Source organism: Arachis ipaensis, chromosome B3 (genome assembly GCF_059453495.1).
Source record: "Arachis ipaensis isolate K30076 ecotype BB chromosome B3, ASM5945349v1, whole genome shotgun sequence".
Classification (NCBI taxonomy): Eukaryota; Viridiplantae; Streptophyta; class Magnoliopsida; order Fabales; family Fabaceae; genus Arachis; species Arachis ipaensis.
Window position 1 is genome coordinate 54,618,062 of NC_142438.1, and position 72,089 is coordinate 54,690,150.

General features: G+C 36.2%; 2 protein-coding genes and 1 non-coding gene across 5 annotated transcripts; 2 read left to right on the top strand and 1 right to left on the bottom strand.

Moving 5' to 3' along the window:
• Nucleotides 1-30,633: 30,633 nt before the first annotated feature.
• On the bottom strand, nt 30,634-52,953 carry LOC107634498 (pectinesterase inhibitor 3). Of its 3 annotated transcripts, XR_015907122.1 has the most exons (3): nt 52,005-52,953; nt 34,138-34,187; nt 30,634-30,825 (listed from the first exon to the last, which is right to left on the bottom strand). XR_015907122.1 is itself a non-coding variant. In XM_088507827.1 (2 exons), exon 1 carries the CDS (start codon nt 52,774-52,776, stop codon nt 52,021-52,023), a length of 756 nt encoding a protein of 251 aa, XP_088363953.1. In that variant the 5' UTR covers nt 52,777-52,953; the 3' UTR covers nt 30,636-30,825; nt 52,005-52,020. The 3 variants fall into 3 exon arrangements, 2 of the variants coding, with proteins under 2 accessions (XP_088363953.1, XP_088363956.1); XM_088507827.1 differs by lacking the exon at nt 34,138-34,187 and having other exon boundaries at nt 30,636-30,825; XM_088507830.1 differs by lacking the exons at nt 30,634-30,825; nt 34,138-34,187 and adding an exon at nt 49,212-49,994.
• An 850-nt stretch (nt 52,954-53,803) lies between these two features.
• LOC107633288 (uncharacterized) lies at nt 53,804-56,691 on the top strand. The gene is made up of 3 exons (XM_088510031.1): nt 53,804-54,392; nt 54,774-55,766; nt 55,868-56,691. Exons 1-3 carry the CDS (start codon nt 53,804-53,806, stop codon nt 56,689-56,691), a joined length of 2,406 nt encoding a protein of 801 aa, XP_088366157.1.
• Nucleotides 56,692-70,985: 14,294 nt separating this feature from the next.
• LOC148570684 (small nucleolar RNA R71) lies at nt 70,986-71,094 on the top strand. The gene has a single exon (XR_015907993.1). It is a non-coding gene; the product is annotated as a small nucleolar RNA R71 (small nucleolar RNA).
• Nucleotides 71,095-72,089: the final 995 nt, after the last annotated feature.

Genomic DNA, 72,089 nt, shown 5'->3' on the forward strand with positions numbered 1-72,089 from the left:
AAAAAAAATTATTTAAGTTGATGTCTATTTTAGTAATTTTTTATCTAAAGGTAATTTTAAATAGTACAAGCCAAACAATATTTATTTTACTATAATTCATTTTGATACAAAAATTGTTAATCACACCTATAGTCGTTGGTAATGCCTGCAGCTCCTCACTCATATCGCCGCTATCGTCGTAAGTGTCCGAGACTATCTCCACATCCTCCTCAAAATAGATAGATGGCCATTGACCAACCAATGCCTCTTCCAAAAGTCTGATCTGGTCCACCAACTACTGTATACAGTGATGGATTTTCAAAAAATTTATGTTTGAGGGGTAAAAATAATACACATTACTATCAAAAGATATATTAATTTAAATTAAAAATATAAAAGTGCACATTAATTATTCAAATACAAAAAAATAAAAAATTATATTAGTCGCTAACTTTCTTCGCTTCAAATCTTGAAGGTATTTCTCTTCTTATTTTCATATTTTAAAAATGTTGAATAATTGTTTTATTATCAATTTGATTGAATGTCTCTCTTTCTATATATGTAACCAAACAATCATTCAACCACTCATCTCCCACTCATCTCCTATTCATAGCAGAAAATGTTCTCTCAACTGATGTGCGTTGCCACAGGTAGAATCAAAGCTAATTTCAACAGAAGAAACTCCAATGGGTAAACAATATACTTTTTTGTCTCAACTAACTTTTGAGATAGTCCACTGATTCCATTTATATTTGAGAATTGATCATCAAGATGCATATCTAATATAAAATTCTCAAGTTGACTATCAAGTGCCAAAAGTTGAGTAGAAGAGAATTCATGTGGATAAAATTCAGCTAAACGAAGCAACTTCTTATCAAATGCAAAAAACGAGTCACTTGGATTCAAACAAGCTATACAAAGAAGTAGCTCGATATTTACCTCTGTAAAACGATTGTTAAGCTCTTGAAGTTATCTATCAACCACTTGATAAAATAATTCAACTTGAAAATGATGCAAGTTTGAGACCTTTTGGATTTTGCGCCATGATCTTCCTTGTGTTACGAATATGTCATTCATATTTGGAACAAGAATATTGTGACTATCACAAAACAGTGAAATTTCATTGAGCAAAGAGGACCAACCATCTTCTTTTATATTTTATAATTGTTGTTTGGACACTTTAACCAATGTCATAGCATTTATAATGTCTTGATTACTTTTTTGTAGAGCTTGAGACAACTCATTAGTAACTCCTAATATACTTTTCATCAAATGTAAATTGAATACAAATTCAAAAGATTGAATATGATTCAATAATTGACATGCTTCAGCTCTTTGTTCAAGATTATTTCCATCTTTCTCAATGACTTTTGGGTCACTACCAGGATCAGCTACCAAACTTTTTACATTGAAATCTAAGAATTTTTTTTTTATTAGAAGAGACTAATGGAGTGACTTCAGATTCTAGTGGTAGCTTTCTTTTGAAATATTTTTCTATTATTATTTCTAAATATAAAAAAATATATATTCTAAATTAGTAAATTAATCAATTCACTTTAAAAAATTATATGCAACATAATTACATATAATAGAATAGAACGAAAGATACACAAATAAATAATAAGGATCACTAAATTGAGAATAAAATAAAATATATAAATTCATAAAAAGAATAAAAAAATAGATTAATACCTAAACTATAATTATTTGAATTAAAATTTGTAATTGAAAATATCAAAAAGAGAAACAATGAAAATCGAAAGATACATAGAGTCATAGAAAGCTATATAAAACAAAATAGAGAATTTAAAATTTACCTTTTGATGAAAAGAAGATGACCACTAGACAAGGAATAGAAAAAGAAGGTTGAAAATATGAAACTAAAAAAAGGGTTTAAGAGAATAAATGAGTGACGGCTGTAATTTAAGAATGGAAGAAGACTAAATTTGATTAGGTTAACTAATAGTCAAAATTATAGAAAGATAAAATGGGCTTGGGACTTTTAATTATTGGGCTTAGTTTATTTGTAGTGGGATCATTTAAATTTTAAAATTGGAGCATATTATATATGTATATTTTTTTTTGTTTAAAATAATAAAATGAGAGTGGAGCCAAGTGCCCCCGATTACTAAGCGTAGGTTCGTGCCTGACTGCATAGGCTAGGGTTTGACTGTAGTTCTGACTGAGACTCTGACAAAAGCTCCAACTGAGCTAGGGATGGATGGTAAGGACCCTCAGGTTGCAACTTAGCAAGAGCTAACTCATACGGTGAATCCGAGTTTAAGGAAAGAGTAAGAAGTGAAAGAAAGAAAGGTTGGTCGTATAGGGTATACATATGAACATGCATCTCACGCCCAAATGAGTGTACTCCCATAGCCTAAGTCATTGTGGGTGGACAGCTCCAGCAACTCCACAAACACCACCATCATCTCCATCTGAATTCTGAAAGGTACAATGAAGGGAAAAGGTGAAAACCTAGGGCATTCTTCTAGATTCAGACAATCACGTGTAAACTAGTCCAATGCATCAATTCCCAAAGTAAGTAATAATAACAACCAATCACAGACAAATACAGAGCACATTCACAAAGAATAATGACAAAGTATAACCATTGAGGATATGCAACAAACAATATGATGCATGTCTGTCCTACTGATAAACCACAATTTTATGGTTTATCTTGTATTGAATTTGGTAGATTTTATCAACTTTTTTTACATTTATTCACTGAAATAGCATAGTTTTATGAATTCTTCCTAATTTGGCTTAAAAGTGAAAACATGCTTTTTAGGCCCTTAATTTGCCAAATTTAATTTACTTTAATTCCATTCGATGCCTTGATGTGTTTGTTAAGTGATTTCAGGCTTATAAGGCAAATATTGGATTGAAGAAATGAAGAAACAGCATGTAAAAGTGGAGAATTCATGAAGAAATGAAGTTTTGAAAATCTGCCGGTGGCGCATACACGTGAACTGAAGTACATGACTCACTTAAAGAAAATGTGGCTGGTGATTTCTGGATTGCTTCAAGTCCATATCCAACTCATTTCTGAAGTATTTCATGCAATTCTCAAGGAGGAAGGGAAGGAGCAATTAGGTTTAGTTAAAAACATATTTTAGGTTATATTCTAGAGAGAGAAGCTCTAACTTCTCTCTAGAATTAGGGTAGATTTAGGTTAATTTCATCTTAGATTTAGGTTTTAATCTTGTCTTGATTTAGTTTTCCTTACAATTTCTTGTTCTTACATCTTTGTTCTCTTAGTTTAACATGTTATTTCTTTTATTTGGTCACTTTTATGTTTATGAATAATTGTTGATTTTGATTTCTATTAATGCAATTTGATGTTCTTATGTTTATTGTTGCTTAATTGATTTGCTATTATTGTTATCTTGCATTTGGTAGCTATAGATTTTATTATTCTTGTAATTTTACCATATTTTTCTTTAATGCATTTCAAGTATTTGTTAAAATACTTGGTTTAGTTTTAGAGTAGATTTTAGCACTCTTGACTTGAGATTGAGGACTTAGGTACCTTGATGTCATTGATGTCCAGTATAATTAGTTAGTTCTAAGATCAATTATGTCCACTTAACTTCACCCTCCATGTTAGAGGAAAACTAAGTGGAATTAACCATTTGTAATTACCATGTTGTGGTCAATGATCTAGATAGGAAGCCTTGACTATTAATCCTTGTCATGAGTGCCTTTTAGCATTTGATTTCTCAATTGTTAGTTTACTTTCTTGCAATTTACATTTCTTTTTCATCATATTAAAACCCCCAAAAATTCTCATAACCAATAAGATGCACACTTCCCTGCAATTCCTTTGAGAGACGACCCAAAGTTTAAATACTCTTGGTTTTTATTGGTTTGACGTAAGTGACAAACAAATTAAACTTTAATTGACGGTTGATTGTTGGTTTGGAACTATACTATCAAAGAAATTATTTTGTGAAAATTCCAAACCGACGATTCCCTATAACAAATTAGTCATTGTCCTGCCAAAACGAGAGATATCATAGGAAAAAATTGCCGAGTTATGTATCGCACTAGTTCAAACTTGGAGAAGGTTCACAATATTTTCGTTTTGAGGCAACTGTTAAAATTTTTGCCTAATCATGTATTATATTGTTGCTTCTTTTTACATAAGAATATAATTGGTTCATAGCTAACTACAAAGGGAATATACAAATTTGTAAAAAGTATAGAAGAATCAAACTCTTGAGTCATACCATGAATTGTGAGAATATGGATGACAAAATAGAGTTTGAGATGGCAAATTAAAGTTTTGGAGAACCAGTTTCCATAAAATATATATACCACAAAGGCTATTGGTACACGAATCCCCACACTTCGTACAGCTGTACCAGCAAATGCATTGGGTCGTTCAAGTAATACCTGAGCGAGTCAGGATCGATCCTACGAGGATTGTGGTTTGAATCAAGCTATGGTTATCTTGCAGGTCTTAGTCAGGTGATGAGCGGATATTTTATACACTTTTTGGCATCACTTTCATATAGTTTTTAGTAGTTTTTATTTAGTTTTTATTAAGTTTTTATAGGTTTCAGTGTTAAAATCATATTTTTGGATTCTACTATGAGTTTTTGTATTTTTGTACAATTTTAGGTATTTTCTGGCTGAAATTGAGGAGCCGGAGCAGAAGTCTGATTCAGAGACAGAGAAAGCATTGCAGATGCTGTCTAGATCTGACCTACCTGCATTCAGAAGAGCTTTTCTAGAGCTAGAGAAGTCCAAATGGAGCGCTCTCAATGGATATGAAAATTTGACTCTCAGAGATTTCCAGCAATATATAATAGTTTATACTTTGCTTCGGATTAAAAGGCCCAAAACTGGCATCCAACGCCAGCTTCCTGCCCCCTTCTAAGCGTCCAGTGCCCAAAGAGCAGAGACCAATGTACAAACGCCCAAAGAGGACCCCCTAGCTGGCGTTTCACGCCCCAGAGACCTCATAGCACATGGATATCATGAAAGCTCAGCCCAAACACTCACCAAGTGGGCCCCAAAAGTGGATTTTAACACTAAATAAACTGTTTTACCCTTACTAGTCATTTGTTTAGTATTTAAGGAATTTTATTTATGTAATTTAGGGAATCTTCGATTCAGGAGAGCATCATACACGTTTAATTTGTATTTTTACTTTAGTATGAGTTTCTAAACCTCCTAGGTTGAGGGGAGGAGCCCTGCTGAGTCCTATGAATTAATAAAAGTATTACTATTTCTTCTTCCATCCGTGTTTGATTTATCTCTAAGATGTTTAATCTGATCTTTATTGTGGTGAATAGGATGATCTAACCAATTAGCTCTGTTCATCACATTAAGACGAACGTGACTGACAAACACCCGCGTCTACTTGGGTTCGTGTGAATACGTGACTGGAAAGCATGAGCCAACAACTATATTTATACATCTCTCAGATGGCTAATCTACGACTTTGTTGGGGACTTTTCGAGACACCAGTTTAGCTGATTTCTGGGGAGATTAGGGTCTCCGTGGTATAGGCTAGAATCCTAAGAAGCAGCATCCTCTGATCCAGAAGATTCGACCTTGTCTGTGGCGTTTTGAGTAGGATCGCCAAGAGAATGGACTGCTATGTGCTTCACCCTTCGTCAGATTGGATGACCACGGCCAAATGGCATTCAATCTGTAGTAGAGGAGATCAATGACCACGGCCCATGGCGTTGATCACATACAGCCTGCCATAGAAGAAGATCATTCACAAGCAAAGAAGACAATAATACCAGAGTTATTTCAGAAAGGCAAAGCAACTCCAATATTTAACTCTATTCCTCTCACTGATTTAATCCAATTGGTTTTACCCCTTTCATGTCAACTCTATTCCTATTATTTAATCCAATTGATTTTACCCTTTCATGTCAACTCTGATTTGACAAGGAGGGAGCAATTAGATTAGCTTAGGATCATGCTTTAGTTAGTTTTCTAGAGAGAGAAGCTCCCTCTTCTCTCTAGAATTAGGTTAGAATTAGGTTAATTTCTCTTAGATCTAGGGTTTAATTCTTTTTTCATCTAGTTTTCTTTATAATTTCTTGTTCCTACATCTTTGTTCTTCTCAGTTCTCTTGTTAATTTTCCTTTTTATGCCTCTTTTATGTTGATGCACTCTTGTTGAATTTGGATTTTCTTTAATGCAATTTATGTTTCATGTTTAATATTGCTTTCTTGAGTTGTTAGTGTTAATTTCTTGCATTGGGTAGTTGTAGAATTTATTATTCTTGCAATTTTATGATGCTTTCTTTTTATGCCTTCTAAGTATTTGACAAAGTGGTTGGTTGGATGTTAGTGTAGCTTTTTGAGCATTCTCGGCTTGGAAAGAGAAATTAGGCAATCTTGAGTCATTCATACCCAACTTATGTTGGTGATCTAGAGTTGTTAGTTAATAATGTTTCCATTGACTCTTATCTCTTGCTAATTCAATTAGTAAGTTGATTAGAACTTTTAGATTGAGATTAACTAGTCCTATTTGACTTTCTTCCTATGTTGAAGATAACATTGTACCTTCTTCCGATGTTAAATATGACTTAATAGGATTAGTTCTTGTTAATTTTTGCATTATGATTAATGACTAGGATAGAAGGCCTAGATTCTCAATCCTTGCTATGAATGTCTCTCTTTAGTAATTGCTTTCTTTAGTTGTTTGATTTACATTTCTTGCCTTTTTAATTTATTGTCATTTAATTTCTCTCTTCTTTATCAACCCAACCTGTGAAACTCATAACCAATAATTGACCACTCGATTGTGATTCCTAAGGAGAACAACCCGGGACTAATACTCTCGGTTATCTTTATTGGGTTGGACTTGTGACAACCAAAATTAAACTTTGATTGAGTGTTACTTGTCGATTTGGAACTATACTTACAACAAAGTTATTTCCTCTAACCGAGAAGAAATTCTAAGCCGACGAAAATACTCTATCACTAAGCATGCATGATCTCCTATGAAAAGTGAAGACTCTTTTGGGATTTTATTTTATGCTTAGTGTATTTGTATTCTTCATTTTTTTATATGTTTTTGTATATTCCTCTTAGAAGTTGATTTATGGAGAAACAAGTTATTTTTTGTGTACTTTTGGGTTGTGTTATACTTTCTAGCCGGCCTTGTCTTCACAGGTTGAGACTAGTACTTGCTATGTATCTCTTTTGAAATTCTATGCTTATGTGTGTGTGTATCTTTCGTTTCTGTATATCGACGCATTTATCCCTACGTGGAGCGACTCCAAGTGCGACAGTAGGGATGGACGACGAACAACATGACGTAGCAGCAATGCTCCATGAGGAGGGCATGACACAGTAACAACGGCGTGACGAGGAGCGCGCCACACAGCAAAAGCGGCGCGACGGAGAGGAAAGGCGACGATGCTGAGGTGCGTTGGTGACGGCGAGGACGACAGTGCGATAGGAAAGGAGGACTGAAGCAACTGCGGTAAAAGAAGAGAAAAGTGGAAGGTGAGAGGTGAAAGGTAAAACTAGGGTCGTGGGAAATAAATAGGGTAGGATATATATATATATATATATATATATATATATATATATATATATATATATATATATATATATATATATATATATATATATATATATATATATATATATATATGAATGGGACTATTTTTTGGTGTTAATTTTTTGAATAAAGGACATTTTCGTCCCTAACTATTGAAAAATACTTTTAAGTCCCTAACGTCCTTAAAAACTGGACGGATCAGTCCCTCCGTCCAAATGCCTCCGTTAGACCCAACGAAAAAAGCTGACGTGGCTCCCGTAATGCTTGTCATGCGTACACGTCGTATGACAAACTTCCCACTCACGCGTACGCGTGACCCACGCATACGCGTCGCCATGAATTCTGCACTTCACCATGAATTTTCCACTTTGTATACTTTTAATTTAGTATTCTTTTACATCGTACTCTTATTCCAGTACTCTCAATAATCTTATTCTTAGTATTATTTTGAAATCCAATATTTACGATTATATTATTATCTATGATTAATTTTTTATTTAATTTATCTTTTGTAATGAGATCATAATTTATATTATAAAAAAATTACATTAAAATATAGTACACAAAATTTATAATTATAAAAGAGAGTACTAAAAATAATAAAAATTAAATATTTATCTTGACAATGATAAAAATAAATCTAAAAGTTTTTTATAATATTTTCATATAGATATTTTTAGTACTCTTAGGACTCTTTTTTAGTTCGCTATAATTTTACTATTATTATTTTATAAAAAAATAATAGGTAAAAAATGTATATAAACAAAAAAATAAGAATTCCATAAAGAATAATAATATCCATGAGAGAGTACTAGAAAAAAATATTATAAAAAAAAGCAACAAAATTAATGATATGAACAAAAATAGGAAATAGAAAATAAATTTCAATCTAACGTGGAAATGTAAACGCAAAAGCTATCATTTTTAGATTTGGCTAAACTTGGGTTGAAAAACAGAATCACATTTACGTTCGAAAGAAGAAAAAATAGCCTAACTAAAAAGTGAAACTTTCAAAACAACTAAACCTATGTTTTATGCTTCAAACGCTAAGCCAAACATACCCTAAATTGCTAAATTTAATTTACTTTTCTCCCGATGCCTTGATATGTTTGTTTGAGTGATTTAAAATTTTGAAGGCAAGAATGGTTTGAAAGAAATGGAGAAAAAGTATGCAAAGTGGAAAATTTACGGTGAAATGGAGAAATCATGGCGACGCGTACGCGTAGGTCACGCGTACGCGTGAGTGGGAAGTTTGTCATACGACGCGTATGCGTGACAAGCATTACGGGAGCCACGTCAGCTTTTTCCGTTAGGTCTAACGGAGGCATTTGGACGGAGGGATTGATCCGTCCAGTTTTTAAGGACGTCAGTGACTTAAAAGTATTTTTCAGTAGTTAGAGACAAAAATGTCTGCGAAAAAAAAGGTCAGAGATAAAAATGTCCTTTACTCTAATTTTTTTAAGAAAGCTGTTTTTATACATTAATATTATAAAATATTTTTTCCATTCCTAATATTTTGACCAAAGCCCACTAGTTAGTAGATTGAAGTAATGGTCATCTTAAGATCGCATATGTAAAAATTATACACATTGTATTCACCAATAAATATAATACGAGTTATAACATTTTCAAATAATAATCAAGCTATCTACTGTCGGTCAAAGTAGGAATTAGGTTAAAAGTTATGACTATAGACAACTGTTGATAATAAATTAATAATAGTAAATAATTTACTTTTTAAGAAACACTAAAAATATACAAAATAAATCTCCTGGTTATCTAATAATAATATTGTAAACATTATGATGTTTTGAGATACTATAAGTTTATTTTGTTATTTATTAACTCATGAAACTTTTACCTAATGAAAGAAGGAAGCTTCTATGGTGGGGAAAGTATATTATGGTTCTTGAAGGACCAGGATTACTTTTTTAATTTAAAAACAAAATTGGGGTCAATTTGAGATATAGTAATATTGGTGGAGGGGTTTTTCCGCTAACATTTTTTTTTAAATGTTATAATTGTTATGTACACGAAACTGAATTGAATTGTAGTGCAGGGACAAAAATGTAGATATTAAAATCATTTTCGTTAAACATAATTAATTAAACTAAAAATATAATTCAGTTTAAAAAATAAAAAAGAATTAGTAAAAAGTTTTATTATTAAAATATTATTCCCTATATTTAATTTATCAAAAACAAAATTTTTATTTTTCATAGTTCAAGTTAAAATATTTTGATTAATTTATAGATAAATTATTATCCTAACTAATTTTATATTGATTAATTTTTATACACATTTAATAATAAAATTAATGACCATTGATGATATACTTGCATTTATAATTTAAAACTAGAATTTTATATAAATATCAAAAAATTAAACAATTATATCAAAAATATGTTCGTATGAAATAATAGAAATTTAATTTAAAAATTTTGTTTTTTCTTTTTCATTAAAATAATTACATTTTTTATGTTTTTTAAATAAATTTTAACACAAGTTCAGAAACAAGATTTTATGCATATATTTAACTGTGTATTATACAAAAAAAAAATTTATTACTAGTTCTAAAAATAAAAAATATATTCTAAATTAGTAAATTTATCAATTTATTTTAAAAATTTATATAACATATTTATATATAATAGAATGAAAGTTTAAAAAATTAAACAATGAAGATCATTAAATTGATGACAACATAAAACATATAACCTCATGGAGAAAATAAAAAGTTAGATTAACATATAAGCTATAATTGATTGAAGTAAAATTTGCATTCAACAACCATAAAAAAGATAGATAATAAAATTAGAAGATACATAGTATTAAAAAGAATTGTATAAAAAAAAATAATGAATTTATAATTGATCTTTGGTTGTTAGAAGATGATCATTGTCACAGTTTGTTATTTGTTCACCTAAATTTGAACAAATTAAATTTAAAAAATAAATAAAAATAAATACTAATAAAAATAAATATAATCCACGTGACAAATTTTTATTCGTCTATCTTTTATATCGTATCAGTACATATAAATTAATAATTGTAACGAAACAATCACCTAATTTAAATAGTACCTTTCATGTGGTAGTGACACATAATTTGCATTTGAATCATTTTTAAAAAAATCATATTAATATTTTATATATTGAGTCATTTATTACACTAATTTTTATTTTTATTTATTGTTTTTATAATTAAAATTAATTTTATTCTTATAATTAGACCCAATTCAAGTATATTCATTAGATGAATAAAAAAATAATATTATGTAATTGAATTATTTATTTCAAATTTTTAAATAATTAAATACATATAGCTGATTGTATATCTAATATATAAATCATATAAACCTATATTAATTATAATAACTTATTTAGAGCCTTACATTTATAATAGTATTTTTGTATTATTTTATATCAAAACATTAATATTAGGCTTTTTCTATCACATAAAATTTACCGTATTATACCAGCCTCAGCCCAGTCCATTTTCAAATAGAAGTCTAAAATCTAACGTCGTTTATGTTGTGATAAGATAGCCTGAGGTGGATGCCCATTTTTCACAAGGCTCATGTTTTCAAAGAGAATCTTATTTAATGTAGTTTGAAAAACTACTATCATATATGCCTATAAATAGAGGCTTATGTCTCTGATGATAACACACAATCAATAAAACAATTCTCTCTCTCTTTTACGTTGCAATACTTCTCTCACTCTCTTTATACTTCTTTATATGATATTTGTTACATCTTTTTTATTTATTTATTTAATTATTTTATAACACGTTATCAGCACGAAGCTCTAACGAAATTTTAGAAAGATTTTAGGTAACAAATTTTTCATTATGTCGAAATTCTCTCATCTTGAATTCAATGCTCTTGATATATCTGGAAACAATTATTTATCATGGATACTAGATGCTGAAATCCATCTTGATTCAATGGATCTTGGAGATACCATTAAGGCTGAAAATAATGCATCCCAGAAGGATAAAGCCAAAGCCATGATTTTTCTTCGTCGTCACCTTGACGAAGGATTGAAAAATGAATATCTTACATTAAAAGATCCTGCAGATCTTTGGAAAGACCTTGAAGAAAGGTATAATCATCAGAAAACGGTAATACTTCCTCAAGCCCGATATGAATGGACGTATTTGCGTTTACAAGATTTTAAATTTATAAATGAATATAATTCTGCAATGTTTCGAATCACCTCACAAATGAAATTGTGTGGGGAAAAAATAACTGATCATGATATGTTAGAGAAAACTTTCTCGACCTTCCATGCCTCGAATGTGCTCCTGCAGTAGCAATCGAGAAAAAGGATTTAAAAAGTATTTTGAATTAATTTCTTGCCTTCTTGTTGCTGAACGCAACAATGATTTACTTTTGAGAAATCATGAAGCGCGCCCAGTTGGCGCCGCCCCATTTCCTGAAGCAAATGCGGCAAATTATAACCCCAGAAGAGGCAAATGGCAAGATTTTGATAACAAGAAAAATTATGGAAGGAAAAGAAATTATGTTCATAAGAAAGGATCTCACCAGAAGTGGGATAAAGAAAGAAACAATGGGCAAAGTAAATCAATTGAGGATAAATGCTTCCGTTGTGGTGGAAAGGGCCATTTGGTCACGTACCTGTCGTACCCCAAGGCACCTAGTTGATCTTTATCAAGTATCCTTGAAAAAGGATGACAAAGGAAAGGAAACAAATTTTGTTTCAAATTATGAAAATTCCACCACTCATTATGATGTATCTGATTTCTTTGAGGATCCTGAAGAAAATATTGTCTATTTGATCAATGATGGAATAGTTTGATATATGTATGTGTTTGTTAAGTATTCATGTGAATAATTTTACTGTGTATGTACTTCTACTCATTTTATTATTATCATTTGTTTTGAAGAAAAATGGCAAGGACATATTCTGAAGATATTTGCCTTGCGGATAGAGCGAGTTCACACACTATTCTCAAAAGTGATATATATTTTACCTATCTTGTGCCAAAAGAGGAATATGTTAATACTATTATTGGCTCAGGCAATGTGATAGAAGGCTCCGGAAGAGCTATAATTTTGTTTCCTGGAGGAACAAAATTTATAATAAATAATGCACTGTTGTCTACCAAGTCTCGAAGAAACTTGTTGAGCTTTAAAGATATTCGCCGAAATGGATATCATATTGAGACTATGAATGAGGGAAATCATGAGTATTTATGTATCACAACTCATGATTCAAATAAGAAAGTTATATTAGAAAAATTACCCTCACTTTCATCTGGGTTGTATTATACAAAGATTAGTACAATTGAATCACATGCCACCGTAAACCAGAAGTTTACTATCCCAAATGAATTCATAACTTGGCACGACCGATTGGGTCATCCGGGAACAACCATGATGAGGAGAATTATTGAAAATTCTCATGGACATTCACTAAAGAACCAGAAGATTCTTAAATCTAGTGAATTTTGTTGTGCTGCATGTTCTCAAGGGAAGTTAATTTTAAGGCCATCACCAGTAAAGATTGGATTTGAGTCCCCTGAATTCCTAGAAAGGATTCAAGGTGATATATGTGGACCTATTCATCCACCATGTGGATCTTTTAGATATTTTATGGTCCTGATAGACGCATCTTCGAGATGGTCACATGTGTGCTTATTATCATCTCGCAACCTGGCGTTTGCGAGATTACTGGCTCAAATTATTCAATTAAAAGCACAATTTCCAGAAAATCCAATCAAAGAAATTCGTCTTGATAATGCTGGTGAATTTACTTCCCAAGCTTTTGATGCTTATTGTATGGCTAATGGAATAAGTGTTGAACATCCAGTAGCTTATGTTCACACACAAAATGGGTTAGCAGAATCACTTATTAAACGCCTCCAATTAATTGCTAGACCCTTACTTATGAGAACAAATCTCCCAACCTCGGTTTGGGGGCATGTAGTTTTACATGCCGCAGCACTTATTCGTTTGAGGCCAATGAGTTACCATCAGTTCTCTCCTATGCAATTAGCTTTTGGCCAGCAGCCAAATGTTTCCCATTTAAGAATATTTGGGTGTGCGATATATGTTCCCATTGCACCACCTAATCGCACCAAAATGGGACCCCAAAGAAAATTGGGGATATATGTTGGATATGATTCTCCCTCTATAGTGAGGTATCTTGAGATACAAACTGGTGATGTGTTTAAAGCCCGGTTTGCGGATTGTCATTTTGATGAATCAAAATTTCCAACATTAGGGGGAGAGAATAAGCTTCCTGAAAAGGAACTTAACTGGAATGCATCATCGTTGATGCATTTAGATCCTCGATCAGGGCAATGTGAACTGGAAGTTCAAAAGATTATACATTTGCAAAGAATAGCAAATGAATTGCCTAATGCATTTTCCGATACAAAGAGGATTACCAAATCTTATATACCAGCGGAAAATGCCCCAATTCGGATTGATGTCCCAGTAGGACAAGTAGCCACTGAAGCAAATTCACGCCAGAAACGTGGTAGGGGGGAAAATGCCCCAATTCGAATTGATGTCCCAGTAGGACAAGTAGCCACTGAAGCAAATTCATGCCAGAAGCGTGGCAGGCCTGTCGGTTCCAAAGACAAAAATTCTCGAAAGAGAAAAGAGGTAAATAATATTCCTGTTGAAAAAGACATAGTAGAGACACATGCAGTTGTCCAAAATTCTGATATAACGCCAGAAGACGTTCAGGTACCTGAAAATTGTGAAAATGACGAGATCTCGATAAATTATATCTTTACAGGAAAGAAATGGGACCGAAATAAGACAATTGTCAATGAAATATTTGCATATAATGTGGCATTGAATATCATGCATGAAAGTAAGGATCTTGAGCCAAGATCAGTCGAAGAATGTCGACAAAGGAATGATTGGCCAAAATGGAAAGAAGCCATGAAGGCTGAATTAGACTCACTTGCAAAACGTGAAGTCTTTGGACCTGTAGTCCGTACACCTGAAGATGTAAAACCTGTTGGATATAAGTGGGTATTTGTGAGAAAACGAAATGAGAAAAATGAAGTTGTGCGCTATAAAGCCCGACTTGTGGCACAAGGTTTTTCACAAAGGCCCGATATAGATTATGAGGAAACGTATTCCCCTGTAGTGGATGCGATAACATTGCGCTATTTGGTCAGTTTATCTGCATATCATAAACTGCATATGCATTTAATAGATGTGGTAACAGCCTACTTATACGGCTCATTAGATCGGGATATCTATATGAAAGTCCCTGAAGGACTAAAGATATCTAAACCATCCAATGAATATTCGCAAGGGTTATACTCAGTCAAATTGCAAAGATCTTTATATGGTCTAAAGCAATCTGGACGAATGTGGTATAATCGTCTTACTGAGTATCTGGCCAAAAACGGATTCAAGAATGATGATATCTGCCCATATATTTTCATAAAGAAAACTATATCTGGGTTCATTATAATTGCTGTGTACGTTGATGATTTAAATATCATTGGGACTCCTGAAGAGATTCCAACAATTAAAAAACTCTAAAAGAAGAGTTTGAGATGAAAGATCTTGGAAAGACTAAGTTTTGTCTCGGCCTGCAGATCGAGCATATAAAAGGTGGGATCTTTATTCATCAAACAACATACACTGAAAGGATCTTGAAAAGATTTTATATGGATAAGTCACATCCATTGAGTACTCCAATGATCGTAAGGTCTTTGGATGTGGAGAAGGATCAATTCCGTCCTAAAGAAGAGAATGAAGATATCATTGGTCCTGAAGTACCATATCTTAGTGCCATTGGAGCGCTAATGTATCTTGCTAATAATACACGACCCGATATATCATTTGCTGTGAATTTACTAGCTATATACAGTTCCTCTCCAACCAGAAGACATTGGAGTGGAATCAAGCAAATCTTTCGATATCTTCATGGAACGGTTGATATGGGATTGTTTTATCCCTATGGATCCAAGTCACGACTAGTTGGCTATGCAGATGCTGGCTACTTGTCTGATCCACATAAAGGGAGATCTCAAACAGGATACCTATTTACATATGGTGGTACAGCTATATCATGGAGGTCCACGAAACAGACGATAGCAGCAACCTCCTCTAATCATGCTGAAATACTGGCGATTCATGAAGCTAGTCGCGAGTGTTTTTGGCTGAGGAGTCTGATTCAATATATTCTATCATCATGTGGACTGATTGATCATAAGATAGCTCCAACTGTCCTGTTTGAAGATAATACAGCATGCATTGCTCAGCTTAAAAGCGGATACATCAAAGGTGATAGAATAAAGCATATTTCTCCCAAATTCTTCTTCACTCATGATCTTCAAAATCAAGGGATAATTGATACCCAACAGATCCGCTCAAGTGATAATCTGGCATATTTATTTACAAAGTCACTCCCAAAATCCTTCTTTGAAAGATTGGTACATGAGATTGGGATGCGCCGATTTCGGAACATTAAATGATGTCGGCAAGAGGGGGAGACTGTACTCTTTTTTCCTTGGTCAGGTTTTTTCCCATTGGATTTTTCTTGATAAGGTTTTTAATGAGGCAGTCCCTATTACTAAAGGATGTTGTACTCTTTTTCCTTCACTAAAGTTTTTTCCCACTGGGTTTTTCTTTAGTAAGATTTTAACGAGGCAATAATTCTAAATGGTCATCCAAGGAGGAGTGTTGTGATAAGATAGCCTGAGGTGGATGCCCATTTTCCACAAGGCTCATGTTTCCAAAGAGAATCTTATTTAATGTAGTTTGAAAAACTACTATCATATATGCCTATAAATAGAGGCTTATGTCTCTGATGATAACACACAATCAATAAAACAATTCTCTCTCTCTTTTACGTTGCAATACTTCTCTCACTCTCTTTATACTTCTTTATATTATATTTGTTACATCTTTTTTATTTATTTATTTAATTATTTTATAACAGTTTACAATTTACAAAGCCAACTTAGCACTCATTCATCTAATCCAATAGACATGAATTGCAAATATAAGAAATTTCGGAACAAATTCTCTTATAAAAAATTTTACCATACGGATGTAAAGAGGGCCACTAATTTCGAATATTCTCATGGGTGTTTAAAGAACCAGGATTAGGTTTCCTCGCCATATGCGAAGTGCGAACCATCTATTTCGTACATAAGAAAATTTGTGATCCACTCATTTAGACGTATCTTTTTTCCCTAATAATTGTGGCCTCTAACTCACTAAGTAGGACCATGGTCCACTGAGATTATACGGTTGGTTTTGTCTGCGGCCACCAGATGCGGACGTCTTGCGTTGCCCATGCTAAAACTATGTCAAGGGTTAAACCCCTTTTTCATAGTTATTCTATTTATTTATTTGTTTTTTTTTTATAATTTTTTAAGATTTAAATTTTCTTTTTAGTAATATTTTAAATCAGTTTTCAAATTTGTATTAGACCTTTTTAGTCTCTAATAAATTTTAACTACCAAATTAATTTTTAACATTTTATTTTATTTTATTACGCAAATCAGTCATACATCAAATTCTGTTAAAAATTTAGGTAAGTTAATATCCACCTATTTAATAAAATAGTCTTTATATATTTTTATATAAAATAGTTTATGTACACTAAAAATAAGTCACCAAATTATTTATTAGATATTATTGTATATTTATACATATTAATTTATATATTTTTATAATTAAATTATTAATTCCAGAATAATCTAATCTGTTATAGTAGAATATCAAACTTGCAATATACGAATAATCAAACTTGTTTACAATAGCATAATAAAAAATTTATGAGATGCCAAATATGTACTTATATACGCATCGGTTAATTAGTAATGGTTTTTTATATATATTTAACATGGTTGATTTTTGAAATTTTCAAATTAATCATTCCAAGTAAATGAACAAATTGTTGTAAAGATTGATTTCTCTATGAAATAAAATTTGAAGGGCCATTTTGGTAAATAAAATTTGTTAAAAATTAAAGTGTTGTCTACAAAAATGTTGTCGGAGACAAATTTAAAGTAAGGTAAATTATTATTTTAGTCTCCTAATATTTAGATAACTCCTAATTTTAAGCTTTATATATTTCAGATTGAATTTTGGGAATTAGCAATGAGAAATATAATTTAAATTTTTCATTAGTTTTTATCTAATAATTTGCTCAAGTGTTTTAAATTACTAGGAAACCTTTTTTTTTCTAAGTTATAAAGCCAAATTGATTAAATTAAGACTTAAGAAGTACTGTATTATATATTTAGTCATAACCTCAGAACGAGCTTTTGAAATGTCAATCTACCTCAAAAATGGAAGACGCATAGATGAAATGAATCTCAAAATGGTGCTATATGCAAAACGGATAGTTTTGGCTCTAAATATTTATGAGTAGTGTAATCAATAAATCAACTATTTGAAATATTTCCCTCCCCACTATATACACAATGTAGTGAAGATAAAGGGATTTTCAACGCTAACATGACTCTCTCATGTTATATATATATATGAGTAAAAGGAACCTTAAAAGAGATAATGAAGTTATGTTAAATTAGATTTTAGATTTTCATTCTTTCACTTTATAATTCTCTTATATTAGAAGAGTACTCTTAGTTATTTGTAATATAGGTTAATACTTGTATATCATACAATAGATTATCAAACACTCTTTGAGAAGTTCAATTCTTGCATTTGGTAATATCTTAAAACTAGATCTCTAATCTTTGTATGTGTATCTTATACACAAACCTCAATGCTTATTGTACCTTCATCCAGTAGTAATCAAACTTAGTCTGAGAAACGTTGAGATAAGAATATTTTAAATTTTAGATTCAATAGTAATTTGGTCATTGCTTAGCCTGAAAAAAAAAAAAAACTTAGGAAAAAAGTATTTACGGTTCTTATATTCATGGAATCTGTGTCAAGATTTAGCCTAAGAAGATTTGACGAAATCATTTTTTGTTATTATAAGACTATTTTATATCGAAATTGCAACTATGGTTAAAAATTGAATTTAGGCAAGTAACATCTAAACCAGTATATATAATTGAGTATTATATCTTTTCAAGAGTAAATATCCATAGTCGTCTCTGAGATTTGCGTAAATACTCAATGTAATCTTTAAGATCCCGATTTCTCCATTTTAGTCCTCCAGATAGAGCTCCGAGTACTCAAAGTGGTTCCTAGGCATATTTCTGGTGATGAGTCATCACTGGAGCGCTGATGTGGCCTTTGTTTGCCACGCTGGAGGGGTCCAACAGCTATCTGAGCTGGCCAATTTTCAATTTGTACCCACATTGGTCCCTCCTTTTATATTTAACCCTAAATCCCCAAATTTTTGTAAACTTCACCTCTTCTTCTTGTTCATCACACTCTCCTCATTCTTCTATCGGGGGCTATTACTCATGTCGATGATGGGTGGGAGTAGCACTGCAGGTGAAAGCTCTGTTCGTTTCCCTAAGATCAAGAGCCTCAAAAGTACCAATTTGCTCAAGTTTCTTGTCAATTGTAACGTCCACTTTACTAATGTAGAAAGCAGCAGAACTTTAAACCTTGAGAGATCAGTCATCTCAGAAGCTTCAAGACCATCCAAGTAAGCATCGATTACTGTTTCGTATTGAGCGAGACAAAATATAAGCTGTTAAAAAATACACAAAAATAATGAGCATATTATTGCTTCTGTAAGCCGCAAGGATAAAATTTTGGTGATGTAACACCCTACCATACAGAGTCTTATGCTTAAGTCATAATTCAGAGATGGCAAGGTATTACGACCTCTAAAACAAAAATTTAGTACGTATAGTAGTATGAATAATTGATTATAACTAGGAGCCTTTGTAGAAAAAGGGGTAAACAAAAACCGTAACTCGAACGCGCAACACTCCGATCGATAACGTAACGAGCAAAGGATAAGCTAACGCAAGGTCATATATATAAAGAGTGTCAAAAACGGGAATATCAAGACTCAAAATCCGGCTGCGAAGATAACCGGTCCGAGCATAATAATATATACATATAATAAAATAAGGAAACCCCAAAGGGACACAAATACATACAACCTATTCTCCAAAATCCCCTCTAGAAGGAGTCATCACAGTTTGTATTATTTAATGGAGATAAAAGTATCTAAACAAGATATATAAACCAAAACAGAGTCCCAAGAACAAAGGATCTTCGCTAATCCAGAAGTCTCCAGCATGCCTCAACGAGAAGCCTCGCGTCCTGCATCTGAAAACCACAAAATCCGCATGGGTGAGAACCAGAGGTCCCCAGCACGGTAACAGCTTCCACATATATAATACATAATAATAGAGGAAAGCCAAAGGCAATCCTAGAACTTCCTCCAGATAATATCAAAGCTTATAAACAAGCTAAACCATATAAGGGTATCTGACTAAAGATTCTTCAGTCTAACTAATACTTCCCTTTCCAATTCCTTCAAACCTCCCAACCACCAGCAGGAGTATATTATAGCAAACACAGTTATATCAGACAAAGAATATACAAATAGGAGCAGTTAAGACATTTAGACAATTAGCAAGTAATATGCAGTCAAATAGGCAATCTCAAACAATTCACATAGTATGCATATGATGAATGCCTGTCCCTAGTGGCTGATGATATCATCTGTCGGTTATAGAGCCAACCCGACAAGTCCTGGTAGCTAACCATTGGACTGTCCCTCTGTCGCGCATCCCCAACTCGAGTTATACTCGTTATAAACTTGATCATAAACATGATCCATATCCATCACCCTCACTGGTGAATATTTCGGGGGCGAGCTCATCCGGGTCTTTCACAGTGCCCGGCCACACTTACGACATAGGGTCAACAGAGTCTCGAGCCTCCACCTGGAGCACGTGGTGGCTAGCCACTGCTTCCTCCCAGGGATCTCGTGCCTCTGATAGTGGAAGTGCAAATCTCAGTTATCAATAATTCAGCATAAACATGCATGAATTCTCATCCATGGATCAACATCCATATCAGCCATCCGGCTCACGGTTCAGTCCAGAACTAGCCAATATTCATATTATACACAGCCTTTCCGGCTCACGGTTAAATCCATAACCAGCCGTTTCATTAACAATTATAGCCTTTCGGCCCATGGCTTAACAAGCACTTCCACCACCATCCTCCGCATCTCACATAATCATCTTGATCCTCATTGATCATTCATTTTTCCCTTGCTTCACTCGCAAGTTACCTCATTCACTAGCCCCTTTTTAATAGCTAGGCATGTCATAATGATTTAAGACATAAATGGTGAGATCGGAGGCTTAGAAGTATGAGATTTGGCTTTTAAAACTCAAAAATCAACTTTGGGATGAAAACAGGGCCACGCGTACGCGCACTCCACGCGCACGCGTGGATGGCCTCAAAAACTCATCGACGCGCAAGCGTCATGCACGCTAACGCGTGGATTAAAGATTTGCCAATCGACGCGCACGCGCCAACCACGCGTACGCGTGGGTGTTCTCGTGCCCTAGGCACAACACTGGCACATTTCTGGCATAACTCTCTGGAAAATGGCTGGGCATTGGGTGCAGCACAATCGGCGCGCCCGCGCACATCACGCGCACGCGTGGATGGCGCTTTCTGGAAGATCGGCGCGTACGCGCCAGGTGCGCCCACGCGCAAGGGGTCATTCTGCTAAAAATTTTCTAAGTTAAAAGCTGCAGAATTCACAGATTTAAACCCCAATCTTCCAACGGACATAACTTCCTCATTTTAAATCGTTTTTCACCCGTTCTTTGAACGGCATGGACATCCCGGATCCAATTTCATTTCTAAACAGATTTGGTACAAAACGGAGATCCGTAGTCCAAGTTATGTCCCGCCAAAGTGTGCCCAAAAACCATTTTTTCATACAAAACCACAAAGTGCCAATTTCAAAACAAGCCATTTCCAACTCTTTTCAAAACCAATCAAAACATGCCAAGTTCATCCCTTTTCTTTGAAATCAATCAAAATATATCAAATTCAACATCAAGCCTCCTCAACTCACACATTGACACACATTACCACAAATTACCAAAATCACTATCTCATCATTTTACCCCACTTCACCCAAGTGGCTCAAACTCAAACACATTGACATATCATATACTATTCCTCATGCCAATTCTCAACAACACCAATTCCAATAAATTATTATTGTACACAATCAACATCATACTCACCATCAACATGGTTCAACCCACAATTCAACCATAACCAATCATCAAGTATATATCACAACATGCATATTTCTCATACATCATACCACTAAGGCCTTAATAATCATCATCACATATATGACCACATCATATATCTCAATCATTCAACAACATCAACAATTCAATGCCTATCTTAGGGCCTCTAGCCTAAGTATTTCCTACCACATTACATATTAGATACGGGAAACCGAAAACCATACCTTAGCCGATTTTCCCAAGCTCCCCCGGAGCACTTCCAAACCACTTATCCACAAGCTCTCAAGGCCTCAACACCTCCAAGAACAGATTTTTCACCACCAAACCCTTTCCAAGCTTTTCAAAGTCACCAATCAAGCTCCAATATTCACATATACACAACCTAAGCCACAACCATCATACCCATACACAACATCTCAAAACCCAAACATCATAGAACAACAAAATCACACTAGGGTTGAGAATCTTACCACACCCAAGGTCCAAGGAGACAAGATTAACCTTCTCCTTCAAGAGAGTTGGGTCCTATAACATCAAAGAACCCAAAATCTCAACATTTTACCCATGAAACTCGAAAATAAGGGCTGGAATTTCGAACAGAAACACGTGGCTTACCTCAAGATTAGTTGTATGGGTTTTGTAGAGCTCTCCGCGGTGAATGCATGGCCGCAAACGGAGCGGCAATCGGAGCTCTAGATCAAAAGTTATGGTGGTTTGAAGATCAAGTGAGAGAAAGAACTTGAGAGAGTGTTCTTCCTCCCCTCTCTTCAATTTCAGCGTGTTTGAGTGTGTTGTGAGGAGAGAGAGTGCTGAAAACTAGGGTTTTGGTTTAGTTATGTTGGGCCAAGGGCCCACTTTGGGTCCGGTTGGCCCGGTTTGGCCCGTTCGGTCCAATCTTGGTCCGAATTCTATAAAATTGGTACCGAAATTCTCGTCTCAATTTCCTCTATCATATTAAGCCATAAAAATATCATTTTTGGCTTTCTAGAATAAATTCTCATATATGGGTTAATTAGCCGTTAATTAACCGGGTCTTACATTCTACCCACCTAATTGGGAATTTTGCCCACAAAATTCAAATTCAAATTCAATTACCTGAGAATAAGTGCGGATAATCCGTTCGCATCTCCGACTCAAGTTCCCAAGTGTGTTCCTCAACACCGCCTCGACTCCAAGCCACTTTGACTAATGAAACCTCTTTTCCACGCAACCGTTTGATACTAGTATCATCAATTCTGACTGGAGCCACTGGAAGCGTCAAATCTTCTCTTAACTGAACCGATTCGGGTTCTAACACATGGCTAGCATCAGGAGTGTACTTTCGAAGCTGCGACACGTGAAATACGTCGTGCAGGTTTGAAAGATGGGGTGGTAAAGCCACCCGATACGCCACTGGCCCAATCCTCTCCAAGGTCTGAAATGGACCAATGTATCGAGGATTCAACTTCTTTTCTTTAATCGCTCTACCTACTCCTGTGGTCGGAGTAACTTTCAGGAAAACATGATCTCCTGCCTCAAATTCTAAGGGCTTCCGCCTTTGATCGGCGTAACTCTTTTGACGACTCTGCGCCGTAAGCATCCTATCTCGGATCTTCTTGACTTGTTCAGTGGTCTCAGCTATCATTTCCGGCCCCAACAAGCCTTTCTCTCCAGCTTCATACCAACATAGTGGAGATTGACATTTTCTCCCATACAAAGCCTCATACGGAGCCATTCCGATGCTCGCATGGTAACTATTATTGTATGCAAACTCTACTAACGGCATATACCGATCCCAACTCGCTGGTTGGTCCAAAACACAAGCTCTCAACATATCCTCTAGTGTTTGGATCGTCCTCTCGGATTGACCATCTGTTTGAGGATGGTACGCTGTACTCAAGCTTAATCGAGTTCCAAAAGCTTTCTGAAATGCACCCCAGAACCTCGAAGTGAAACGAGGATCTCTATCAGAGATTATAGTAGCAGGTACACCATGGAGTCTCACAATCTCCTTTATGTATAACCGAGCTAGCTCCTCAAGGGTGTAAGTCATCCGAACGGGTAAAAAGTGAGCTGACTTCGTCAGTCGGTCCACGATCACCCAGATAGCATCAAAACCAGTCCTAGTCCTTGGTAATCCCGACACAAAGTCCATTGCAATACTTTCCCACTTCCATTGCGGAACCTCTAAGGGTTGCAACATCCCGGAAGGTCTTTGATGTTCAATCTTTACCTTTTGACAAGTTAAGCACTTTGAAACATATTCCGCCACATCATTCTTCATACCCGGCCACCAAAACATTGCCTTTAAATCATGGTACATCTTAGTACTTCCCGGGTGAATGGAGAATCCGCTTTTATGTGCCTCCTTTAAGATATCTTGCCTCAAAGTGCCAACATCCGGCACCATGATCCTACCCTTGAATCTCCATAACCCATCTTTCTCTTCCGACACTCTCCACTATTTTCCTTGCTCGATAGCCGGTAACACCTTCCATAACGCTTCATCATTTTCATGAGCCTTTAGGAGTTCGGACTTAAAGTCGCTCGAGATTTCTAATCGGCTCAAACACAATGTTCCAGATACTTCTCGAGCACCAATTTTTAGACTCTCGAATCCCTTGAGCAACTTCTCCTCTTGAAGCATCATCCAAGACGCATATAACGACTTTCGACTTAACGCATCCGCCACTATATTCGCCTTTCCAGGATGGTAATTTAACTCAAAGTCGTAGTCCTTCAACAATTCCATCCACCTTCTCTGCCTCATATTAAGCTCTTTCTGATCAAAGAGATACTTCAAGCTCTTATTATCAGAGAAAACTTGGAACTTAACCCCATAGAGATAATGCCTCCACACCTTCAAGGCAAACACAACCGCAGCGAGTTCCAAATCGTGCGTAGGGTAACTAACTTCATGAGGTCTCAACTGTCGTGAGGCATACGCCACCACATTATGGTGCTGCATCAGCACGCACCCTAGGCCCTTTAACGATGCATCACAGTACACCTCAAAAGGCTCGTTCGGCTCAGGTAACACTAACACAGGTGCAGTGGTCAACTTTTTCTTCAATGTCTGAAAGCTCTCCTCGCACTCAGGAGTCCAAACAAACGGAGTGTCTTTGCGAGTTAACTTTGTCAACGGCAAAGCTAATTGCGAAAAGCCTTTGATGAACCTTCGGTAATAGCCAGCTAAACCCAGAAAACTCCTTATCTCAGTTACTGTGGTTGGTTGCTTCCAATCCATCACAGCTTCTACCTTGGTTGGATCTACGGCTATTCCCTTCTTACTCACCACGTGACCCAAAAACTTCACCTTATCCTTCCAAAACTCACACTTAGACAGTTTCGCATAGAGTTTCTTCTCCTTTAGAATCTGCAACACGATCCTCAGGTGTTCCGCATGCTCTTCTTCAGTCTTGGAGTAAATCAGTATGTCGTCAATGAAGACAACAACGAATTTATCCAAAAACGGACGGAATACTCTATTCATGTAATCCATGAATACTGCAGGAGCGTTCGTCAACCCAAAGGACATTACAGTGTACTCGTAATGACCATAACGAGTCCTGAAAGCGGTCTTAGGGATATCCTCACCCCTCACCCTTATCTGGTGATAACCGGATCGCAAATCAATCTTAGAGAAAACCCCAGCTCCTTGTAACTGATCCATGAGATCATCAATCCTCGGCAATGGGTACTTATTCTTTATGGTGACCTTGTTCAGCTGCCTGTAATCCACACAGAGTCGCATACTTCCATCTTTCTTCTTTACCAGTAACACTGGAGCTCCCCACGGGGAAACACTTGGTCGGATAAAGTTCTTACCCAACAATTTCCTCTAACTGAGACTTTAGCTCGGCCATCTCTAACGGTGACATCCTATAAGGAGCACTTGAGATTGGTCCCGCCCCAGGCACCAATTCAATAGCAAACTCGACTCTCGGTTAGGTGGAAATTCCTCAATATCATCGGGAAACACTTCCGGAAACTCACACACTACCGGAATCTGATCCAACCTTTGATCATCACCCGAAACACCCGCGGTTAACAACAGGATACCCTGACATTCGGTTCCAGAACAGTTCACCATCATTGAATTCAAGTAATAATTATTCACCACAACCGGCCCTTCTGTATCCTCTGGCATAAAGTACACCAACTTGGTAGAACAATCAAGCAGGACATGGTTTTCGGATAACCAGTCCAATCCCAAGATAAGATCAAGACCGATCATCGGTAAGCAGATTAGATTATGGACAAAATCACGCTGCTTGAACCTAAACGAAACTTTCGGGCATCCTAGTCTAGTTACCATAGCTTCATGGGTAGCATTATACACTTTTAAGTCATAACCTAAGGTTACGATCTTCAACCCTAACTCATGGGCTTTCTCAAACGCAACGAATGAATGCGATGCTCCCGAATCAAATAAAGCATTTAAAGTTTGACCAGCCATTTCACAGTTACCTCGAATGAGTGTCTCGGATCCCTCTGCACCCACAGCTGAGGTGGTGAACACCCGACCCGTCTGTTGTGCTTTCCCAGCACCTTGCTTTTGCTTCTCTGGACAACTTGCGGCTTTATGCCCCGCCTTTCCGCAATTGTAGCACAAACCCCATCCGGCCTTGCATGGTACTCCCGGATGGTGACTCCCACACCTAGTACAAGCTTGTTCATTCTGAGGTTGCTTCCCAAACTTCTTCCCTTGGAAATTGTTGTTGTTGTTGGGCCTCCTGAAAGAGCTCCCCCTCTTGAAAGACGGACCTCTAGGTGCAAAGCCCTTCCCTCGGTTCTGTGGAAATGAACCTTTGTGACTCCCTTTCTCAGCGGTTGCCCTTTTCACACACTCCTCAGCAACCCTACACTTGTTCACTAATTCGGAGAAAGTCTTAATCTCCATTGGTCCTACTGAACTGAAGATATCACTCCGGAGTCCTCCTTCATACTTAACACACTTCCATTCCTCATATTCCACCGGAGTCCCTTGGCACATACGAGAGAACCTGAACAGCTCCTCAAACTTGTCAGTATACTCTGATATGGACATAGTACCCTGCTTCAGCTGTAACAATTCAAGTTCCTTAGCCGTCCTAGCAGAAGTCGGAAAGTACTTCTTATAGAACTCTTCTTGAAAGACATTCCAGGTGATATAGTCATCACCCTGCTGCAGAAGACGTCGGATGCCTTGCCACCAATGCGACGCCTCACCGGTGATAGAATAAAGCATATTTCTCCCAAATTCTTCTTCACTCATGATCTTCAAAATCAAGGGATAATTGATACCCAACAGATCCGCTCAAGTGATAATCTGGCATATTTATTTACAAAGTCACTCCCAAAATCCTTCTTTGAAAGATTGGTACATGAGATTGGGATGCGCCGATTTCGGGACATTAAATGATGTCGGCAAGAGGGGGAGACTGTACTCTTTTTTCCTTGGTCAGGTTTTTTCCCATTGGATTTTTCTTGATAAGGTTTTTAATGAGGCAGTCCCTATTACTAAAGGATGTTGTACTCTTTTTCCTTCACTAAAGTTTTTTCCCACTGGGTTTTTCTTTAGTAAGATTTTAACGAGGCAATAATTCTAAATGGTCATCCAAGGAGGAGTGTTGTGATAAGATAGCCTGAGGTGGATGCCCATTTTCCACAAGGCTCATGTTTCCAAAGAGAATCTTATTTAATGTAGTTTGAAAAACTACTATCATATATGCCTATAAATAGAGGCTTATGTCTCTGATGATAACACACAATCAATAAAACAATTCTCTCTCTCTTTTACGTTGCAATACTTCTCTCACTCTCTTTATACTTCTTTATATTATATTTGTTACATCTTTTTTATTTATTTATTTAATTATTTTATAACAGTTTACAATTTACAAAGCCAACTTAGCACTCATTCATCTAATCCAATAGACATGAATTGCAAATATAAGAAATTTCGGAACAAATTCTCTTATAAAAAATTTTACCATACGGATGTAAAGAGGGCCACTAATTTCGAATATTCTCATGGGTGTTTAAAGAACCAGGATTAGGTTTCCTCGCCATATGCGAAGTGCGAACCATCTATTTCGTACATAAGAAAATTTGTGATCCACTCATTTAGACGTATCTTTTTTCCCTAATAATTGTGGCCTCTAACTCACTAAGTAGGACCATGGTCCACTGAGATTATACGGTTGGTTTTGTCTGCGGCCACCAGATGCGGACGTCTTGCGTTGCCCATGCTAAAACTATGTCAAGGGTTAAACCCCTTTTTCATAGTTATTCTATTTATTTATTTGTTTTTTTTTTTTATAATTTTTTAAGATTTAAATTTTCTTTTTAGTAATATTTTAAATCAGTTTTCAAATTTGTATTAGACCTTTTTAGTCTCTAATAAATTTTAACTACCAAATTAATTTTTAACATTTTATTTTATTTTATTACGCAAATCAGTCATACATCAAATTCTGTTAAAAATTTAGGTAAGTTAATATCCACCTATTTAATAAAATAGTCTTTATATATTTTTATATAAAATAGTTTATGTACACTAAAAATAAGTCACCAAATTATTTATTAGATATTATTGTATATTTATACATATTAATTTATATATTTTTATAATTAAATTATTAATTCCAGAATAATCTAATCTGTTATAGTAGAATATCAAACTTGCAATATACGAATAATCAAACTTGTTTACAATAGCATAATAAAAAATTTATGAGATGCCAAATATGTACTTATATACGCATCGGTTAATTAGTAATGGTTTTTTATATATATTTAACATGGTTGATTTTTGAAATTTTCAAATTAATCATTCCAAGTAAATGAACAAATTGTTGTAAAGATTGATTTCTCTATGAAATAAAATTTGAAGGGCCATTTTGGTAAATAAAATTTGTTAAAAATTAAAGTGTTGTCTACAAAAATGTTGTCGGAGACAAATTTAAAGTAAGGTAAATTATTATTTTAGTCTCCTAATATTTAGGTAACTCCTAATTTTAAGCTTTATATATTTCAGATTGAATTTTGGGAATTAGCAATGAGAAATATAATTTAAATTTTTCATTAGTTTTTATCTAATAATTTGCTCAAGTGTTTTAAATTACTAGGGAACCTTTTTTTTCTAAGTTATAAAGCCAAATTGATTAAATTAAGACTTAAGAAGTACTGTATTATATATTTAGTCATAATCTCAGAACGAGCTTTTGAAATGTCAATCTACCTCAAAAATGGAAGACGCATAGATGAAATGAATCTCAAAATGGTGCTATATGCAAAACGGATAGTTTTGGCTCTAAATATTTATGAGTAGTGTAATCAATAAATCAACTATTTGAAATATTTCCCTCCCCACTATATACACAATGTAGTGAAGATAAAGGGATTTTCAACGCTAACATGACTCTCTCATGTTATATATATATATGAGTAAAAGAAACCTTAAAAGAGATAATGAAGTTATGTTAAATTAGATTTTAGATTTTCATTCTTTCACTTTATAATTCTCTTATATTAGAAGAGTACTCTTAGTTATTTGTAATATAGGTTAATACTTGTATATCATACAATAGATTATCAAACACTCTTTGAGAAGTTCAATTCTTGCATTTGGTAATATCTTAAAACTAGATCTCTAATCTTTGTATGTGTATCTTATACACAAACCTCAATGCTTATTGTACCTTCATCCAGTAGTAATCAAACTTAGTCTGAGAAACGTTGAGATAAGAATATTTTAAATTTTAGATTCAATAGTAATTTGGTCATTGCTTAGCCTGAAAAAAAAAAAAAACTTAGGAAAAAAGTATTTACGGTTCTTATATTCATGGAATCTGTGTCAAGATTTAGCCTAAGAAGATTTGACGAAATCATTTTTTGTTATTATAAGACTATTTTATATCGAAATTGCAACTATGGTTAAAAATTGAATTTAGGCAAGTAACATCTAAACCAGTATATATAATTGAGTATTATATCTTTTCAAGAGTAAATATCCATAGTCGTCTCTGAGATTTGCGTAAATACTCAATGTAATCTTTAAGATCCCGATTTCTCCATTTTAGTCCTCCAGATAGAGCTCCGAGTACTCAAAGTGGTTCCTAGGCATATTTCTGGTGATGAGTCATCACTGGAGCGCTGATGTGGCCTTTGTTTGCCACGCTGGAGGGGTCCAACAGCTATCTGAGCTGGCCAATTTTCAATTTGTACCCACATTGGTCCCTCCTTTTATATTTAACCCTAAATCCCCAAATTTTTGTAAACTTCACCTCTTCTTCTTGTTCATCACACTCTCCTCATTCTTCTATCGGGGGCTATTACTCATGTCGATGATGGGTGGGAGTAGCACTGCAGGTGAAAGCTCTGTTCGTTTCCCTAAGATCAAGAGCCTCAAAAGTACCAATTTGCTCAAGTTTCTTGTCAATTGTAACGTCCACTTTACTAATGTAGAAAGCAGCAGAACTTTAAACCTTGAGAGATCAGTCATCTCAGAAGCTTCAAGACCATCCAAGTAAGCATCGATTACTGTTTCGTCTTGAGCGAGACAAAATATAAGCTGTTAAAAAATACACAAAAATAATGAGCATATTATTGCTTCTGTAAGCCGCAAGGATAAAATTTTGGTGATGTAACACCCTACCATACAGAGTCTTATGCTTAAGTCATAATTCAGAGATGGCAAGGTATTACGACCTCTAAAACAAAAATTTAGTACGTATAGTAGTATGAATAATTGATTATAACTAGGAGCCTTTGTAGAAAAAGGGGTAAACAAAAACCGTAACTCGAACGCGCAACACTCCGATCGATAACGTAACGAGCAAAGGATAAGCTAACGCAAGGTCATATATATAAAGAGTGTCAAAAACGGGAATATCAAGACTCAAAATCCGGCTGCGAAGATAACCGGTCCGAGCATAATAATATATACATATAATAAAATAAGGAAACCCCAAAGGGACACAAATACATACAACCTATTCTCCAAAATCCCCTCTAGAAGGAGTCATCACAGTTTGTATTATTTAATGGAGATAAAAGTATCTAAACAAGATATATAAACCAAAACAGAGTCCCAAGAACAAAGGATCTTCGCTAATCCAGAAGTCTCCAGCATGCCTCAACGAGAAGCCTCGCGTCCTGCATCTGAAAACCACAAAATCCGCATGGGTGAGAACCAGAGGTCCCCAGCACGGTAACAGCTTCCACATATATAATACATAATAATAGAGGAAAGCCAAAGGCAATCCTAGAACTTCCTCCAGATAATATCAAAGCTTATAAACAAGCTAAACCATATAAGGGTATATGACTAAAGATTCTTCAGTCTAACTAATACTTCCCTTTCCAATTCCTTCAAACCTCCCAACCACCAGCAGGAGTATATTATAGCAAACACAGTTATATCAGACAAAGAATATACAAATAGGAGCAGTTAAGACATTTAGACAATTAGCAAGTAATATGCAGTCAAATAGGCAATCTCAAACAATTCACATAGTATGCATATGATGAATGCCTGTCCCTAGTGGCTGATGATATCATCTGTCGGTTATAGAGCCAACCCGACAAGTCCTGGTAGCTAACCATTGGACTGTCCCTCTGTCGCGCATCCCCAACTCGAGTTATACTCGTTATAAACTTGATCATAAACATGATCCATATCCATCACCCTCACTGGTGAATATTTCGGGGGCGAGCTCATCCGGGTCTTTCACAGTGCCCGGCCACACTTACGACATAGGGTCAACAGAGTCTCGAGCCTCCACCTGGAGCACGTGGTGGCTAGCCACTGCTTCCTCCCAGGGATCTCGTGCCTCTGATAGTGGAAGTGCAAATCTCAGTTATCAATAATTCAGCATAAACATGCATGAATTCTCATCCATGGATCAACATCCATATCAGCCATCCGGCTCACGGTTCAGTCCAGAACTAGCCAATATTCATATTATACACAGCCTTTCCGGCTCACGGTTAAATCCATAACCAGCCGTTTCATTAACAATTATAGCCTTTCGGCCCATGGCTTAACAAGCACTTCCACCACCATCCTCCGCATCTCACATAATCATCTTGATCCTCATTGATCATTCATTTTTCCCTTGCTTCACTCGCAAGTTACCTCATTCACTAGCCCCTTTTTAATAGCTAGGCATGTCATAATGATTTAAGACATAAATGGTGAGATCGGAGGCTTAGAAGTATGAGATTTGGCTTTTAAAACTCAAAAATCAACTTTGGGATGAAAACAGGGCCACGCGTACGCGCACTCCACGCGCACGCGTGGATGGCCTCAAAAACTCATCGACGCGCAAGCGTCATGCACGCTAACGCGTGGATTAAAGATTTGCCAATCGACGCGCACGCGCCAACCACGCGTACGCGTGGGTGTTCTCGTGCCCTAGGCACAACACTGGCACAGTTCTGGCATAACTCTCTGGAAAATGGCTGGGCATTGGGTGCAGCACAATCGGCACGCCCGCGCACATCACGCGCACGCGTGGATGGCGCTTTCTGGAAGATCGGCGCGTACGCGCCAGGTGCGCCCACGCGCAAGGGGTCATTCTGCTAAAAATTTTCTAAGTTAAAAGCTGCAGAATTCACAGATTTAAACCCCAATCTTCCAACGGACATAACTTCCTCATTTTAAATCGTTTTTCACCCGTTCTTTGAACGGCATGGACATCCCGGATCCAATTTCATTTCTAAACAGATTTGGTACAAAACGGAGATCTGTAGTCCAAGTTATGTCCCGCCAAAGTGTGCCCAAAAACCATTTTTTCATACAAAACCACAAAGTGCCAATTTCAAAACAAGCCATTTCCAACTCTTTTCAAAACCAATCAAAACATGCCAAGTTCATCCCTTTTCTTTGAAATCAATCAAAATATATCAAATTCAACATCAAGCCTCCTCAACTCACACATTGACACACATTACCACAAATTACCAAAATCACTATCTCATCATTTTACCCCACTTCACCCAAGTGGCTCAAACTCAAACACATTGACATATCATATACTATTCCTCATGCCAATTCTCAACAACACCAATTCCAATAAATTATTATTGTACACAATCAACATCATACTCACCATCAACATGGTTCAACCCACAATTCAACCATAACCAATCATCAAGTATATATCACAACATGCATATTTCTCATACATCATACCACTAAGGCCTTAATAATCATCATCACATATATGACCACATCATATATCTCAATCATTCAACAACATCAACAATTCAATGCCTATCTTAGGGCCTCTAGCCTAAGTATTTCCTACCACATTACATATTAGATACGGGAAACCGAAAACCATACCTTAGCCGATTTTCCCAAGCTCCCCCGGAGCACTTCCAAACCACTTATCCACAAGCTCTCAAGGCCTCAACACCTCCAAGAACAGATTTTTCACCACCAAACCCTTTCCAAGCTTTTCAAAGTCACCAATCAAGCTCCAATATTCACATATACACAACCTAAGCCACAACCATCATACCCATACACAACATCTCAAAACCCAAACATCATAGAACAACAAAATCACACTAGGGTTGAGAATCTTACCACACCCAAGGTCCAAGGAGACAAGATTAACCTTCTCCTTCAAGAGAGTTGGGTCCTATAACATCAAAGAACCCAAAATCTCAACATTTTACCCATGAAACTCGAAAATAAGGGCTGGAATTTCGAACAGAAACACGTGGCTTACCTCAAGATTAGTTGTATGGGTTTTGTAGAGCTCTCCGCGGTGAACGCGTGGCCGCAAACGGAGCGGCAATCGGAGCTCTAGATCAAAAGTTATGGTGGTTTGAAGATCAAGTGAGAGAAAGAACTTGAGAGAGTGTTCTTCCTCCCCTCTCTTCAATTTCAGCGTGTTTGAGTGTGTTGTGAGGAGAGAGAGTGCTGAAAACTAGGGTTTTGGTTTAGTTATGTTGGGCCAAGGGCCCACTTTGGGTCCGGTTGGCCCGGTTTGGCCCGTTCGGTCCAATCTTGGTCCGAATTCTATAAAATTGGTACCGAAATTCTCGTCTCAATTTCCTCTATCATATTAAGCCATAAAAATATCATTTTTGGCTTTCTAGAATAAATTCTCATATATGGGTTAATTAGCCGTTAATTAACCGGGTCTTACAGGTGACATCATAATGCGCATAACAACTTGTAGTAACATTTAAACTTATTACACTTTGAATTACGTTTCTAACAGTCAACGAATTTCTGTATCACAAGTCTGAATCTTTTTTCTCAATATAGAAGATCAAAATAATGAGTTCAACAATTTGATTCAATAGAATTTACCCAAAATTTTTTTATCTAGAGTTTATACCTTTGGCTTAATCACAAGAGATAAAGTAGATAAAAAAGTATATCACAACCTACTTCAAATCTATATTCTATGCAAAACATTATGTATTGAAAATCAAGTACATAAGAAAACTTACCTCAACTGTTCACTGTAAGCATTTGATAAAGTTATGGCTCTTTCAAAATTCTGCCAAGTAAGAAGATTGTAAAGGAATTAAATGCAATACACAAAAGAAGTTTGCTGTTAAGATGAAGATGAAGATAAATCATAAAGTACCGCAGGGTTGCTAGTAACACCCCTGATTCCAGCAGCAACGAATGGAGGAAGCAAATCAGAAATTTTGATACAGGGTAAGCAATTTTCTTAACAAAATTAAATTTGATAGCTAAATTAAATTCAAAGCATCTGAAATTTTGTAGTGATCTAGTTGGAACCGGACGAGAATGCCAACCAAGAGCAGAAGATCAGGGCCGCCAGAATAGTGCGGTTGTGAAGGCAATGAAGGTGTCTGAAATTGTTCATAGAAGAAGTTGTATTGTTGGGTCGATGGATAGTCTGTATGAGAAGGTACAAGTGTTAAGCAAAGAATGACGGGGATGTGGGAGATTATGGGCCAAAGCTGTGATCCTTCATTTTACATCGTTTGCCCAGAAAAGGACTTCCCCAGATGTTGAGTTGTATTAGAGAGGCAGGCAGTTTTTTTCCTTCCATATTCTTCAACTTGGGACAATCAGCAATGGCTAAATGTTGGAGGGAGGTGAGGTGAGGTGAGGAGAGTGCGATGAACAAGAAGAAGAGATGAAGTTTACGAGAATTTAGGGATATATGGTTAGATATAAAGGGAGGGACCAATGTGGGTACAAATTGAAAATTGGACCCTCCAGCGTGGCAAACAGAGGCCACGTCAGTGCTTCGGTGATGACTCATCACCAGAAATATGCCCAGGGACCACTTTGAGTACTCAGAACTCTATCTGGAGGACTAAAATGGAAAAATCGGGTTCTTGAGTATTACATTGAGTATTTACACGAATCTCAGGGACGATTATGAGTATTTACTCATCTTTTCAATCATATCTATTTTACCTTTTTTCATTCAAGTTGTTTCAACGCCTTAGAAATTGTTATTCCCAAAGCTAAGTGGACTGACAATCACAAGGCTAAGGTCTAATTGAATTCTAAAGCAAAATACATTATATGATCCACATACTATCAATAAATTTTAGCATGACAAGATCATATCTTATGGTTTTGCACAAGAAATTTGGGACAAATTTAAGATGCTTCATCATAAAGGTACTAAAGAACTCAAAAAAACTAAAATCAATTTCTTGGTTAGCATATATGAATACTTTAAGATGAAAGAAGGAGAAAGCAGATGTGACATGTTAACAAGATTTACGAGTATTATTAACTCAGCGAAAATTAGTAGAGTATTCAATTTGAGTCTTGCTTAAAAAGATTAGTAAAATATTTAAGGTTCTTAGATTGAGTTGTGATTCAATCTGAATTATTTTGTAGTTATAAAAAAATTTATAAAAATAATATCATTTGTACTCTTATTCTAACGGTAAAAAGTCTTGAGTATTTTTGAAAATTAAATGTAGGCATTTGAACCAAATCAGTATATATACGTTAGTGTATATTTCTTCTTAACATTTGACTCTTTATATTTCTTACTTGAAACTTGTTTTAAGTTAATAAGTGTTCAATTATGTTTTATTAGTAAATTCTACAAAATTAGCGAATAATTACTTAATAAATTAAATTTTAATAAAATAAATTAGAAACGTAAATTTTATAGCAAAATGGGATAGAACAAATTAAAATAATAATTTTGACACTAATTTCAAAAAATTTGATCCAAAATTAGGTCGAATGGGCCGAACTGATCGAACTGGGCTCATATTGGGCCCATGGCCCAACCCAATGGCCATTAAAATGAAAAGAGCTGAAGCTCTTATCCCTTCCTCAAAGGAAAGCACGCTGGACTTGGCAAAAAAGGGGGGAGAGTTACGGTGAGAAGAGGAGGAGGAAAACCTAATCACCTCCAATCTTCAATTGCTTATATCTTTCAATCCGAAAGTCTGATTGATGAGCCGTCAGCGGCCACGCATTCGTCTTAGAGTTTTTTAATAACCCATATAACCAAGTTACTGGTAAGCCTCACCTTCATTCCGAGCTGTTCATTCTTTAATTTCGAAATTCTTGGACTTTGGTGTTGAAATTTTGTGTAATTTTAGTGTTTAGGATCAAATTAACTTGGTGGACTTGCCGAGTCTTGTCCCAACTTCCCATTGGTAAGGTGAGAATCTTAGAACTCTAGTTAATTTTCTAATTTTGTGTATTGGGTATTGAATTTGGGTGTATATATGTTCTATATATATATATATTAGGTGTGTATATATATATGTTGGAGCTTGAATTGTAAGCTTTGGAACTTGGTGGAGGTTGAGTGCTTTTGTTGGGTGACTTTGGACCTTTTTGGGTGCCTTGGTGGTGTCTCAAAAATACGTGGAAATCGGTCAAGTTATGATTTAGGTTTCACGTATTTAATATATAATGTTCTGTGAAAATTTAGGTTAGATGACCATAGGATAGGTTGAAATGCATGAGTATGTTAAATGATTAATGTTCATGGTGATATTATTATTATTGGTTGAATAGTTGCTGGATATTGTTGGTTACTATGACATTATGTTGTTGGGTGATGGGTTGATGATTGTGATGTGAATATGTAGAAAAGGGGTGGCGATATATTGATGATTCTGTTGATATTGTCGAGAAATTATGCATATGGTTGTATTTGTTAACTTGTGGTGGTTGTGGTATTGTGATTAGTATGTTGGGGAGATGAATTCTTATGTATGGAATGCTGAGGTTGAGTTGGTTTTAAATGAAAATGGAGGTTTTGAGATTTTGTGAGAAATTGATTTTTGGCTGAACTTCGGTGAGCCATAACTTGGCTTCCGGACCCCCAAATGATTTCAAACTTATTTCAAATGAAAATTGGGTCGATGAAGTTTACGCCGTTCGAAGGACATATGAAAAATGTTTTAAAATGAAAAAGTTATGTGCGTCAGAAGTTTGGGGTTTAAAATGAGCATTCTGCAGGTTTCAAACTTAGTTAAAAATTTTGATAAAACGTACACCCACGCGTACGCGTGGCCGACGCGTACGCATGACCTGGGATTTTTGTGTACGCAAATCTCCCTTATGTGACCAGTTGATTTTGCCTGGTTTGCATGCGTACGCGAGGATGGCTATGCGTACGCGTCTTGGCCCAAATGCGTACCCATGCATATGCGTGGTCCAAAAGCGTATAAAATATCCGTTCATCAGATGCGTGACTCCTGTTTTCAACAAATGAGATTTTTGTGTTTTTAAACATGATTTTTAAACCTCTAAACCTCTATTTTTACTCTTTTAGCCCTAGATCTTAGTAATATGTCTAGTAGTGAGATGGAGCTAGGAATAGGTAGTAACTTAGAGATGAAGAAAGTTTGAGAAGTGGTGTTTTAGGTATGAGGAGGTAAGATACATATGTATATTTATATATATAAACTATTTGAATTATGAAACTGGCTAATGAAAGGAATAAATGTTGCATCTCAGCACTCTTTCTTGAAAGTGCGACCTCAGGAGATGGTGGAAGGTGAGGATCCCCTTCTTTGTTCCTCCTGGTATTGTAAAATCGCCCCCAAGGAGATGGTGGGAGGTTAGGATCCCCTCCTTTGTTCCTCCTGGGCATATGAGAACGTACCTCCTGGATAGACGCAAGGGTTGTGGTTTCACCCCACTTGTCCAGGTTGGTTAGTATAGAGGCTCCTCGAGTAGACGCAAGGGTTGTGGTTTCTCCCCCACTTGCTTCGGGTTATGATAAACTATGCATAAAGATGCAAACATATGTTGTATACAGTGATTTTACAGCCATAATGAAATGATTATCTGAGATACGAGTTTCCCTAGGAAAGTACGTGGCTTGCCACCACGTGTTCCAGGTTGAGACTCGATACTCTGTTGACCCTACGTCGTAAGTGTGACCGGGCACTTAGAAATTCCTGGGAAGGTTAACCCCATTTGAGTAAAGCTATATATATATATTTATGAATTATGAATGAAAGAGAAAAAGCTATGCATAGACTCGTAGGGATGCGCGACGGGGGACAGTCCATGGTTTAGCAAACCGGACTTGTCGAGTTGGCTTGATAACCGACAGATGAGCCTCATCAGGCATAGGACAGGCATGCATCATGTGCATTTTGTTTGCTTTGCTTGCTATGTCTTATTTGGAAATGCCCAATTGAATATATTATGTTAACTGTTATATTTGCTACTTGCACTACTTGTTTCCTATCTATGTTTGCAATTGTCTGTTTGTCTGTCTTTGCAAAATCACCGGAGATGGAGAAACGGAGGAAAGGGAGAAAGGTTTAGAGTTGAGATTAAGTTTAAGCTAGGTTTAGGATTCCCTAGATGACCACCCTTTTTATGGTTTCTGTTTAGTACTTTAAGCTTTATAATCTAAGTGTCGGCGTTCTAGGATTACCTCTGGCATTCCCAAGACCTTATATCTTATATGCGTGGCACCTTTACCATGCTGAGAACCTCCAGGTCTCATTCCATACTCCTTATGTATATATGTTTTACTTTTGCTCCTCATATAGGTTTATAGAGAACTAGGACTATTTTTTATGTATTTTGGGTTATGGATTATTTATATATATGTATGTAACTATTCTCTGGCCAGCCTTAGCTTCGTAGGCTGAGTTCGGAGCTTGATATTTGTATTCTTGACCCTCTATTCCTACTTTCTGTTTAATTATGCCTTTGAACCTTAGTTTCTTTACACACAAGTAATCTCTTTCCTGAGTGTTGCGCTTTTAATTTTGCGATTTTGTTTTACCTATTCTTCAAGACTCCTAGTATACTACATTCCTTCGACTATTATATGCATTTATATTTTTATTTTAGAGGTCGTAGTGCCTCGCCACCTCTGTTTTACATCCTAGGTGTAAAGCTCTGTGTGGTAGGGTGTTACATTATGGTATCAGAGCAGTTCGTTCCTGTAGAGCCTGAGGAACGGACTGACTATGTTTCTGGGCATACTCTAGGTGTCTGTAGATGCTAATTAGGATATCTGATTGATATATATGGCATGAATGTTCATGAGCATGCATTTGGGACTTTGAAATACTAGACTTGCGATATTGAGACTGATCACCTTGATATCACTTGTTTGGTGTGAACAGGAACCAAATGGCGTCTCGTGGGTGCGGTCGTGGGTGTAATCCAGATCGAGAGAGGAGAGGTAATGAGATAACTATACCGGTAGGAAGTTTGACCAATTTCGTAACCGCGATGACAAGTGCTGCTGCTGCCATTGGTGTTGTTGCTGTTGCAACCAGTCGAGTGATGGATAGGATGCAAACGAAAGATAGAATTGGCAACGACGGTGGTAATGAAGAGGAAGGCGGAAATAATTTTCCGAAGGCGATGGTACCAGTGGAAGTTGTGAATCCTCCGGAACTAGTTAACGCGGGTCAAGCAATGGGGTAGAGTTCAAGATAGACTGTGGTGGCAGAAAGTGACTGTCGGGAACCTTTCCTAAAGAAAAAGGGAAAGAAGATTACAGCAAGGAGCCAAAGTTTCAAGAGGGGTCGTTTTGTCACTTTCCGTTCTCAATGCTGGAACAATGACCGAAGGAACGACACCCGTCCAGATCCGAATTCAGAAGGGCAAACTAGTACTCAACTGGAAGACTTAAGGTGCCCAAGATGCAAGAAGTACCATCCAAACAGACTGCAGGGCCGGACTAGGTGTATGTTACAAGTGCAGGAAGCCAGGGCATATAGCTCGAGATTGTCCACACAGGAAACGCTGGGATGCAGTTGAATCTGATTCTCAGACCTGAGGTAATCACGAACTAGCGGTTGAATTTCTAACTTTCTTGCATATCATTAATATGTGATATTCATTCGTAATGCATGACAAGCGTTGATAATCGTAAAGTCCAAGTCGATGATTAGTCGAAAACTATCAGTTGTTGAGACGGAGCAATATTTAGTTAACTTAAAGGAGTGGTTAAACTCTTGAAGGTTAAGGATCAAAGTGACGTAGCGGAAGCAGGTTGGACTATATCTAAGGAATCAGGAGTGTTGAGGGCTACGCGGAGTTATTGTTTGAAATCCAGTGATGGTAAAACTTCGAGGAAGAGGAATAAAGCGAATTCAACCTTTAGTTGTTAATTGTTAAGAGGCGAGTGAAGATGAGACCAAATTTCTACTATGAGAAAGTTTTCCAGACAACTCTTGAAGGTGTACCAAAATTTTCATCTCAGAGAGAAAGTGAGTTTGTGATAGACTTGTGCCGAAAACCGGATAAGTGTTGATTGCACCACAAGCGAAGACACCATTATAACCAGTAGAACTTAGGATTGAGTTGAAGGGAGTACTAGAAGAGGGAATTGTCTGACCAACTATTTCTCAGTGGGAAGCGCCGGTTATGCCGAAGAAGAAGAAAGAGAACGGTAGGAAGCCTTATACAGAGAGAGTGTGCCAACGAATCTTTGCGACTCAATCTAATCTTTCTTTTGAAACCTGCGTTGAAACTCTATCCGGAGTTCTTCTTAAATGACTTGATCATCTTTCCAGTTTTATTCCTTACGCACATGAATTTTGATTCTACCAGGATGAGCCTGAACTTGTCTTGGTATACTCACGTATTCCTTGAATATTGGAAGTTCGCTGTGAGTGGAATTGCTCTTATTCGCAAACCGTGTTCTTCAAAATCAGCTGAGACTTCTTTTACTTTATATGCTCTGTTCTTTCTACCGAAGGTCTTTGTTTTGAATTCTTTTCTTGAGATGCACCTTTGTTCTTCTTCTTGTGCATTCTATTATTTCGGTACAACTCTATTTGACCGTATACAAGATTTCCCTTCTGATTTCTCACGCACACCGTTCGTATTGTTCATTCGTCTTTCAAGCTTAATGTCTTTTTGAAAATCAACTTGAGCATATTTTAGTATCGCGTGTGAATCCTAGGTGTAACCATCAAGGCATTGATTCCTTAAGGAAAAATTCTTGGACACAAAAATGAGCCTGTGACATTATTAGGAATCTTAGAGCCTTAATTTTTGTTGATCGTATTGCTTGTGATTAAGTAGACGCAATAGAATGCACCGTCTATATGGATGCCTGAATGCTAAGAGAGCTTTTGAATCTCAAGAGAAGGATTAATCTCTGTGCCAATAGTCATAATACCCGAACTTAATTAACTATCTTTGAATTATTGCGATGTATTATTAAAGAGGTTTAGGATGCGTGCGAATACAACATCGTGAAGTGGTGACGGACGCCCTGAGCAAGAAGTTTCTGAAGAATTCTTGGATATAAATTTCGGAGGAAAGAATGCTAGGTAAGTTAGAACTCTAAATTGGATATTGAGGGTGTAGCAAAAGGAGTCAAACTAAATTTATTGCAGTCTTAGAATGCGACAAAGACAAGATACAGGAAGCGTAAGAAGGTGATAGAGAGCTACTGAGGATGTCAAAGTCTCGTAAACAAAAGAAAAATCAAGAAGAGATCGAGAGAAACAAAGAATGAGATTGGGAGGAATGAATAAACGGATTCGAAAGTATAAGAAGAGATTAGTATGCCTAATGCAGAAAGTGATAACGTAAACTATTGTCCGAAGCCATCAAGAACGGATTTCGATTCAACCAAGGATTGCTAAAATGTATCCCAATTTTGATAAGACTGAGGGGCCTGAAGTGATGGATAATGTGGTGACGCATGTGAGTGAACATCTGACACGTTCAAAGATAAGCAACGAGTATCAAAAGTCATCCGAAATGTGGTAACCATGGAAGGGTTCACAATGAAAGTACAAAGGGATTGCTAATGATTGTGAAAGGGGTTATTGAGGACCAGGATAGGAAGTAATGCTGTTAGGTGATCGTGGGTCAGTTAATCCAAATCCATTCCACCCATTAAAGCAAACTGTTTATTGGAGATATTAAACGAGACTATACATCAGGAAGTAGATAAGGCTTCACGGTGTGCTAAAAGCCTATGTGCTGATATGAAACTGGAGCATCAGACATCTTAGTATTAGTTCCCGAATTTGATAATCAATACCAATCACATATTTCATGTCTCAGTTTCAAGAATACACTTTTGATGCTAATCACATATTAGAACCTAAACCGGTTAAACTAAGAAAGGACCTAACACTTCAAGTAACTTCAATCAGAATTACTAATATAATACCAATGCTAAGTAGCTACGCAGAGGATGAGTTTTGTTAGTAGAGGATGCTGAGAGTGGAGCTGAAATCGAGGAACACACTTGGAAACTCAAACCAGATATGCGGGAGGACTACCCACACTTCTTTTTAGGTAACTGGATTTGAATTTTGAGGGCAAAATTTTTAATTAGGTGGGTAGGATGTAAACCCGCAAAATTAGCGAATAATTAGTTAATAAATAAAATTTTAATAAAATAAATTAAAAACATAAATTTTATAGCAAAATAGGATAGAGTAAATTAAAATAAGAATTTTGACACTAATTTCAAAGAATTTAACCCAAAATTGGGCCAAATGGGCCGAACTGGTCAAACCGGGCTCATATTGGGCCCATGGCCCAACCTAATGCCCATTAAAATGAAAAGAGCTGAAGCTCTTGTCCCTTCCCTCAAAGGGAAGCACACTGGACTTGGCAAAAAAGGGGGGAGAGTTACAGTGAGAAGAGGAGGAGGAAAACCTAATCACCTCCAATCTTCAATTGCTTATATCTTTCAATCCGGAACTCCGATTGATGAGCCGTCAGCAGCCACGCGTTCATCTTAGAGTTTTCTACCAAACTCATATAATCAAGTTACTATTAAGCCTCACCTTCGTTCCCATCTGTTCATTCTATAATTTCAAAATTCTAGGACTTTGGTGTTGGGATTTTGTGTAATTTCGGTGTTTAGGATCAAATTAACTTGGTAAACTTGCCGAGTCTTGTCCCAACTTTCCATTGATAAGGTGAGAATCTTAGAACTCTAGTTAAATCTCTAATTTTGTGTATTGGGTGTTGAATTTGGGTGTATATGTGTTGTATATATGTATTAGGTGTGTATATGTATATGTTGGAGCTTGAATTGTAAGCTTTGGAGCTTGGTGGAGGTTGAGTGCTTTTGTTGGGTGACTTTGGATCTTTTTGGGTGCCTTGGTGGTGTCTCAAAAATATGTAGAAATCGGCCAAGGTATGGTTTAGGTTTCACGTATTTAATATATAATGTTCTGTGAAAACTTAGGCTAGATGACCATAGGATAGGTTGAAATGCATGAGTATGTTGAATGATTAATGTTCATGGTGATATTGTTATTATTGGTTGAATAGTTTCTGGATGTTGTTGGTTACTCTGAAATTATGTTGTTGGGTGATGGGTTGATGATTGTGATGTGAATATGTACAAAGGGGTGGCCATATATTGATGATTTTGTTGATATTGTCAAGAAATTATGCATATGGTTGTATTTGTTAACTTGTGGTGGTTGTGGTATTGTGATTAGTATGTTGGGAGGTGAGTTCTTATGTATGGAATGCTGAGGTTGAGTTGGTTTTAAATAAAAATGGAGGTTTTGAGATTTTGTGAAAAACTGATTTTTGGCTGAACTTCGGTGAGTCATAACTTGGCTTCCGGACCCCCAAATGATTTCAAACTTATTTCAAATGAAAATTGGATCCGTGAAGTTTACGTCGTTTGAAGAACAAATGAAAAATATTTTAAAATAAAAAAGTTATGCACGTCAGAAGTTTGGGGTTTAAAATGAGCATTCTGCAAGTTTCAAACTTAGTTAAAAATTTTGATAAAACGTACGCGCACGCATACGCATGGCCGACGTGTACGCGTGACCTGGGATTTTTGCATACGCGAATCTCTCTTACGCGACCAGTCGATTCTGCCTGGTTTGCATGCGTATGTGAGGATGGCTATGCGTACGCGTGGTCCACGCGTATGCTGGTGCACGGATTCCCACACTCCGTACAACTGAACCAACAAGTGCACTAGATCGTCCAAGTAATACCTGAGGTCAGTCATGGTCGATCCCACAAGGATTTTCAGCTTGAATCAAGCTGTGGTTATCTTGTAGATCTTAGTCAGGCGGATAGAAAAGTTATTTGTTTGTTTAAAGCGCATAAAAGTAAAATAAATAAAACGTTACTCAGTGATGGTGAATGTAATGATAAGAAGATGGTTAAGGTCTCGGAGATGCTTTATTCTTCTGGATTACTCCGGTTTCACTGTCTACTACAACTATGAATGATTTTTTTTATGGCAGGCTGTATGTGATTTGGTTATGGTTGAATTGGCTTTGGTTTGTGAGTTTTGAGAACTAGGAGTTGGCATAATTTGGTAAAAATACAATTTTAATCAACTTTGGCAGGTTATAACTTGGCTTTTGGAGTTTGAAATTGAGTGAACTTTATTTCAAATTAAAGATGGTTGTGAGAGCTTTAAATCGGTATAAAGATGAGAGAAATTGGAGTTTTGTAGAGAAAGTTATGAACGTCGGAAGTTAGGTATAAAAAAATGAACTCTGTAATGTTACAGAAAACCAGAAATTCTGGTTTGTGTGCCTATGCACAATATCGTATGCATGCACAGACCAGAGTGTGTGTTGAGACTCGTGCATACGCAGGAGGGGGTGTGTACGCATACTATGATGCGTACGCACGATGCCCTATTTTTGTACTAAAATCCTATTTTTAACTGTTTAGCCTTCCCGGCAAGCTTGTAAACCTCTGTGCATTGGGTGAACTAAAAGAGTATTTTCTATTATGAGACCTAATGAATTGATATGAAAGATGATGGTGAATGGTTATGATTATGATCATGAATGAAGTGAAATATGATTGATGGTGAGATTGAAGTGATATGGTGGTATGGAGGGAATGAGCTTAAATTGAAATTGAGAATTATAAAAGTTTGGCCTGTTAGCCTATAAGCGGTTAATTAGAAAAGTGATTTCATGAGATTGAATGGAATGTGCAAAACGATGATTATGAGTATAATATTCCGAGAATGAATGGAATGTGTACAATAGTAACTGTGAATATGATGAAGGTTTCTGGCCTGATGAGGATGGTGGTATAATCCCGCTTGCTCAGTGCGTAAACTATTGTGCAGGGATGGTGGTTTTATCCCGCCTGTAGTGAGGACAGAGGTTCTATCCCGCTCACATACTAATGAATTGTTTAGTAAGGACAGAGGTGTGATCCCGCTTACAGATTGATTTGGGTAGCAAGGACAGATAGTGAGAAACTTTAAAAGCTACAGAATTCAGATTTTTCTACCGAATTTTAAAACACATAACTTTTTTGTTTTAAAATATTTTTTGGCTGTTCTTCAAACGTCTTAAAGCTCCCAGACCCAAATTTTATTTAAATTAAACTTATCAAAAACAAAGGTCCAGAGGTCAAGCTATGCCTCGTCAAAATTTATCGAAACCAAAATTTTGTCAAAACATACAAGGTTCTCTAGTTTTCCAAAATCTCAAACCAAACCAAACCCAAACATACCAATTCCCAATCTTACACTTCATGCACCTTACCAAATCATCTCACATCACTACCAACATATCCAACTCAATTCCAACACCTTTACTATTCACAATCAATCTCTATAATCATCATCATCATTACACAAATCAATTCCAAATCGACTCATTTCTACATATTCCCAACTACAATTTGTAAATCATGTTGCTTGTATGCGAAGTTTGTATTCGTAGGTTTTGATGAATGACAAACCAACAAACGACATGAAAGACAAACCAACAAACAACTTGAATGAATAAGCATGTTGAAAGATCAACCAACATTCAACGTTGAGGAATGAAGAGTTGAAAGCAACACAACAACAACAAGAAACTCAAGTCCACAACATTTGAAGACAAGTATAGTGTCTTAGGACTTAGGTAACTTCTTGTTAAGAACCAATTGCTAAATCTCTCAACACACACTCACAAAATGTTTTGATGCACATCTTGCAATTCGATGCTAGCCAAATGGTTTAAAAACTTGTTTTCAAAGGTACAAAAGCATAGGAATTGACTCCAACAAGTTTGAGATCAATCCTAAGTATTTTGAAGTGATTTTAAGCCATTCTTTAAGGTTTGCATTGATGCACACTCATCTTGCATCGATGCAAAGCATGCGACGACTTGTTGCATCGATGCAAAGATGTTTGCATCGATGCAACCTAGCTGAAAATTCAAATTTCAGCTTCAAAGACACATTTGCATCGATGCAAAGTGTTATGCATCGATGCAAATGATTCAAAAATATAAAAAACGGCTAGTTTTGACAAAACGGCTCCATCCCATTAACTCCCCAACGTTTCTAAGGTTTGGGGAGTCTATAAATAGATGGATTGAAGCCTTATTTCACACACGTGAGTATTTGCAAACTATCTTGTTCATATTCTTTCATTCTACACATTTTTAAGGTGTTATAATACACAATTTGAGAGAGCAATATCAATTGGTTCAATAGTGCTAAAATTGTAATCATACACTCTTCTAGAGAGTACTCATTTCGTCTCAACAATTCTTTGAGAATTGTTTTCTTGTACACTTTGTAAATTGGAGTGTGATCTCCAAGGTTGAGTCAAGAGTTATAAACACTATAGTCGGTGAGGATACCAAAGAAGTATACTAAGTACTCAAGGCAAATCTTAGAGAAGGTATCTCTAAGTGGAGTAGGTTAGTATACGAGTGGTGATCATATACCGTGAGGTGTTAGAAACTAAGGACTCGGATTGTAAAAGGTTTTGCGCGAGCACCTTGAAGCTTGGCAATAGTGGAACTTCTCAATAGCGATTGAGAAAGAAAGTGGACGTAGGACAAGGATTGTGCTGAACCACTCTAAATAGCGTTTGCATCTCTCCAAACTCATCTCTTCAATATTATTGTCTTTTACCTTTGAGCAAATAAATTGTGATCGAAAAGTAGCTTCGTAAGTACTTAAGGAATAGCTTAAGTCCGATTGGTGAAAAGCTTGATCAATTTATTTGAGTTGGTGTCTATTGGAAAGTAAAAGCTCCTTATAAATGCTTAGCAATTGAGTTAAGCTCTTGGAAAAATACTAGTACAATAACACTTTTGTATATTGTCTTTAACTTTCGCAAAAAGATTCATTGTTGTTGCAATACTCAATTCACCCCCCTCTTGAGTAATTGTGCATAGGTTCTACACAATTCCGTCAATGTTCAATCCCACAACACCTAGCCATTATTCATCAATTTCACCATCGTCAAAACCCTTAATTCACATCATTTATCAACAACATTCAATAATCATCATTGGTTACCAACAACATCATTTTACATCATCAATCATTAATATCATCATCAATTAACAATAATCATCAACAACCAATATCAATTCAATCCTATCCTAAGATCCACTAGCCTAAGTTTCATGAAACATTACATATTATCTAAAGAAAACCAAAATCATGCCTTGGCAGATTCCCAAAATGCACAAAACACCAAAAGCAACCCTCCAAGATCAACACTGCTATAGCCGCCGAGGTTCGATCCAAAAGACAAAACCAACTCCAATAATCATAAATTCCAATTCACCATCATGCAATATACCAAAATCAATCCTAGGATTCACAAAAATACTAAACCACAAGGGTTTCGAAGAGACTTACCTTACCCAATGGTATTAGAGAGAAAAATCCAATAATATTCCAATGCTAGATCACCGCTAAACAACCAAAATAAAAAAATCTATTCAAAAACAATACCTAAAAATGCAAAACTATTAGGGCAGGGATCTGGAGTATGGATTTCAAGTTCTTATCTATTTTTTTAGCTAGAAATGACGAGCTCGACAAGAGCTTCGCGTGACTGCAAACAGTACGCAAATCGAAGCACTGTAGCTTAAGTTATGAGCGAAACAAGGTGGAAGTAAATAGTAACAATCCCTTTCTCCTCTCTTCTTGTCTCACCCCCCCCCCCCTTTCTCTTTTTTGGGTAGAAATGAGCTGAAAGCTCATAAAAAGTGTATATATATGTTGGACCTTGGGCCCAACTTGGGTCCGGTCCAATCTGTTAGTATTTTAAGTTCGTTTGGTCTAATTTCGGGCCAAAACCTTTAAAATTAGTGTCCGGTTTTTAATTCTAAATGTTTTTCTAATTTTTTTCTACTGTTTTATTTTCTCTCACGCAGTACCAGACAGACTTAAGCCGGTACTGCCGGCTAATTTACCGGTACGCATTTTTACGCAATTTTTCGCAAAAAATTATATTTTCCCACTCGAAAAAATTCACTAAATCCAAATCTCACCTTTAAATTTTCTAATTAACATTTCACAATTTTTGAACCTATTTTAAATAATTAAATTATTATTTTATTTTATCTAAGTGGTTAGTTTAATTCCGATTCTTACAAAGGGAGCCTCAAATCAAAGGAAATATCAAAGAAAAGTTGCTAAAACTCCTCTTATTTTCTTTTCAATTCATTTTAAAATATTTGTCATCAAGAGGGAGATTATTGAGTTTGAAGAATTAAAACAATTTAAGATGATGACGAAATATTATTTGGTTAAAATCAAATTGTTTGTATGATTCATTTTGTTTAATGTGCAGAAAAAATTGAAATAAAACTGATCCAAGAATTACTGGACCATATGAAAGAAAGCATATGAAAGAAAGCATTTAGCCCAAGAACATAAACAAGCCCAAACGGTGATCTATATCCAAACTCATTCTCTTGGTGCAAGTTAAAGAAATTGAATTTTATCTCATTTGAACCAATTCACTTCAAACTACTGAAACCAAAAATCTCTCTTCTCTCTCTTCTATTTTCTTTTACATCACAACACACGAACTCTCTGAAGAAAGAAAAAGAAAATTCTAAAGGTAGGGTAAAATCCAAGATAAAAAAAAGGAGGTTTTCAATTTCAAGAAAGAAGAGAAGGTCAAAGATGCTATAGCAAAAAGGCAAAATCAAATCAGAAGGACAATCACAAAAAGCATTTCTACAATTGTGCTTTAGTGAAGCTCGATGAAGAAATCCCATCTTTGCAAGCACAAAAGAAGAAAATTGAAGAAATAAAAAATGATGAAGCTCTGCTGTGAATCAATGCTCAAGAATATGACTAGGAACCAAAGCAAGAATACACGGTTCAAATTCAAGAGGCAAGATGAAAAAGGTTGAAAGAAAAGATTGAAGGTATGGTTGCATGTTTGATTCAGTCACTGCTTCTATGCTCTATCTCCTCTATCACGTCGCTGCCACTACTGATTTTTGGAGAAGAAGTCAAACAAGGTGCTAAAGCAAGTTCTAGATCTAGGAAGCTTCACTCCTCTATTAAATGAGTAAACGGCTAAGGATTGGAACAAGGAGTGAGAGCAATACGTTTGGGTTCCTATAGCTCACTGAGCTATTTATTCTTTTCCTTCATGGTTTTTGTTGAATATTCTATTATTTCAGTCTAGTCTTTTTGTGTTTCAATGGTTAAAAGCAAAATAGTGAGGTTTGTAAGTAAAAGCCATTGCGTGAAAAAAGGCAGAGTTAGACTTGGAGAAAAGAGCCATAAGTTTATTCCAGAAATTCTTTGTAAGTTGGGAATTTCCTTACAAGTTGGGTTAGCACTTTGCTGTTGAAAAGTTAGGGTGAGTTCCTAGTCAAGTTTAGTTTGGGTTAGAAATTGGATTTGTCCTATATAGGATTTGTTAGAATCCTAGGGAGAATTTGTGAATGTAATTCTATTGAAAGATAGTGAAATTTCGTCACTGTTGTGATAGAGACAAGATGTAGCAACATTACACTTAGTAGCTAAACCAGAATACATCTGTGTGTCATTATCTTTTCTGTTCTCTGTTTCTGGTTCTGCATCGTAGAAAACAAAACTGAAGTATCTCTTGATTCTTCTATTTAGTAACACTTCTTCATAATACACCTTGTATATGACTCTGTTTTGGCTCCTACCACATCAAGAGACAAAACCATAGTCTTTTCTGTTTTCTACTCAAAGTATCTCAATTGAACTCAACATAAATAAAAATAAAATAAAAAAGGAGGTCAAGATTTAACTCACTTCTCTTAGCCACTAATAATTATCAGAAAATAATTTTTACTTTAATAATTACCATATATCAATCTATAAAATAATGACCCAACGACTTTTGATTTTTATAACTTTTTATTAATGTATTATATTTTTTTTTAAACTCAATTATAAATAAAAATAAAATAATAAATTAGTTGTCACCTTAGCAAAAGAGTGACATTTAGGTAATTAATTTTAAAAGAATGACATTTTGATAATAAGTTTCGAAAAAAGTACACCCTAGTAAAAAAGCCATTTTTTATAATACTATTTCACACAGATTGTTTTTGTATTATATTGTTTAGTAATATCCTAAATCAATTCTAAAAAAATTTTTAGTCAGATAATTTAGTACTCAACAAATTTTAATAATTAAATTAGTTTCTAATCTTTTATTTTTGTTAGACAAATTAATTTGTATGTTAAATTTTGCTAAACATTTAGACATTATTCTCTAAAATTTTTTAGAATTCTCACATTAATCCTTCTAAACGGATAAATAATTTGATGTAAAGATTAATTTGTCTAATTTAATGTAACTTTAGACACTGATTTAATAATAAAAATTTATTAAAAATTAAATTGTTTGACTAAAAAAATTTTTAAAATTAATTTAAAATATTATTTTATATTTTTATAAATATATTAAAAATTTAATAATATTATTAAAATAAAAATAAACAATATATTATCCAAATTATATCAAATTGTTAACAGAGAACTAATATACTACTTGTTTTAAATTATATATATATAAATAGAGTACAGTAAAACAATTATCTAACTCATATATTTTCTTTTCCTGAATTATACTTTTATTAAATGGTAAAAATAAAGAAATCCTTCCGTATTTTGTGTTTCAATTTCAAATCATGAATTGTAAGTTGTAACACTCCTTATAATTTATTAGGATTATCTATCAGTCCTTTAGATCTGACTGTTTAAGTTTATAGGTTAAATGGATTAACCTGTTTAAACTCATTTTAATTTTGGATTATAATTTTTTAATTCGAACCATTTATAATCAGTCTAATAAGTTAAATAAGTTGAATATTTATTTTTTAATTTTATTTTTTAAAAGATATTTTAATAAAAATATTATTATCTTAAATAAATAATATTTTTTAGTTAACGAATTAAATTTTTGAGTCAAATTGAGACGAATATCAACTAAAAATATAACTTTTTAAAAAATATATAAATAAAATAAACAGAATATTTGTTTAGTTTACAAACTAACCCGTTTAATTCATTATTTTTTTTGGATCAATTAAACTTAATCCAAAATTTAAATAAAATTAATTTTAAAGACAGAATTCATTTGTTTAAATGAGTAGACGGACTAATATATAAGTTTAACCCATTTTAATAGCCTACAAATTATATCACGTGGCCACTGTCATCTCGCTGAGCGGGATAAAGCTGACCCTAGACAGTTTCTCACAAACAGCAAAAAGTGATATGCATCACATTCGAGTTAATCTTAAAATTGTCCCACATACTTGAATTACACTTAAATTTTACCCATATAAAAATTAATTTCTAAATACTTTATTCTATTATAATCTTGAAATCGAGTAATTAAAATAATAGTATATGTCAACAATTATATTTTACAACTATATCCAATAATACACTAAAACTGAAGTAAATAGTTTATTTTTCAAAAATATTCAATACACTCATCCATTAACTCTTTTTAGTATACTTGTTTGGATATAATTATTGAGAAATATCAAATAATCAATATTTTACTTTTATTTATATTTAAATCCATACTAACTAATTTTTCGATTTTTGTAGAAGAAGTGTTAATCCTCTTACATTTTACATAATTATTGGATGTACTTGTCAACATTTCATTTTTTAAATAAAAAAAAGTTACCCATTCATTCTTCTAGTTAAGCACAAGCAGGATGCTCAACGCAGTCATTGAAATGGGTGCCACGTGGCGAAGAACGATGCTTATTAGGCTTCCCGGGCCAAGTTTCACCAACAAGGTTAATCATGTACAAAGCATTGCTCGTGACCCTTGCCACGTCAGTCACCCTCCGCTTCACGCTCCTCCTCAGCTTCTTGTCACGGTCGTTGCCTCCACTGCCTCTATCGCCGCCGTTGCTTACGTCTCCAAAGCCATCGAGGCATGAGTCGCCGTTACTGAGGGCAGCACTCACCCAAGTCTGTGCGTTACTCATCTGCCACCGAAACGTCGCCGTTTCGAGGTGCTGGAGCTCCTCAAGGCTCCTCTTCAGCTCGTCAACCGAGTCCGCCATCTGCTCGATGCAGTCACTCAGCGCCGCTCGCTGCCTCTTGGACTTCGAGCTCAATGGGCCTGTATTTGGGCCTGGGCCTGGGCCTACCAGTGGTGATTGGAGAGTCTTGAGGTGTCTGCAGGCTCGTCGGGCGTGGGCCAGGCTCACCCTGAGAGCGGCCCGGGCCACGTCTAAGGGGGAGTTGGCAGGCCCAGCGTAGTTTGAGAGTGTTCTGAGGCAGATGCTCGGGTACCTTGTGTGAACGCATGATGAACGGACCAGGGCTTGCGCGTTGTTGCTGCGGTTGTTTTTTGACGGTGGTGATGCGGTGGAGAAGACGAAAAATGTTGGGGATGAGAACAACAGCAGGAAAGTGAAAATAGTGCGCCTGAGTTGTGTCTGCATTTTTTCTCCCTCTGTTTTTGGTTGTAGATCTGAAAGAAGAAAAAGAAGCTGTGAAGTGTGTGTGGGAAGAACTACGAAGTGAAAGAGAAGTGAGTTGTGTTGTGTGAGTGAAAGTGAACTACTACACTGGTGGGGATTTATTTAGTGCAATAAATGAAAATGGTTGTTTAATGTAGTTGTTATGGTAGGGGCAATGTGAGTAGGTTTTTAGGGTTGCTTCTGTATAGTAGCCTTCAGCCTAGGACTAGTAGGGCAAGTTTAGGGATGTGGACCAACGTAGTAAACATAACACTTTCCACCAAGTATGGAGATTGAACTTTGCTCAAGATAACTACTTCCTCAAATTTTTGTTTGCTAGTGTGTTAAGATAATATATTACTTCCATCTCTAACTATATAAATTTTTGTTTAAGATTTTATCCAAATCATTCAATTTTCCTTTTTTTTTTTTATATGTTTAGAAAGGGCTCAATTTTTTCGAAATGGAGCCTGTATGTGAGTTTTGCATGGATATGGAGTTAAGGTGGGTTAGACATGTATGTGGGGCAGAGTTTTGGCAGCTTTTGGGAGTGGAACTCGGACGGTCCGAGTTCTGTGTTTTTGAAGTTTCTAAACTGGGAGACGCACGGTCCGATTTGTGGTGGAGAGGGAAAGTGTGTTGTTGCAGATGAATCGGACCCTGCGAGATGGCTGGGGTGGAAGAGAAGACGCACGGTCCGAGTTGCGTGTAGCGGATGGAGTCGGACCGTCCGTTTTGGCTAAGGATGGTAGAACCGGTTCACGAAAACGCATGGTCCGATTTGGTTGTTGAATATATTTTTGAATGAAGTTAACCAAGTCGGACGTTCCGAGTTGAGTATAGAGTCTATATAAAAGTGTGCAACGAGTTAGTGTTAGGTTATCCCTCTTCTTCTCCTTCTTATGCGCCGCTTCCTCCTCTGTTTCGTTCTTCTGGAAATATTTCATGGTTGTTCAAAATCAAAGAAGTGTGTAGTTAGTGTTATGTTTTTTTTTTGTGAGTAGGAGAAATGAGTGATAGAGTACTAATAAAGGTGTATTATTTTGGTCAAATTTTATTACAAACATCTGAAGGGGTAAAATTTATTTGTGAAAATCCAATAGATGTTGTTATTCCTTTTATCATTTCCTTTGAAGAACTCAAAGGTTTGATCTGTGAAAAGATTGATTCTGAGAGGGCAAAAAAAATATCCTGTGTTCTATACAGATATCCCGTATCGGTATTTGGTGGGTTTGTCCAATTTCAAACAAGATATGTGACGGACGAAGCGAGCATGCAGGAGATGTTTTCAATGTATATTGAAAACCGGGCGCAGATCTCGTTTATCGAGTTGTATGTTGAGTTTGAACAATCTGAGGCAGACCGAAACATTCTACGGGAAGATTATAATAGTGACAGTGAAGAAGAGTTCGAAAGCAACTACGAATGTGTTGGTGCAGATGGAGATGAAGATCATGGTGAGGGAAATATGGATCCAGATGTGACAGAGGTGGCAGATGCACTCGCAAACGATATGCCGTTTGGGGAGCCTTCATTCATGCGAGTTCTGGACTTGGAAGCCATGCATGTTCCGGAGTTTCCGGAATATATGACTGCAGGTACGTTAATATTTAAATTATTGTCTTTTTTATTTATTTATTGAATTATTTATGAATGAATTATTATTTATTACCCATTATTTAAGCATGCGTTGATGTCATGTATGTGTTAGACATTGAACCGGTTGACCTGATCCTATGTAAAAAAAAATTTAAAAATAGTAGGAAGTTAAAAAAATAAAAGTCAACATATGTGTTAAGTAATGTTTGAAACATATCACGTTATTTTAAACGAATATAGAACATAGAATTTAATATTTTATTATTATTTACGTTAGGGTCTGATTTATGTCATACTTGATGCAGTTAATATTGATTTAGTATGGTTTTGAAATATATATGTATTTATTGAAATTTTTCCCATGCTTGTTGTCCTGGCAGAAGTTCCTATTGTCGCAGATGGTGAATTTGCTGTTGGGATGGAGTTTAGTTCCCGGGAAGCTGTTATTAAGGCAATAAAAGAGTATACCATACGACGAAGCGTAGATTACCGGGTGTATGAGTCTGAGCCTTTGACATTTTATGCCAAGTGTACACAGTATGGGTCAGGGTGTGATTGGCTTATCAGGGTTAGTCTGATCAGCAGGAAGTATTGTTGGGTTATAAGGAGGTATAATGGTAGTCACACTTGTACCAGAGCCACCATTTCACAGGATCATGCGAAGCTGGACTCCATCACAATTGCAGAAGCAATAAAGCCATTGGTTGAGGCTGATCCCTCCTTAAAGGTAAAGTCCGTTATAGCAGAAGTGCAATCGAAGTTTAACTATACTATTAGCTATCGGAAAGCATGGTTGGCTAAGCAAAGGGCAGTAGAAAAAATATTTGGAGGTTGGGAGGCATCATACGAAGCGTTGCCTATATGGTTTCAGGCCATGTGTCATAAGGAGCCATCAGCTGTTGTCCATTTTGAGACTATGCCTGCATACCAAGGCGATGACTTGGTTGGTCATATTCGGGTACTGCATAGAGTATTTTGGAGTTATTACCCCTGTATCAGGGCATTCAGACATTGTAAGCCAGTTGTCCAGGTGGATGGGACTCACTTGTACGGAAAGTATAAGGGTTGTCTCCTAGTCGCAGTCTCACAGGATGGCAACAACAACATCGTTCCAATTGCGTTTGCTATTGTCGAGGGAGAGACTTCTGATGCGTGGCACTTTTTCCTTAGTAACTTGCGTCAACATGTTGTCACTCGGGATGGTGTGGGACTGATATCCGACCGACACGAATCCATCAATGCAGCTGTGGAACGGAGTAACGGAGCATGGTCACCTCCTAGAGCTTTTCATATGTTCTGCATCAGGCATATAGAGTCGAATTTTCTGCGGAAATTCAAGGCACCGTACCTCCAAAAATTGGTCGTCAACATTGGTAATAATTTACTACATTTAAGTAACTTATTAACAGTAGTTAAATATTAATATTTGTTTTCGACTTTTATGATTTTTATTTTTTTTTTTGGTTTCCTCTAGGATATTCCAGGACGGTGCGGGAGTATGAAGTGCGTTACCAGCGATTACAGGAACGGGGGGAAGCGTATACCAACTGGTTAAACCGAATTCCTCGCGAACAGTACGCATTGGCGTTTGATGGTGGATACCGATGGGGTCACATGACAACGAATCTAGTGGAATGCATCAATTCAGTGTTGAAGGGTGCACGCAATCTTCCTATTACTGCTCTTGTCAAGGCAACATTCTACAGGCTAAACGAGCTTTTCACCAGAAAAAGAGCAGAGGCAGAAGCGCGGATTAATGCTGGCCATGTGTTCTCCGAAGTCGTGACCTCGAAGTTGCATGCAAACCAACTTGCATCAAGAAACATACAGGTCAGTTGCTTTGACCGGCAGAATGAGGTCTTCGAGGTGCGTGAGATGCCAAGCGGACTGGAGTTTGCAGTCGATCTACGCGCCCTTCGATGTGATTGTGGTGAGTTCCAGGTGGACCGGATCCCCTGCAGGCATGTGTTCGCATGTTGCGCAAACCAGCGACTGGATTGGAAGCTATATGTGCATGATGTGTATAAGATGGACCAAGTTCGGCGGGTGTACCGAGCAAGATTTAGGCCACTAGGTAACCCGACGACGTGGCCTGCGTACAACGGTCCTCGCTACGTACCGAATCCGTATCTGAGACGTGTCTCGAAAGGGCGCCCCAGGATGACGCGTTTCTTGAATGAGATGGACACGCAAATGTTACGTCGTCCTAGGCGATGTACGCTATGTGGAGCTGAGGGACACAGTCGTAGTAGATGCCGTCAGTCAGCTGGTAGAACTGCCGACGGAGATGCTCAGTAGGTTCACATTGTGGTAGGTGTAGAACGTCACTATTATGTCATGGGTTGTCATTTTGATAGAACTTGACCTGATATGTGGAACATTATGTAATGTTTTTCTGATGTTTTTATGTTAAAACGGTTTATGTATTGTAATGTTTTCCTTGTAGAACGGGCCGGTCTAAGTGCACAGGTCTTCCAACTAAACCGGCCGGTCCGGTTCAACCGGATTTTATGAATGACCCGGCCGATCCGGTTCAATCTGATTTTCTGAAAGAACCGGCCGGTCCGCTTCAATCTGATTTTTTGAATGAATTTGCCTTTCCGGTGCAATCTGATTGTATAAATGAACCGGCCGGTCCGGTCCAATTGGGTTGTATAAATGAACCGGCCGGTCCGGTTCAATCTATTTTTCGAAATGAACCGTCCAGTCCGGTGCAATCTGATTTTATGAATGAAACGGCCTGTCCGGTTCAAGCTGATTTTATGAATGAACCGGCCGGTTCGGTTCACTCTGATTGTATAAATGAACCGGCCGGTCCGGTTCAATCTGTTTTTCGTAATGAACCGGCCTGGCCTGTGTAATCTGATTTTATGATTGAACCGGCCTTTCCGGTGCAATCTGAATGTATAAATGAACCGGCAGGTTCCGGTCCAATCTGATTGTATGATTGAACAACAATAATGCGTACATATACAACACCTGTACCTTACTGCGTACTCAAGGTTAGCAATACCTGAATAGTGTCCGTAGTGCATAAATACTCTAAACATACAACATAAATGTAGTGCGTACATACTCTAAACATACAACATAAATGTAGTGCGTACATACTCTAAACATACTACATAAATACAACATGGTCCACGTGATTACTACTTAAATAAATAAGTTACAAGACAACTACTTTCTCATGGCCCACTTCACATCCTTGACTAAATTCTTGCATTTCTTGGCCGCCTTTTTGAAGACAGATGGAGTGTAGCGACTAGCACTGCGACGTGGTGGATCAATCCTCAGATTGTAACCTTTGGAGGTTTCATCCGGAGTGCGTGCATGACCTGTATAGAAATTATAAAAAATAATTAAATTATGCGCAGCAGGTAATCACAGCAAGACATAAACCACATAAGATTTACTAAAAGTAAAAAATAGATGCCAGTTATGAACATAAAATAAAAAAGTAATGGAACATGTAAAGTAGAATACAAAACATAATACCATCATTACGAGATTCTTCATCCTCGTCAAACTCCTCTAGGTAGTCCCTGAACCAAACCAAACTGTCGCCTAAATCTATCGGTAGCATGCCACTCGACACATTCAAATGATACCAACGGAACTGTAGCACTCCAAACCACCGACTGCATGTAGATTTCAGGAGGAATGATGTTCGGATCCACCCGATCCACAGCATAAGCAACCCAAACAAACTGGAAAAAATAAAGGAACCTCAACATAACTGTCCACAAAGCCAATTACAAAGACAATGCTGTATAATTATGTCTTAGACCCTAAACATAAAACTAATACTACTTTCATTGAAACATACCTGCCCTTCCTGAAGTTCATCAAATGACTTCCTAAAGTGAGCTAACTTCAAGTATCTAAATCGTCGGTCACCACGCTCCCAGTTCCGCCACCTATTATGATATATTCAATTACCTCAGCTACCATTAAATGAATCATAAATATCAACATACGGGTACATTCTAACAAATTATTACCTGTTTGCTAGTGGAAAACTTCGAGGTTCCCTAGGTAGCGGCGATAGGTATGGCATCCTGATCCAAGCCCAACAGAGTAGAAGTGTTAGTGGACCATCTATTTCCTTGCAGTTAAAACGGGATGCACGGCATAATGCCCTGTAGAGATGTGCCAGGCATGCCGCTCCCCAACTATACTGACCAATACTACCAAAATCACGTAGCAAGGGTAGAAATTTCCAATGCACTCCTGCCCCAGACTTATCCCCAAACAAGATCGTCCCGATCAACAACATAATATGGCACCTCACATACCTCTGTATACTGATATCATCAATCAACTGTAAATTTTCTTTTAAATCACGCAGCCAGGTAAGTTTTATGCAACTAGATCTACAGTCAGACATACGCGGTGCAACTCCAAATTGAAGCAAACACTCCGCCTCCAACGCTTCATAACTGCTCATTGTCATCCCTGTGACCGGAAGACCATCTGTGGGAAGACCAAGAATCATAGCTACATCTTCAAGTGTCACAGCACATTCACCAATGGGAAGGTGGAACGTATGTGTCTCTGGGTGCCAACGTTCAATTAGAGCATTTACCAATGCTTTCTGACACTGCACTATCCCAATCTGAGATGCATGATAGAACCCGGTAATTCGCAGATGATCCTCCACCCTTTCGTTGTACCGATCCGGAGGAAGTGGATGGTTACATGTCAACATTCTTGATTTCTACAAAAAAACATAACAAATTACTAATCAAATTATTAAGAATTGCTAACTTACCATCATAAATTTATTGACTGAATCCTTATACAACTAATTCTCGTAACTTCTAAATTTAACTAGTTAATCCTCAAAAGTATTCATAACTGCTAATGAAACTCATTACAAATACATATATTCCTAATCATAAATCTCAACAATATTTACAACATCCACAATAATATCGAACATTAATTAATTAGTCTTTTGTTAAAAATTTTTTCCCCTGCAATACAAAATATTAATAAATCTGTATATGCCATCATTCATATTCTAACAACGCTAATAATTAACTTGCTAATAATAATTACTACAATTAAAATTATTTAAATTTTCCCATAAAGAAATATCTAACATGGCTTAATTAAAAAAACCTTTCTAATCAACTCAGCATTAACACTTTACCACAATAATAATAACATCTAACCAAAATCGATAACAGTTACACTTAATTTCTTAAAAACACATTCAAATAACATTGGCTTACAAATAATAATTACACTACAATTAAATAAACTTATTAAAAATTTACATTATGTTCTACTTACTACTACAGCCAAAAACACAAAACTAAAGAACAACAACAACATAACCATAACAAATTTTCTTATCATGATATATATAATTAATAATCTGTAAAAAAATATTTAAATAGAACCTAACAAATATTTAAAAATTAGTCATAACCATTCTATTTATATTCTACAACTACATATCTCTAACAACTACATAATCATAACAAATTTTCTAATCATGATTTATATAATTATTAATCTGTAAAATAATTTTAAAGAAATCTAACAAACAATGAAAAATAAGTCATACTCATTCCATTTATGTTTTTCAAATGCATGTCTAACAACAATATAATCATAAAAAAAATTTTAATCATCATAAATATAATTATTAATCTGTTCAAAATATTTTAAAATAATCTAACTAATACTAATAAATTAGTCATAATCATTCTATTTATATTCTTCAACTGTGTATCTAACAACAATCATAATATTGAAATTTTATATTTTAATAATTATAACTATAAAAAAATTAAAAAACTCAAAAAAATTTCAAAAAATACTTACATAATCAGGATCACTGAGATAGTGAATAATATGAAGCTCAGATCGATCAACATCTTTAATTTTTGATTTTTTCCCCATTAATGTTGCTCCTCCACCATGCAAAGTTCAGAGAAATGAAGAAGAAGGCTTTGAGGGAGAAAGGTTGGTGGGAGTGAAGTGGGGATTCGGATGGTAGGAGAGCAGGTTTTCTTCTTTCTACGCTTATGATGCCCACCGATTAGGGACTCAACGGGGAAGCGCCGCGTGTCCATACCAGCAATGGACTCGGACCGTTCGACAACTCAAATCGAAATCGGACGGTCCGTGAAGCACGCCATCTCGGAGGGTCCGAGTCCCTCACCATCGTCATCCCAATACACTGGACTCGGACCGTGCGTTTTGTGGCTTGAACTCGGAGGGTCCGAGTCCCATTCCCCTGACACCACAACCAGGTTACACACCAGCCACCCCCATATCCTTTGAATACACCAGCAACGGTACAATATGGAAATTAAAAAGCGTTTAGAAAGAAGGCTAATTTTTTTTAGTTATGGAGAACCATGATATGTTATGTCTAATTATAAAGAAGTGGCGTATTTTTAATAAATATGAAGATGATTTTTTTTAAATTAAAATTTATAAATCAGAGACTTAAATTTGTTTGAGATATAAAATTTAAGGGTCAATTTGTGTTCAAGCAAAAAATAGAGCCTCAAATTTGTGAGCGAAAATAAATTTTGTTCGTTGTAAAGTAAATTAGAGAGTTCGATTGGTACATCTAAAAATTTTTTTTAACACAAACACAAATGTAAAGATTAAATTTGTATATTTAAAAAATTTTAAAATAAAAAAACCAAATTTAATTCTCAGATTTGTATGTTTTAAAAAAAAAATTAAAAGTTAGATTTATAGTATCTACAAAAAAAAATACTAAATTTTTATATTGTTAAAAAATACTACTAGAATCACAACGCTAAAATTAAAAAAAGCATAGAAAAAAACAAAAGTTGAAAAATTAGATTCAAATTCGTATATAAATTTTAAACATGTTCATTTTAGTTGTTAGCTAATAAAATTGTTACATGTATAGTTAACCATTACTATTGTGGTAACATAATGATTAACCTTTACAATTTGATATCTTAAATGACTTTATTTAGTCTCTAAATGGACTAAATTTAACAAATAAAATATCCCAATTTAATTTATTGAGGAATCAAATTAAATCTCATATATCTTTAATATAATCTTAGAGATACATACTTAGGAGAACAATTTAGACATTAAAGACAAAGGAGATAATAGAGATTTTACATTTTTGAAAAATTCTATAATTTTTATCACTAGAATACGTAAAAAAAAAATTAAAAAGAATTTTGGTTCACATTAGGGCTAATTTGTTAAAAAAAATTTAAATATTTTTTATGAGACAATTTGAATACTTTTTAGATGAAGAAAATTTTGTATTTATTTTATACACGTTTTTTTAAGTGTATACAAGTGAAGTAAGTGATTTGTTTTACTTGTTGCATGAAGAAATTGAAAAATTTAACCTAAGGTAACTCTTAGTATTAGTTCTTTCAATTTTATTCCTTTGTTCCATGTTGTTAAGAATAGATCCTTTGAAAGTCTAGTAGAAAAACTCTTTCGATACCTAGATTACTAAAAACAAATTTTTTATATAGATCTAGTAGGTAAACCTTTATCTTTTTTATTGTCTTCGTTATGTCTTTGTTACTATTTTTATTTTATATCATTTGATATCAATTACAGGTCATAGGTAAATTTTAATTTATCTACACGTTCTAGGATTTATGTTTAGTTTTTTTGTTTAATCTATTGTTTTTGCAATTTTACCTTAAAGTCATATTAAAAAAAATTCACAAAAAAAGAAAGAAAAAATCACAAAAAAAAAGACAGAAAAAAATTACAAAATATAAAAAAACATAAAAAAACATTCAGATTTGTTTCACATTATTTTGAAATTGGAATTTCTCTGTTTCTCTTAAACTTAGAAAAATGTCAATTCTTATTTTGTTACTTTTGTCAAATAATCTGAATTTTCTTGTCAAAGTTTTTATTATTATATTATAATTATCATTAAGAGTGGTAAGTTTAAAAGAGGAAAAAAGCTACAAACTGAGTGCAAATATGAGTCTCCTAATTCGAGTAATACGCATGAGAAAAGTATTGTGTGATATTTTCTTTTTGTAAGTTCTTCAATAGCATAAAAAATAAAAGAATGTTACAATTGATAAAGGAGTGGTCATATATCCAAAACTGATGTTCAAAGTCCTCCACAAAAAATTCAAAGGATTCATTAGCAGTTTGATGACATAGATTGGGATTGGTCCATTACTTTTTGTTAGAAAAACTCATTTTTGAGAGTCTGTTCACAATCAATCTAAGTAGTCCGATGGGGATACTTCATCCAACTCCAGACGGTATAGACAATGGAAAGATGCTGATAGTGACATCAATGTTATCAAAATACGTATTCCAACTTTTAAAAACATAGTTGATCCTGAGGCTTACATAGAATGGGAAAGAAAAATGGAGCTAATTTTTGCTTGTCACAATTATTTCGAGGTGAAGAATGTGAGGTTGACAGTTGTAGAATTTTCAGATTATGCTCTTGTTTGGTAGAATGTGTTAGAGAAAACTATAATATGGTTTGAAAAAACACAAATTAACTCTTGGGAGAAGATAAAAAAAGGTTATGTGGCAGTGGTTCGTGCCATCTTACTACTATAAGGAGCTACTTCAATGGCTCTAAAGATTGTACCAGGACTCTAAGTCTGTAGAAGAATATCATAAGGAGATAGAGATGTTACTAACTAAGGCTAATATTGAGAAAGATTCCGAAGCTACTTTGAACATTTCTTATGTGGATTAAATAGAGACATTACAAATGTTATTGAACTTCACCAGTATGTGCAAGTGGAGATTTGGTGAATATGGCTATAAAGGTGGAAAGGCAGCAAAGAGGGATGGGGATGAGAGCTTCACCCAACTCTAATTCTAGGTGGGATTCTATGGGAGCTAAGTTCGGGGAGAAGAGCGACTTCAAGGCTCCAAATTCAAAAGAAAGGAGCACAGACCAACAGAGGAAGAAGAGTGTAACACCCTATCACGCTAAGCTTTACCCTATAGTCGTAAAGCAAAGGCGATAAAATATCATGACAGGTCTAAAGCTCATAACATAATATATAATCAATGAGTATTAAGACTAGAAGCCCGATGAAAGAAATAGAAGATCAAAGAAGAACTCAAAAATACAAAACGCGAAGCGTTCACACACGATAGCTATATATATATATATAAAATAACCAAAAGGGAACTAGCCGTAGCCCAGGAGTTTATGTTGACTAATTAAACAAGATACAACATAATTTTTGATAAAACCAGATACATCCTGTCTCTCAAAGTTTAAACTTCTAAGGCATCAAAGTACAGTAATCAAAAGGTAAGAGGTACTATAACAAAATAAACAAAAGATAAAACTCGAGCCATCCTCCGCTCTGTCACCATTCACCAATTCACCGAGGTGGGTTGCGACCTACATATGAAAAATAACAACATATGATTCTCAGTGTGGTAATAGTGTCCAATAGATAAGATATAAGGTTCCGGGAAGCCAGAGACAATCCTAAAACTTCACAATGCATAATATTTCAACTTATAACACGTCTTAAAATCCATAAAAGGTCAGCTAACTTAAGGGATCTTTACTCTAAGAATCACTGCTGTCCCACAGCCAGCGCCAACCTATCCTACATGTGATCACATTGCCACTGTCTACCGAACCTCCTCAATCCCAGTATAAAATATAAGTAAATGCAACCAAATAACAGACAAGGTTACATGTACAGAAGATAACACAAGTAGCATTTAGGCATGTTATACAATTAGGCAGAAAGCAAATAAACAATCTAAATAATCATATAAGAATGCAAATGATGAATGCCTACCCTACTGGCCATGAGCTCCCATGTCGGTTACATTGTCAGAACCCGACACGTCCGGTAGATAACCCGGATATCGTCTCTCTGTTTCACTTTCATACTCTTGGGATATAGTGTCTGCCACACTCTAGGGATATAGTGTCCACCACACTCTTGGGATATAGTATCCGCCACACTCTTGGGATATAGTGCTCCCTCACTCTTGGGATATAATGCTCGTCACACTCTTGGGATACAGTGCCTGACACACTCTTGGGGTATAGTGCCTGACACACTACACCCACAGAGAGAGAACCACGAACAAGCGAGATTTCACGATTTCACTCAAATTCATCCCCTATCTCACTTTACTTCATTCTTAGTAGTAATCATCATCAACCATCACCATCTGTCAATATCATTGTTACCCTTATCATACCTCAAACCCACAACCTCGACAAGTGGGATTAACCACCGTCCTTGCCAAATGCATCACAACTTATCAACAACAATGCATCATAATCTGCTACTCATCTAAGCTATCACCCTTCATATTCAATAGGTTCACCAACCTCAATCTTTCACAAATCGTAATTAGCTTTCCTATTCTCACTTTACCATTAACATGCCACTCTACCAATCCACTCTAATTATTCTATCTACAGTACGTTACAAACCTAAGTCATCGTCTCTAAACTTATAACAGAAAATAGCCCCTTTTAATTCTCCCAAAGCATTCTCGCTTGCCCAAAGCCTAAACACTAGCTAGGGGATCTTAAATAAGAATTATGGAAGTTTAGAAGGCTAGAGGAATGTTTAAAATCACAAAAAAATAATTTCTACAAAACATGGTGGTCATGCGTACGCATGCCACCCCTCGTGGACACATGATGTGAAAAACAACATTGTCGCGTACACGAGTATAAAGGACAATAACGTTTGCTCACACACGCGTGCCACCTGCCGCATACGCGAGTGTTCAAAATCGTCATTTTCTCATACATGAGAGTATTAGGAAGAGCGTTGAACTCGCGTATGCATGACATTCCCGCGTACACACAAATGCAAATTTTTCCTAAAAGTTGTTTTATTGCAGAATTCACATTTTTACACCAAACTTCAAATGCGCATGGAGTGGACTATTATACATTGCTGAAAAGCTCTAGATGTTAGCTTTCCATAGCCGTTAAGAACGCTCTATTTGGACTTCTGTAACTCCAGAAAAGCTCTTTCGAGTGCAAGGAGGTTAGATCCTAACAGCATCTGTAGCACTTTCTCTGTCTCTGAATCAGACTTTTGCTCCAACTCCTCAATTTCAGCCAGAAAATACCTGAAATTGCATAAAAACACACAAACTCAAAGTAGAATCCAAAAATATGAATTTTGCACTAAAACCTATGAAAACATAATAAAACTTAAACAAAACATACTAAAAGCTATATGAAAATGATGCCAAAAAGTGTATAAAATATTCGCTCATCACAACATCAAACTTAAACTGTTGCTTGTCCCCAAGCAACTAAAAACAAAAAAGGATAAAAAGAAGAGTAAGATACAATAAATCTCAGAGTTTTCAATGAATCTCAGTTTCAATTAGATGAGCGGGACTTAGTAGCTTTTTGCTTCTGAATAATTTTGGCATCTCATTATCCATTGAAACTCAGAAGTGTTGGCCTCTTTAGGAACTTAGAATCCATATGATATTATTGACTCTCCTAGTTTAGTTCTTTTTTATTCTTGAACATAGCTTTTTAGAGTCTTGGTCGTGGCCCTAAGCACTTTGTTTTCCAGTATTACCACCGGATACATAAATACCACAGACACTTAACTGGGTGAACCCTTTCGGATTGTGATTCAGCTTTGCTATAATCTCGAGATAGAGGTATCCAGATTTTTTAAGCACACTCTTTTTGCTTTGGATCACAACTTTAACTACTCAGTCTCAAGCTTTTCACTTGACACCTTCACACCACAAGCATATAGTTAAGGACACTTTTTTATTGAAGTGCTTAGGCCAAGATTTTGTTTCTTCTAGGCCCTCCTAACCATTGATGCTCAAAGTCTTGGATCCTTTTACCTTTGCCTTTTGGTTTAAAGGGTTATTGGCTTTTTACTCTTGCCTTTTGGTTTAAAGAGCTATTAACTTTTTCTGCTTTTCATTCTCTTTTTCTTTTCTTTTCTTTTTTTCGCATGCATATACTATTTTTTTCTTTTGCAAATATGCTTTTTCTTTTTCTTTTTGCTGCTTTTTCTTGCTTCAAGAATCAATTTATTTGGATTTTTCAGATTACCAATAATACTTTTCTTTTTTCATCATTCTTTCAAGAGCCAACATTCTTAATTCCAACTTCAATTATACATTGTTCATTCATACATTTAGAAAATAAAAGCAATGCCACCACATCAAAATAATTGACTTTTTTTTTATTATAGAACTCGAAATTCATGTATCTCTCAATTTTTTTCAAATAAAATTTTCTTTTAAGTAAGGTGAGAGATATATGGAACATTTCATAACTTTAAGACATAGATAAAAATGATCATGCAATAAGAACAAGAGAATAGACAATAAAACATAACAGAAAATAGAAAAATATCATAAGAGAAGGGGGTTAAGAGAACAAATCCACCTTAGTGATGGTGGCTGCTACTCCTCCTTGAGGATCCAATGTAGTGCTTGGTCTCTTCAATGTCACGCCCTTGTCTCTGTTGTTCTTCCCTCATAGCCCTTTGATCTTCTCATATTTCATTGAGGATGGTGGAATGCTCTTGATGCTCCATCCTCAAATGCTCCATATTAATGTTCAATTCTCCAAGAGAATTATGCAATTGGTTTCAATAGCCTTGAGGAGGAAATTGCACCCCTTGAGGTATCTCAGGGATTTCTTGCTGAGGCGGTTGCACAGGCTCACGTGCATGCTCTCTAGTTTGCTCCATCCTCTTCTTAGTGACGGACTTGTCCTCCTCAATGAAGATGTCTCCTTTTATGACAATTCCAGCTGAATTGCATAGGTGACAAATGAGATGAGGGAATACCAACCTTGCTTGGGTGGAAGACTTCTCAGCTATCTTGTATAGTTCTTGAGGGATCACCTCATGTACTTCCACCTTACATCCAATTATGATGCAATAAATTATGATGGCTCTATCAATGGTCACTTCTGACCGATTGCTAGTAGGAATGATGGAGCGTTGGATGAATTCCAACCATCCTCTAGCTACGTGCTTGAGGTCAAGCCTTCTTAGTTGAATGGGCTTGCCTTGGGAATCCCTTTTCTACTGTGCTCCTTCAACACAGATGTTTGAGAGCATTTGATCCAATCTTTGATCAAAGTTGACTCTTCTAGTATAAGGATATGGGTCTCCTTGCATCAAAGTCAAGTTGAACGCCAACCTCACACTTTTCGAACTAAAGTCCAAGATTCTTCCTCGGACCATGGTGCTCCGATTCTTGGGATTTGGGTTCACACTAATGTCATGGTTTTTCGTGACCCATGCATTTGTATAAAACTCTTGCACCATTAAGATCCCAACCTCTTGGATGGGATTGGTTAGGACTTTCCAATCTCTTCTTCGGATCTCTCTTCGGATTTTTGGATACTCATTCTTCTTAAGCCTAAAAGGGACCTCAAGGATCACCTTCTTCTCTGCCACTACTTCATAGAAGTGGTCATGGTGGGCTTTAGTGATGAATCTCTCCATCTTTCAAGATTCAGAGGTGGCGGCTATGGCCTTTCCGTTCCTCTTTTTAGAGGGTTCTCCAACCTTGGGTGCCATAAGTGGTAATGGAAAGCAAAAAAGAAACACTTTTCCCACACCAAACTTAAAATCTTTGCTCGTCCTCGAGCAAAAATGAATAAAAGAGAAGAATGGAGTAGAAGAAGAAGAAAATAGAAGGAGATGGAGGGAGAAAGCGATTCGGCCAAAGGGGGCTTTAGAGTGTATGAAGTGTGCGTATGAAGGGTTAGTAAAAGGGGGTATTTATAGGAGTGGGCTAGGTTAGAGTTCGGTCATGGGTGGGTTAAATGGAAGGGAATTTAATTTTGAAGTGGGTGGCGGTTGGTGGAATTTATGATGGTTTTGGAAAAGTGATATGGATGTGATTGGACTAGGGTTTATAGGGAAGAGTGTATGGGAAAGTGTGAAAGCAAGAGGGAAGAAGTGGGGTAGGTAAAGATGTTGTGGGACCCATTGATCTTGAGAGGCTAGAGAATTCAGATTCCCTATCTTCTGCATGGACGTTGAACACCCAGCACTATGCTCTTGGCTGGCGTTCAATGCCAGCTTTGCTGCTATTTGGGGTGTTGAATGCCCAGGCTATGCCCATATCTGGCATTCAACACCAGCAAGACTGCCAATTTGGGTGTTGAACGCCCAGCCAATGCTCCCTGGCTGGCATTCAACACCAGAAAGTTTGTCATTTTGGGCGTTGAACTCCCAACCAGTGCTCCCTGGCTGGCATTCAACGCCAGCAAAACACTCCATCCAGAGTGTTCTATTTTCATTGTTGAACCTTTCTGTCTCTGTTCTGACTGCTGCACATGATCATGAACCTGAAGAAATAATTTAAAGAAAATAAATTCAAAGAAAAAACATAAATAATAACTATGGTTGGGTTGCTTCCCAACAAGCGCTTCTTTAACGTCATTAGCTTGATGGTTAGCTCCTTACAGAGAATGAAATGGGCTCAGAATTTTGCCCCTTACAGTGAACTTTCTACCTATCTTCTTATGGATGAGCTCCACATGCTCTAGAGACAGGACACGACTCACTGTATGTGGTATGATTGGCTTCTTAGTGAAGACAACTCTCATGCCAGGTACGAGGCCTTCAGTGTGGACTTTCTTGTCCCTCTAGCCTTTAGGTACTTTCTTCTTAGTACCTTTGTCTTCAGTGCTTGTTGATGGCTGCCCAACACCAAACTTAGAATTGATGTTTGGTGGCTTAGTAAAGCTCTGCACTAAAAGAGATGATTGGAACACTAAGTGTTGCACATTTATCTCTGTATTTTCAGAGGGAGAGTTGGGGTGAGGCATCTTGAACAAGATGTGATCCTCCCCAAGTTGTAAAATCAGTTCTCCCTTAGCTACATCAATGATAGCATTGGCAGTGGCTAGAAAAGGTCTTCCAAGGATGATGGATTCATCCTCATCTTCCCCAGTATCTAAGATAATAGAGTTACAGGGATGTAAAGGTTTTCAACCTTCACCAAGACACACTCTACTAAGCCATATGCTTTCTTCATTGACTTGTCTGCCATCTCTAGTGAGATGTTTGTAGCTTGTACCTCAAATATTCCCAACTTCTCCATTATAGAGAGTGCCATGAGGTTTATGCTTGACCCTAGGTCACACAGAGCCTTCTCAAAGGTCATGGTGCCTATGGTGCAAGGGATTAGGAAGCGTCCGGGATCCGGAAGCTTCTGAGGTAGCTTCTACTGAACCAAGGCATTAAGTTCTTTGGTAAGCACTGGAGGTTCTTCCTCCAAAGGTTTTGTACCAAACATCTTGGCATTCATCTTCATGAGAGCTCCTAGGTACCGAGTAACTTGCTTTTCCCTAGTGTCCTCATCCTCATCCGAGGATGAGTAGTCATCAGAACTCATGCATTACAGGAGTGCATGTAAGGGTACCTCTATGGTGTCTATATGAGCCTTGGATTCCTTTAATTCTTGGATAAAAATTTCTGCAGTAGATGCTGAACACTCAGTAGGTTTGCCATTACTGGCGTTCAACGCCAGTTCTGGTGGTTCTTTGGGCATCCCTTCACTGGCATTCAACGCCAATTTCTTTGTCAAGTTGGGCGTTGAACGCCCAGCCAGTGCTCCCTGGCTGGCGTTCAACGACAGATTCCCTGCCTGTTTGGGCGTTGAACGCCCAGTGAGAGCTTCCTCATTGGCGTTCAACGCCAGCTTTGATGCCTGTTTGGGTGTTGAATGCCCAGTGAGGTATTCCTGACTGGCGTTCAATGCCAGCTTATGTGCCAGCTTGGGCGTTGAACGCCCAGTGAGGTCTTCCTCAGTGGCATTCAATGCCATATTAGTTTCTCCAGATTCGGCCTCATCCTCTATGGTGATGGCCTTGCACTCTTCTCTTGGGTTTACTTTAGTGTTACTAGGAAGAGTGTTAGAAGGAGTCTCAGGGATTCTCTTGCTCAGTTGACCAACTTGTACCTCCAAATTTCTGATGGAGGACATTGTTTCAGTTATGAAACTGTGAGTGGTCTTAGAGAGGTTGGAGACTATAGTGACTAAGTTAGAAAGGCTCTGCTTAGGGATCTCCATATTCCCTTGAGAATATGGGAATGGTGGTCTGTTGTTGAACCTGTTTTGGTTCTTCCCACCTTGATTGTTGTTGAAGCCTTGCTGAGGCTTTTGTTGATCCTTCCATGAAAGGTTAGGATGATTTCTCCATGAGGGATTGTGGGTATTTTCATAGGGTTCTACCATGTAATTCACCTCCTCCATGGTGGGTTGATCAGGATCATAAGCTTCTATTTCAGAGGAAGCTTCTTGAGTGCTGTCAGTTGCAGCTTGCATTCCAGTAAAATGTTGAGATATCATATTTACCTACTGGGTCAAGATCTTGTTCTGAGCCAATATGGCATTCAGAGTGTCAACTTCAATAATTCCTTTCTTCTGAGGGTCCCCACTGTTAATAGAATTTCTCTCAGAGGTGTACATGAATTGGTTGTTTACAACCATCTCAATGAGTTCTCTTGCCTCTTCAGGCGTTTTTTTCAAGTAGAGTGATCCACCTGCAGCACTGTCTAATGATATTTTGGACATCTCAGACAGACCATCATAGAAGATACCTAGGATAGACCATTTTGAGAGCATGTCAGGAGGACACCTCCTGATTAGTTGCTTGTATCTTTCCCAAGCTTCATAGAAGGATTCACCTTCTTTTTGTCTGAAGGTTTGAACATCCACTCTGATTTTGCTCATCTTTTGAGGAGGAAAGAATTTGGCCAAGAAAGCATTGATCAATTTCTCTCAAGATCCTAGGCTCTCTTTAGGTTGAGAATCCAACCATATCTTAGCTCTGTCTCTAACAGCAAAGGGAAAGAGCATAAGTCTGTAGACCTCAGAATCCACTCCATTGGTCTTGACAGTGTCACAGATTTGCAAGAATTTCGACAGGAATTGATGTGGATCTTTCAGTGGAAGTTCATGGAACTTGAAATTCTGTTGCAGAAGAGAGACTAACTGAGGCTTAAGCTCAAAGTTGTTAGCTCCAATGGCAAGTATAGAGATACTGCTGCCATAAAAATCAGAGGTAGGCATGGTGAAAGCACCAAGAACCTTTCTTGCCTCTCCTTCATGATTAGGCTTGGCTGCCATGTTGTCAGCTTCTTGTTCAAAATTTTTTGAGAGGTTTCTTCCGGAGTGTTGTACTTTAGCTTGTCGAAAACGCCTCTTTAGAGTTTTCTCAGGTTCAGGATCAGAATCAAAGAGAAGTTCTTTGTCTCTGTTCTTGGTCATAAACAAGAAGAAAGAATACAAGAAGAGAAGAAGAAAAAGATTCTCTATGCCAGAGTATAAAGGTCCTTTGTTAGAAGGAGATAGATCAAGAAGAGAAGAAAAGAATATATCCTTTAATAAAGGTAATTTCGAGAATTAATAGAGAAAGAAAGTGAGATATTTTCAAAAATAGAGAAGGCAAAAGAGAAGAAGTTTTCGAAAAAAAGAGAGAGAAAGTAGTTAAGAGATTTTGAAAAAGAAGAGAAAAAATAAAATAGAAAGAGAATAAGATAAAGCATGTAACTAATTAATAATAAAAGAGAGAATAGAATTAAAATATTTTTATTTTTATTTTATTTATTAATTAAATTAGAAAATAGAATCTACTTAATTAAAAAAATTTGAAAATTAAATGATGAATTTCGAAAATAGAAGAGAGAGAAGTAGATGAGAATTTTTGAAAATAGGAGAGA

What these genes read in the sequence shown, in the direction of transcription:
- LOC107634498 (XM_088507827.1), bottom strand. Translation starts at nt 52,776, where the DNA reads ATGCAGACACAACTCAGGCGCACTATTTTCACTTTCCTGCTGTTGTTC.
- LOC107633288 (XM_088510031.1), top strand. Translation starts at nt 53,804, where the DNA reads ATGAGTGATAGAGTACTAATAAAGGTGTATTATTTTGGTCAAATTTTA. An exon ending in TCCGGAATATATGACTGCAG is followed by an intron (nt 54,393 to 54,773) that starts GTACGTTAATAT and finishes TTGTCCTGGCAG; the next exon opens with AAGTTCCTATTGTCGCAGAT. An exon ending in AAAATTGGTCGTCAACATTG is followed by an intron (nt 55,767 to 55,867) that starts GTAATAATTTAC and finishes GGTTTCCTCTAG; the next exon opens with GATATTCCAGGACGGTGCGG.